Source organism: Corvus hawaiiensis, chromosome 7, assembly GCF_020740725.1.
Source record: "Corvus hawaiiensis isolate bCorHaw1 chromosome 7, bCorHaw1.pri.cur, whole genome shotgun sequence".
Lineage (NCBI taxonomy): Eukaryota > Metazoa > Chordata > Aves > Passeriformes > Corvidae > Corvus > Corvus hawaiiensis.
Genome location: NC_063219.1, coordinates 29,254,740 through 29,325,177, shown reverse-complemented (window position 1 = coordinate 29,325,177; position 70,438 = coordinate 29,254,740). Strand labels below are relative to the sequence as shown.

Sequence of the window (70,438 nt, the reverse complement as noted above, 5' to 3'; positions counted from 1 at the left end):
CATATCTGCAGTATGAAGTTTTAATGCAAGGAATTTTAGTAAGGGATGCAAGAGTTATCACCAGAGTAGTCTGATACTTAAATCATCCCTTATAAGCTGTTTCAGTTGCAGAGAATACTGAAATTTATTTTAGCTGTAAAAATGTCCTTTTGTAACTAGATGAATCTCAGCTTCATGCCTAGAATTTGTTTTCCAAGGGCTTTGGTAGACATCTTTATGTGTGTGCTTTCCCAAAAAGCTAACATAGCCTAGATAAGATATCAGAATGCAAAATTCATAAAAAGTCAGGAAGACTCTTTTGTTGCACTGATATCAGTGCCGAGTGCAGAATTGAAACAACTTACCAGTTGTAAAACATGCAGTTTCTTGTAAAAAGTCTTCCAGAAACAACCGACATGTTGTGGTGAGTAAAATAAGAGAGCTGAGATCTGAGGAACTGATTTCTAGCCCACATGTCTTCCCCAGTTAGAGAAAAGTTGTAGGCAGGCTCGCTGAAGGTTTTGTGGTATATTTTTTTATACATATTTTCACTGCCTGATGTGCACTCTCTTCATCATCAGGCTTCCTTTATAATTTTCTTTTCTACCTTTCTATTTTGCCTTTTTTTTTGCTTCTTTATGACCATCAGAGCCCTTCCCTAGAATATGGAACAAGCCTGAACAGATTCTTTGAAGCTGAAGGAGAAAGTGCCTTGGATATGTTTTTAACTGAGAGATGCCGTAATAAGTAGTAATATGGTCTCCAACCTGCAAGTGATTGCTCTTCCTTGGAGGCAGCCACCTTGGAGCCAGTCACAGCAGTGAGCTGTTGTTCAGGGGGGAATTATCCCATGGCACTGAAGCATTTCTTTGATGATGTGACATTCATTCAAAGTTGTTCAAACAGTCCTTTGACTATTCAGATTGATTTTTTTTTTTCTTTTTTTTTTTTTTTTTTTTTCCTCCTCTGCAGTCATTGTTGTGTAGGGCTAGAGGTGAAAGAAGATCCTGAGGAATTTTACAAGAAGTTTCTTCCTTCAGCTATAGACAGCCTGCTGGTTTTGGGAAAACGCTTGCAAGCACGATTTATCCGAGCAATCAAGGTATTTAAGTTTCATAGTTAAAGGAGCAGAGAATGCCTGCTAACTTTCTGAGGTCACATATTGGATAAGTAGGATGTTATTCTAGGGACATGGTATTAGGAAACTTTATTTTCCAGAAATTGCAGTAGTTTTTCTTATGCCTTGGAGCTCTGAAGCTGAAATCTGTCATTGTGCAGCATTTGCTCCGTGACTTGTGCAAAGCCACTCTGTTACCATAGGCCTGTTTAGATAGTTTGGCTACTACTTTTCACAAGTTTTAAAGGTAGAGGGAAGAAGTGCAATTACAAGAAGGATTGAAGAATTAGAGCAGTATAAGATGGGGAAAAAAAAGCCCTACAAAAGGCAGCATCCCAGTCATGGTAGTGTCTCAACTTTGCATACCATTAGTTCAGCCTTTGTAATAACTTAGTTCCCACTGATTTTGTTCAGCTTTACAAAAAATGGTTTAGGAAGTATTAAGATTTTAAATCAGATTTGCTGAAGTTTATTTTGTCATTCAATTTCTGCTGCATAATTGGCAAAAAAATACCAAGAATGCTCACTGCTTCTGAACTTGCACATGGAGAATACCAAAGACAGACTTCATTAATTTATAGATTTAAGCACTTTCTCAAATTTCCCTCCTTTTTTGCGGTGAAGAAGGGTTTTGCCTGGCTAGGTTCCCTCATGCTTCTGAAGCATTGCAAGTTCTAGAATCAGAAGGAAAAAAAACCCCAACAAACAAAAACCCATGAGTAATTTAAATAACCAACTTCATGGATTCTGACAGTTTCTTTTAATATCCCCATTTCCCCATATTATCTCATTTCTTGGCCCACTGGCTTCTTGCTCTTAGTCAAAGTTTTCCTGCAAAGTATTGTGATAGACACCACAAACAATAAATTCTCAGAAAGCACCAGTGCAATGACATGGTTTCTGTTAGTCCAGTACTTGAGAAGTGCATATAGTGCTTAAGGAGGAAGCTTCCTAAATGACATCCCAGGAGACTCTTATCCACAATATGTAATTTCCCCTATACTTTCTTATTATGTCTCAGTCTACATGCTACTTGAGTCAGGCTTGTGGGCAAAGATTTCTTTTGAATGCAAATCCAGTCTACGTTATAATTAGTACTTTGGCTTTTAAACTTCGTGGTCTCAGAGGTGACTGGGCACCCAGACTTGGTGCTTGCTCAGTGGAATTTTGGAAATCCCACTCTACCAGTGGAGATTTGAAGTTTATTCTGCTCTCTTTTGCTTTTTGTATAAGTCTTTGAAGTCAAGGGAAGTACTGAAATAGCTTTCAGAAACTCACATGTTGCCAAAACACAGAGCAGATAATATCACAGCTGAACTTATTAGTGTTATTTTGTATCTCTCCTTGTCAGTATGGACGAAATACAAAGTTAAACCTTGACTGAGGACTGGGGCTCCAGCAGGGATCTAGGAATAAGCTTCCCAGGGTTTCATTTGTGGAGGCTCAGTTAAGGCTTAATATAAGGCCATGTGCTTTGTAACAGCATTTGTCAGCACTGTGGTACTGTCAAACGCCCCTTTGCTTTTCCACACACCAGGATTTCAGATTTCCAGTAGCCTGTGGCTCACACTTGGAATAAAGACTGGAATGTGCATCTGTATGTGCATTCACATGTTAAAACCTGAATTCCTGCTGGTCATAGGGGAGCACTGGAGCACCTCTGCAGTGAAGAAAGGCTGAGAGAGATGGGGTTGTTCAGTGTGAAGAAGAGAAGCCTCTGAGGAGAACTTATGTCACCTCCCAGTACCTAAAGGGGCTACAAGAAAGCTGGAGAGGGACTTTTTACAAGGGCATGTAGTGACGGGAGAAGGGGTGATGGCTTTACACTGAAAGAGGGAGGTTTAAATCAGATATTGGGAAGAAATTCTGTGCTGTCAGGGTGGTAAAACACTGGGACAGGTTGCCTAGAGAAGCTGTGGATGCTCCATCCATAGAAGTGTTCAAGGCTAGGCTTGAGCAACCTGGTCTAGTGGAAGGTGTCCCAGCCCATGGGGCTGGAGCGAGATGGGCTTTAAGGTCCTTTCCCACCCTACCATTTTATGATTGATTCTGTGTTTTTTTCCAGTCCAGTGTTATCACAAGCAAGCACATAACGTAGTCTGTTTGGCAAATAGATCAAATTTCAGCTAAATAGTGGTTTGGTATTTGCTCCCAGACCTCCAGCTAGGAGGTGCTGCTGAAGCTTCACCATATCAATTTTCAGGAATCTTTTTCATTTTGACTTCGTTAAAGTAATATATTTCCCACTTAGTCCATTCAATCTGTGATGCATATTTGCTGAGCCATTATTTGTCTTCTTATCCCTCCTATGCCATCAAATATTTTTAAGGAGTAAATGAAGCTTTCTCTCTCCTTGTTGTGATTTTTTTTTTTTTTCCCAAATGGATGCCTTTTTTTTTTCAGTATATTCAGATCTTCTTGATTGATCTCTGACCTTAAAGATCTCACAAGCTGGGTTGGTTTTTTTTTTTCACTAGTTCCTACAGTTTAACCAACCTCATTTGGAAATTTGGTGGTTTGGTCTCCAGATTCCTGAGGCATACAAACTTTCCCATGACATCAAGCTGAAGTCCTTAGTGAAGATACATACACGTGTTTTTACCTACTTCTCTTTTGTTTAGGATAAGGAAAAACAAGACTTTTTACACTGGTTCCAAATAGTAACTGATGCCATCTGCTGGCTGTTCGGTGGGCATATTCAACTAGCAGCATGTGGTAAGGGAAATGTCAACCCACAGAACACCTGAACATTTATTTATGGCAGCTACAAGTACCAAGAATCACTCTTAAGCTAATCTCCACCTAGTCTTCTAAATTGGAGTAGATGGTAAATCAGTCTCTCTAAGTAGTTAGCTCAACAGCAATATCTAAAATGGTAAACATCCTCTAAAGGGAAATACTCAAGAGCTCCCCTTCTAGTCTTTCAGAGACAAATATTTAAAGTGTCATCCTGTAATTTCCCTTTGTAAGTCTATACCTTTTAAAAATAGTTTTGGGGTTTTTTTCCAGTAAGGGACAGTTGATCTTTTCCTGTGTGTGATTAAAATATGCAGAAATTTGACCAGAGTACATTTCTGGGCCTGACGAGTAGATAGAGTTGGAGACAGATTTCTGAAAATTTTGCCATGATGGGAAAGTTTACAAATATCTAGCAAACTTAACTATGTATTTCTAACCAAAATAAGCTTTCATTTAAACTGATGTTAATCACACTGATTTTGAAAAACAGAATTTGGTTTTGTTTCTAGTATTGAACAAAAACCTAAGGATCATAAGATGTGTAACTAAAACCACACATGGTCAAAAAAATTACTGAATATGTAGCTAGAGATACACTAGGATAAAAAAGATGGTGCTTTAATGACATCAGTGGACTTGAATTAAATAACCTGGGGTAACAAACTGCCAAGGTGGAGGTCCGTAACCTTTTTGGATATTGTTGCCCCAGTATTAATTCCACTGTTGTTGTAAAAAAAGGGTACTAGTGTAACATGAAGGGGTTTAAAGCTTTCATTCCATTGCATCAGTATCTGAGGGATGTCCAAAGGCAGAAAAAACAGGGTTCAGCATGTTTTTTGGATGTTGAAGTAGTTAGCTCAGTAAGTTTCAGTGTAAGAATTATAAATGAAGGAATTTGTTCCAGAAACAGTGTCTGGTTTTACTTGCTATGGCTTATGACAAAGTTAATTTGTTTTATGGTATTTTCAAGTCTGGTTGTAATTGCATGATTTCTTGTTTGCTTGGTTTTGGTTTTTTTTTCAGTACTGAAAAATGGTCGCTTCCTACAGTTGTTAATAACAGATGATGTTGAAACAGGAATTATAATGATGTCTGTGTTACACAATATTTTGAGGATCAATAGGTTAGTTGTTTTCATATCATTATTTTTCTTGATAATAAATATAAAAGGTAGTTTGTTACTGCTTGGTAAAATAATTTTTTTTCATATACAAGCATTGTTCTGTTTTATTGTTTGGGGTTTTTTTTTTTCTTCTAGTCTTTGTTGTAGAAATTGAAAACATTAAAGAGCTAGGTTTTTAGTGTTCTTAAATTGAGGAAGTGGTAATTGGCTGATTGAAACAGTAGTACTGCCTGGATTAGATTCCTGCTCCAGCTAGCTGGGCATCTTGGCTTGCTGTATATAGCCTGACATAGCTAAAAATAAGTCACTGTTAAAAAGCTCATGTTTTTTAGTGAACACTTCTGTCCCCCTCCTCTTTTTTTTCCTTTCTTATTTTTAAAGTTCTGTCTTGCTTCAAGTTGAAGAAGAGACCCTTCACTCTGTTTTGGATGAACTTGTTTACAAGCTTTCCTCTACCACCAATCCTGCTGTAGGAAGTGCTGCCACAAAACTGCTGTTGTTGGTGGCAAAACTTTGCAAACAGCTTGTGCAGTTACTCACAGCTCGCTACAAAGGTTTGTAAACATGCATGGGACCAATCACTGAGCCTCCTCTTACATTCCCTGTGAAAATAAAAAGACAGGTTTCCCATTGTGGTTCAATAACTCTCCAGTACAGGTGGAAACTACAGTGCTGTGTTGCTTTGGTTTTTTTTTTTTCCTTCTATTCATTTTCATTGCAGTTTAAGGTACCACTCCTCTTTTTGTTTCCTAGATTTATTTTCTTCTGCATATTGAGGACTCTGCATGTGGCAGCTTGTCTTTTAAAGCTGTTGTTTGTCACTTCCAACCTGATGGGCTTTACTTCTTTCTGTTTCCCTGTGCAGGTTGGTTATTGAGGAATCTGCTGGCAGGGTGCCTGTACTGCCACAGTCAGAGAGCCCTGTGTCACATCTGCCACAGTGCTAAGGCTCACTAATCCAGAATATGAAAGTTTTACTTAGATAAAGTAAACCTTTCGACCCTGGCTGCTGCAGTGACTGCTCATCTGATAAGGGGCTGTTTAGTTATCCAGGAGCTGTCTTTTGATATCCAAGTAATTGGAATGAACTCTTTCAAAGAATTCATGAAATGAGTTTATCATTTTGTCTTGATGCCTTCAGATGATGAGGCTGAGTATGTGTATAATTTGTTCCATGTTTTTCATTCTTTAATCAGGTGCCCCATTTAATGCTTCTGTCTCTAGTCTAGCAGGGAGCTCCAGGAAACCCCTTTGTACACTATCATGCCTATGGAGACTAGGGAAGAGGCATAATGTTTGCCAGGTCTTTTATATTCTGGATGTTATTGTTGGTCAAAACTACTTGTGAGCAGCCTCAGTCCGTTAAAGACAAGGACATTAAGAAGAGGGAGTGCTAGGCAAAAATGCCCAATTCCCCTTTTTTGCATTTGTGCTGACTACTTATTATACAGTACCAGCCAGATAAATTTCTGGCCCAGGTGAACAGCTTTGCCACCCTTTTGCCTACAGAACTGAGAGGAGGGATTCCTTATAGTATGGAATTAAGAATAGTGTGCCTAAGGCTGGTATCACATTGTAGATTCTTGGGAAGCTGCTGTGATGGTCTGATCATCCCAGCTGTAGAATGCTGGTTTGTCTAAAGAGGTGCAAATCTCCATCAAAGGATGCTTTATTTTCCTCTAGAATCACAGTATGCCACAGTCATTTAGAAACTCTTCATCTGTCTCCTGTACGTTTCATCTTTCCACTAAGAAAAGAAAAAGAAATTACTTTTTTACTCTAGTTTTTTTTTAAGTTAGAATCCTTCTGTTAGTTTTAACTCAGGCTTTGGAATCCTTTAGAGATTTTGAGGAATAAAAGCAACAAAGAAAGCATTACAGCCTTTCTACCATCTGGCCATTGAAGTCCCTTGGCTTCACAGTGGCTCAGAGCTGTCAGCAGTGTGAGGTGCTTTGGTGTGACCTTTGCCAGTGAAGGCAGCCTGCCAGAGGTGAGGGCATCTCCAAGACCAGCACAGTCAGGTTTCCAGGAGGGCCTGGCCTTTTGTCTGCATGGGTTGACACATCTGTGAGACACATTTGAGGTATTCCCTGTCAGTAGCCAAAAGGTGCATATGGCTGTGTAGTCTGTACAGAGACTGGCAAATGGTTGTGTCAGACCTGCAGCACTTCTCTTGTGTAGCTTAGCTCCCTGCTTTTGCAGGGCTCAGGCAGCCTTGGGCACTCACTGACTCCATTTACACTCCTGCCTGTCTCTCTCCTGAAGTGTTTAACTGTCGTTGTCTTTCCAAAATGGTGCACATGGTGCCACAGAGGTGCCATTTCTGTGTGCTCCAGATCCTGTAAGTACATGTGAGTGTTGGAGTTGCCCAGTGTATGAATATGCTTATGGACAATGATTTGAAGATGGAAAAGTTACTTGAATCTGCAGTTCAGAAGGCGAACACGTGCCTACTTCCTGCCCTCCTTCCTCTTCCCTCCAACTCTCTGCAAAGCCCTTAGGCTCTGGGATTTGTCTGATACAAACATTTTAGCACATGTGTGTGTTGTGGGGGAGTACAAGTGTGCTTTTTAGCTACTGCAGACCCAAAAAGCTGTTTTGTCTCAAGGATTGGATGCACTCAGAGTTAAACTATGCTGTACAGATAAGACATCAAACAATTCCAGTTAGAAATAAATAAAATATATAATGAAAAATATGAGAAGAGTGTTAATAACACCCAGCACTTGTGTGGTGCTTTGAATTCTTTTTATTACCTTAAAATGACTTACTGATAAGACACTGAAAGTACATTGGCAATTTGACTGCCAGTGGTATAGACATAATACTGCCTTGGACATACAAAATCACTTGATAATACTTCTCTGTGATAGTTGGAGCATCAGATATTCTTTGATAAGATTATGCATTGACACACAAAAGATGGCTCATGCTGTTCAGCTCTCATGCTCCTTTGCACATAGAATCACATTTGATTTGTTGACTTGCAGTTTGTTACTTTGAAAGCCTGAAAAGAAAAATTCACCTTAGCGAACTAGCTACTTCTCTTTTTCTTAGGATTAAAAGGGCTTTTAAGTAAACAGTGGACTGGCAAAGGATTTGACAGGGAGCTCAATCAACTCTTGGACCTGCTGTATTTGGAACAATCCAATGGAAAAGGAGAAATGCAGGTGATGAAGTTTAATGAGACTTTCAGATGTGAAATCCTATTTACATGTGATTTGTGTATGTTTAGAATGGATTTACTGTATCACTTTGTAGACACTTTTTAAAACTTGTGTTATTATTTCACTATGTTAATTTTTTAATTACCTTTTAAAATTTATTTTATTGTGGCTTTTTAAAAACATCAAGAAATTGCTCAGTCATTAAGATATGGGACTGTGACTCAAGAGACTGACTTTCTGTGCAGATTCACCATAGATTTCAATATAACAATGGGGCAAAATAATTAATTTTTTTGCTAACTGTAAAATTAACTGCATCTGCTTTTCTGACATCAGTGTTATAAATTTAGATCTCTGAATTCTAGGCAGCATTTACATAGAGCTAAGTCATATGCAGAAAATGTGCAGTAAGAACACCACCTGGACTATGTTCCCAATAAGAGACAATGTGTGTTTCATGATCATCTTAAAAAAATTTTACATGCAGGTTTCTCAGAGACAATACTTTAAAGAAAATCAGAGTTATGTTTGCTGAGACCTGCTTTCATCTCCAACAGAGCAGGGTGTTTTGTGTTAGTTTGTTTGTGAGGTTTTTTTAAATCCATTTAAGAATGGAATTGATTTTTTTTTCATGTTTGCATTTCAGTGACTTCTGATCATACTGCAAATGTAACATTTTTCCTGCTGCTCTTTCTCCAAACTTGTCTTTCTGTCCTCTCTAGTGTAGGTGTTTTGATTGAATCACCATCTGAAATATCAAGTGCTTCATGTGTTTTAAATACAAATTTCTATTATATATATGGGGGTTTTTGTGTGTATGTGCTGTAGATTCATTTGTTTACCACAGAGAGCATCAATACAGGTGATCAGATTAGCTGCTTTTGGGGCAAGTATGGAGTTCATGATAATAACTGTCTTGTAAGACTTTAAATTCCCCAATTTGATGCATTTTAAAACTGATGGGGTTTGGCCAAATGTTGAGATTGTCCAATTATGCAAGCCATAATAAAGTGTTTTCATATGCTTAGAAAATATTCTAACAACTGCTTTATTAATTTCAGAAGCAGCATCAAGCAGCTTGTATAATCCAGGCTGCGTGGCGGGGATTTCAGACAAGGAAAAGGCTGAAAAAGCTACCCCAAGCAGTGATCACTTTACAGAGAAGCTTCAGGTAAACAGCATGGCTTTGTGAAAAACGGTAAAGAATAGAATCTAGTAAGAAGGTTTGGGTTGGGCTGGGTTTTCTCAAGTTACAAAGGGGCAGGAAAAATTCAGGTCATCTAATTCAATGTCCTGTTTGAAGTAGGCCCAGCCTCAAAATGGGATCTGGATGCTCAGGGTCACATCCTGTTTTGGTGGTCTCCAAGGATGGAGATCCTACCATGTCACTTGATCCCTTTCTTTGTGCTAGGTGATTTGCCTTGGGAAGAATTCTTCCATTACAGGCAGTGGGAATTTCCTTGTTGCACTCTTTATCACTGCCTCTTGTCTTTATTCTGAGCACCCCCATGAGTCTAGCTGTGTCTGCTCTATAATACTTCTTTAGGTAGTGAGAGACAGATTTGCCTTCTTTTAGGCTAAACACACCTTGTCTGTCCTTATATATCCTACGTTTTATGGCCCTAATTGTTTGGACAGTGTCTATCCCTCCCATTTGTCAGTATTGGGCTTTTATTGGGGGGCCCAGTAGAGTGTGACCAATGCTCCAGGTTTGCCAAGTAAAGCCAAATAATCTTCCCATTAAGCTGTAGCCTTTGTTCCTGCAAGGGCTCACTACTGGCTCATGTCCAGCCTGTTCCCCCTTTGCAGTGGAGTTGCTGTCTGGGTAGTTGGTGCCCAGCCTGTGCTGGTTCATGAGGTTATTTTGTACCAGGTGTAGAATTTCCCATTTGAACTTCATGTGGCTTTTATTGAAGCATTTTCTGTGTTTGTGGAGGTTTCTCTGAGTGTCAGCCCTGCCCTGCATGGGAGACTGTGATGACAGCCTTGGTAAAGTCAAGGAAAATGACATCCACTGCTTTCCCCTCATCCACAGAGCCAGTCATCACAGAATGCAATTCAGCTGGTCAAATCTGATTTGCATGTGATAAGTCTATGCTGGCTGTTCCCATTCACTTTCCTGTCCTTCCTGGATATAGCTTCCCTGAGAACTTGTTCCCATGTCCCAGGCCCTAAGTTTGGGCTGACCAAGTGTTCCTTCATTGAAGATGCCTTTTTCCAGTCAGCTGTTATTTCTCAAACATAAAGGTAATGTAATGCCAATACGAGCTTTTTCACTGCAGATTTTTTTAGCAGAAACATCCAAACAATGTGCTTTTTCAGCAGTACCAAGCTGCCACTTCTGGTGCCAAAAGCTCCAACTGTCCCTTTCCCAGCTGCCAGACTTCTCCATGGAAAAAACTTACTTTTGTGATGCTTTCATGTTTTCTGTGTAAAAATTTGTGGCATATGGAAAACTGAAAGTGTGGCATACTGTGGCATGGGATCGCACTAAATAGCACTAGAAGATGATATACTGGTGGTAGGACAGTTAACTGATTCACAGTTAACTTGACACAAAATTGTAAATTATATTGGAGCTATCCTGGAGCTTCCACATGCCAGAGTGCTGCAGAAACCAAGGCCCATAGTGCTTGCTCAGTGTTGTGCTTTCAAGACCTTGTTCTTCATTAATTTTTTAAATCTTTGGCTCTCAGAAGTAGAGTCACTTCAGTGACCTAGAAATAGTATCCTCTGCCTTGGAGCAGCACAAAAGGAAGCTATGTAAATAATGCTTGTCTCACTTGAATAAGATTTCAGCAGTAATGTTAGCACCTGTTAGGCTAGCTCTTTTGAGAAATTTAGTGTGAATCTAATGTAGGTTAAGGGATCTAAATCAAGTGCAGACTCCACAGCAGGTTTTTCAAACTTTTTTTGCATGTTGATCATTACTGTGTCAAAAGTAGATCTTAGAAGTCATTGTCAAATTACATTGCATTGTGACCAAAGTAAGACAAAGCAAACATTTATGCTTTATTGTCTAGACTGGCCTTAAGAGGTTATTGGACTATCTAAGGTGTAATCTTTAAATTCTGAAAGGTTTGCAGCGGCAAGCAGTGTGTCTGTTGAGGGCTACTGATCACCACACTTTTGTGCTGCAGTCAGGCATCCTTGTCACTCCTTTTTACTCCTTGAAGTAAATATTCCTTATACACTTGAAGCCAATATTCCTTCCCTCATCAGGCACCTTGCAAGCCTGCAAGCCAAACTCATAACCCAAAAAATTTGGATGATGGGCTCAGACATAACATGGAAAAGCAGCAGTGAAAGGGTGGTGTGACTATCAGCAGCCACCAAGCTGCTTGACTCCCTTGTGTCGTATTTTCAATATTGTAAGCATTAGTGTGTGCCTTTTAAGTAGTTCTTGAGTCGTTTGAATGGACTTTTGAAAGTGTTTGTTTAATATTGAGAGGAATGGAAACTTACAGTGTTCATGGCTCACTCAGTGCCAGTGTACTGAGCAAATACAGTAACTGTCCAGTGCCAGTATTGGTTTTCTTCTGTCTAGGTCAAAACATTACACTGAAAAATAGTGTTTGGAATATTGTAAACATGAGTTTTTAAGAGGACTTTTTAATTTTTAGCAGTCAGGTTCTGGTTATGTTCACAGATTTATTTTAGAATAAGTGTGGTTAAATAGGGCTGAGACTGAAACTCCAAACTTTGCTCACCTGCAGCTGCAGAGGAAGATCTTAAACTCTGCAAGTTATAAACTTTTAAACTGTGGTTTCAGAAATATCTCCTCAGTGAATGTTAAAGCCTGTAGTCTCTCCTTGAAGCTAGTTCACTGTTACATAGCTAATTGTAGGATATTTAAAATGGCAGTAATTTTTATTAATAATGCATCAAAAATGAAACCATTTTACATTTCTAAAGAGATGACCAGAGGGAGGCTGCTCTGTGCCATGAACTGCTGAAGGAAGCTTAGATCTTACTCTGTGTGTGTTTTACTTTAGCTCAGAGGCAGTTCCCTGTCACGGTGTGGTCTCGTGCAAACAAATACATCTATCATTAGGAGAAACAGAGGATGAAGACCATGTGTTCTGCAGACTACATAGGAAAGAATCAGTATCAAAGAATCATTTAAATACCTGACAGACACTCTTGGTTTCACAGATGTGCATCTGAGAAGTTCATGAAACATTTCTGTAGTTTTCAACGTAGTGAAGCTGATTAAAAATTGATGGGCAAAATATTAATAGTTTTATCAAGAAAATGACACCAGAAGTCCTGTTTGGTCCTGTGACTTCATTCGCCTTACAAATACAATATTTGGATTAAAATATTAATTACCTGAATTAAAATTGTAAAAATTTACAGCTCTAATTTGCAGAAATGTGTGGGCTGAAAACCTTTAATTTCCTTGAAATCATTCTGATATAATCACATGTATCATGATCTGTCTCTGTAGGTAGGTGTATGGGCACACCTCAAGTCTGCATTACAGTTGTAAAAGGATTATGGTCTGTCCGATTGTGGTGTAGGCTTTTTTATCTGTTAGGGTCAGATCTTTAAATCCAGAGCATCTCTTTTACGCAACATCTTTCATCCCAATCTCTCTCTAACCAGTTAAAAAGACTGAAGAGAAATTATGGTTGGTGGAAAAATTATAGCTCAATTTATACTAGTGATGGGAAACACACAAATAGTTCAGTAGTACTGTGAGTCTAAAGGCATGTACCATGCAGCAATAGCAAAATTGCTGGACATTAGTTCTAGTCTGTGGACATTTTCCTCCTCTAGCATCCCTTATAACTCTGCTCTGTCCATTGGTTTTCTTTCCTAGTGCTTAAAGCACTTCTTTCATTGTCCCCAGAAAAGTGCTAGAGGAGAGCAGGATGCAGGGCTGTGGGCCCAGTGGGAGTACTCAGGTCCTAAGTGGGGAAGTGATTTTGCTGCAATAGGAACAGAGAAGTCCCATTGTTACCTTGTTGTGTGGTAAAGTTGTACATTCTCAGGCCTTAACCTGCTAATGGGGTTGGGTCCATGGGGATGAGAAGGGCAGTGAAGGGAGGGAGAGTCTCAGGTCACACCTCCTCATACTTCACTGAGAGCATGGCCAAGTGATCTCACAAATTACTAGTATTGATACATAAGTATGTAAAGTATTTCTATGTTAGACTCTACATAGATATGTTGCTATGTATATAACTGATGTACATGTTGTTATTAGCTTAAACACGCCAGGGCCAGTTGCAGAGGTTTTCAGTTGTCTCATCTGTGAAACATCTGCTGCGGCTTTTTGAGTGCAGAGCAGGGCAACATCCTAACATCAAATCTAGAACAGATCAGGAGGAATTTGCAAGAAAATTCTTTCATAGTGTTCTCTTAACAAAGCTGATGGAGCAAATCTGTCAGTCTGTATTTCCTGGAGAAAAAAAATCCCTCCAAAATTAAGAAGTGAGGTTTGGCAGCCAAAATTCTGATCTAGTTTTGCAGTCACTACAGAAATAATGATATGTATTATGGGAAGCAGGTGCCATGCATGCTGATGGATGGACTGGAAAAGGTGCATGCTGGAGCAGATGGCTAATGTTGCTTTACCTCTGCCCCAGATGATGGACTCAAAATTTTTGTTCCAGTTCATTCTGGCTGTGAATGTCCCATCATTCCCTTCAGGGTTTTTGGAACTTTATCCTAAGTAAAGATTTATACTTTGATTTCATAGAGTGGTTCAGAGTTTTTCATGGCTATAGATAGCGTGGTAATTTGTTAGTTTGCAGGAGACTTCTCATTGCTTGGTGTCATTCTGCAGCCAACAGCTGGCATAGCAGAGTGTTTTGTGGATTTTCTTTCTTGATGCTGGACCACTTAACGCAAATAAAAAGAGAGATACTTTAAAGAAATGTACAGCTTAAGGTAATTGTTAATAATTTTTGTATTGCAGAGCTAAACGGGAACAGGAGCTGCAGCATTTAACAAAACAGAAGGAAGATGAAGCTCTAAAACTGCAAATGCAACTTCAGAGACAGAGGGCCATGAGACTCTTCCATGAACGACAGCTGGCCTTACTGGAAGTTGTCCATGCCAGTATGATTGATATTAAACTATAGCAGAAGATTAAACTGTAGGGGACTCCTTAGGAACAATTTCCCCAAATCTATTTCCTAATCTTGCATGTCTGTTTGCACTGTAGTCTTACTGTCTCTTCTCCTGACCCAGTTATCTGAAAGAGAATGTGCTAATTCCCCCAGGGCTCAGTAACTACTGATCAAGATCTGCTGCCTTCAAAATGGTGCAGGGGAAAGGGAGAGCCAGTTTTCTTGTGTTACAAAGCTCCATTGTAGCTATGATCTGCAAGACTTGGCCAACAGCTGGCAGACCTTGGGGGCTTTTAACTGAGAGCACCCAAGTTTTTTGGTACTATCTAATTTGATGATTAACGATGTTAATTGTTAAGAGAACCCAACCTACAGTCTTGTAACTGGGTTTTTGTTACCTTTGTAGGTCAGGTGAATAAATACATGGAGGAAATGGAGGAGAAATCAGCATTAACTATCCAGAGATTCTGGCGAGGGTATAGAGCAAGAAGAATTTTTCATCAGCAGAAGCAATCTCTTAAGGAGTATAAGGCAGCTGTCATCATTCAGAGAGCTGTAAGTATTTATACTTTGTTCTAACAGTAGATAGGACTGAGCAGATTATTGTGAAGCCTCATAAAACCCTGTTCATTCTCTTACTGTCAATGTAGCCATAATTTATTAAAAAATTACTCAAGGGGTGATAGTCTAGAGCCACAAGTTGCTTTAAAGGGTTAAACCTTGTATGGGCTATAAAGCCTAATACAGTCATGAACTAAAATATAAAAGCTGCTTCTTTGAAACCCAGGCTTGGAATGTCACCATACTACAAATGAGTCAGTAACTTACTACGAGTGTTGTTACATATTATTTAGTGTTCATGCTGACCTTGTGAGTTGTCTTTTCAGCATCATAGCTGCATTTAGGCTCTAGCAGATGCAGTACTAAAACACTTTTCTTTTGCTGATCAATTACAAACAAAGCAGGAAGACAAACCTTCTCTCTGTGATTGTCATATTCTCATATGTTCCTTACAAAGGCTTGTAAATTCTTGGAGAAACGAAGAAGGAGGAGACCTCTCTCTCCTTGGAAAGAGCCCAAGGGACTGACTGATGAGCAGAGACTAGCTTTGCAGCAGAAGGTGGATGACTACATCAAATTGCATCCGGTCTGTTTCTTAGTCATTTCGTAATTTGCATTAATGATGCAACATAAAATACTGTAGGGATGAAATATATTCAGCTTCATAAATTCTGATCAAGATAATCCATTTGAGGTATGTATGTATTAACCCTGCTTGTTTGACAGCAAGACGCTAGAATATTGGGGATTTTAACCATTAATCTAATAAAAAGTGTGAAAGCAAACTGTAATTGGAAAATTTATATACATGATGATGGATAACTTTGGAGAGAGTTGCAGAGGAAGCAAAATTATGAAGTTAACAATTAAGAACAGCATTTGCCTTCCTTGTTTTGGCATTATTGTTCCCCCAAAAGTTTTAAAATAACTAGCTCCTAATGGTAACAAACTGTTACTTTCCTCCAGGCTTCCCAAATGTCAGAAGAAATGAGTAAAGAATTGCATATGCAGGCTCAGGCAAAGCTGGCACAGTTCCTGTTGAGGAGCAGGCTGGATCAGAGAGCAGTGCAGCGGAGAGAGGCTTTACTGGCTCAGGTCAACACCGACGTGGAGCTGCTAATGAGTATGTGACTGCTCTGATCATGGCTTTGATTACCATTTGGATTAAACCAATTTAGAGGGAAAATTAGAGTGAGCAGTGGTAAAGCCTCATTTCAAAACTGAAATATCTTTCTTCATTTGCCATATGCCTTATCTTGAGATTCAGACTTTATTAGAGATTATCCAAGTGCTGCTGTAGGTTAAGTATACACACCTGTTTTTCAAGGAGCATCTTACTCTTCTTCTGAAAGTGTCTCTCTGATATGTTCACAAGAAAAGCAATGGCACTGTAACAGACATTAGAATTTCTTCAAAGGGGGTCTCACACAACATATTCACCCACATATTTTTGCTTTGGTTTGTTTTCTTGTGTTGTAAGTAAGCTGCTGGTTAAAGCACTCTCACCCCTTCCAGATAAAGAGGGAAATCTTTGAGCTGTGAATTCCATGTTTTCATTTTATCTGGCCTGGCTTTAGGTGAAACAGAATTCCCTACTGTGCTGTCTTAATCCCAGACAAGTGGCTGCATGAAAGAATGAGAGTAGCAAACTGCAGCCACCAGAGAGCACCCAAGCCGGGCAGAATTCAGCAAGTTACTGAATTCCATTATTTAGTCTGTCACATGCTGTGTCACTGCAGCTCATCACTCCCTGAGCAGGCAAATCAACAACGCACTCTTACACTGTGCTGGGTCCCCCAAGCAGGGAATTCACAGTGCTCCTGCGCCGGAGCAGTGGGAACACCATGCTGATGTCACCCTGTACCAGGAACACTGATCCAGCAGTAGTGACCAGGACATTCTCTGAGGTTATACTTCCACAGGAAGTCATTTTGGTGGATGCCACCACTGCACCTGAAAGAAGTAGTCCATCTTTCCCCTTTCTTCTTTCTGCCCAATGTATTATGTATTTATTTTTATTTGGATTGCCTCTCCAATCAGATTTATGATTTATCATGTAGTCATAAAATTGCGATGCCCGCACAGGGAAAGGAGTGACCTAGGACAGTGGGAAGTGGGAGGGTAGTGCTCCTTTTTTTTTTGTAAATACTCATAAAACCACAAACAAAATACAGAAAACTCTCCTCCTTGTTCTTGCAGATGCTCCAGGTTTAGCAGAGACCACAGAAAAAGATCTTGGTGCCTTTATGAGTCGATCAATCCCTGTAGCTACCAAGGCAAGACAAACCCACAACACTATGCTGAAATACACTCATTGGCCATGGTGGAAGAAGCTTGGGGATGAGTTTATGGAGGATGATGTAATTCCTGACGATGCCATAAACACAGAACTGGAAACTCTCTTTATTGGAGGAAGGAAATCCTTTTAGGTAACAAGCAGATGAATTTCATATTCAACCAGACTCGTATCTAGCACTATGCACTCACTTGTGTATGCTTTTATAGAAGGAAAACATTTGAAAAAGACCAAAGCCTTATTTTAGTGGATTTTACTTAGTAAGAATCCCTTCTTGTACATCAACAGTTGGGCCCTATTGATTGTGCTGTTGCAAATAGGATTTAAATACTGTATTTGTAAATGAGGGTATTTTGTAATTTGTATCACTTTAAAAGTAAGTTCATAACCTTTAGTTTTTCGGTTACTCACAGTGGGATGCATAAAGAATCAGGCCATTGTAAAAGCCTGGGATTTTAGAGGAAAACATTTTATTGGGTGATATGCTTTGAAATAGAGATGGATCCAGAACAAACCAAGACACCAGTAAGAAATCAAGCAAGCATGAGGGAGGCTGGATGCTTTCTTTGTATTCTGCCTCCCAGAATAGCTGTGTCGCCGTTGTACCGGGGATGGTGAGAAGAACAGCACAGAATTCAAGTCCAGGATAAATGGCCGATTTATTAATGAATTAAATCTGTCTTTTATAACTTGGCTTGCAATAGAGGAATGATATGATTGGTCCATTGATCAACCACCTACCAGAGTGATTGGCTGAATGGTATAACACCCATTTCCAAAATATTTTTCCCAGTATACCAAAACACTTCTGCACCTGTGAGATAGTTTACAAAATCTCAAACTGTTTCCCAGCTAGTCTGCGCGAGAAAGGAGATTTTCACAGGCAGCTGTAGAAAGCTAGAAAATTTCTTTGCTAGTTTTTTAGTATCCACATAGCTGTCCTTGCTTCCCCCCTCCGTAGGTTTCCTTTTATTTAACTTTGTCCAGGAGCTCTTTATTCATCCATGAAGGCTTCCTGGTGTCTTTGCCCGCTTCCTTTTTATTATGATGCATTGCTCCTGAGCTTGGAAAAGGTGATTCTTGAATATTAACCAGCTTTCTTGGGCCCTCCAGGGCTTTGTCCCGAGGTACTCCACCAAGCAGGTCCTGAAGAAGCCAGTCTGCTCTCCTGAAGTCCAGGGCAGTGAGCTTGCTGCGCACCCTCCTTGCCATCCTCGAACTCCACCATTCCATGGTTACTGCAGCCAAGGCTGCCCTTGAGCTTTGCATTCCCCACCAGCCCCTCCCTGTGGATGAGGACATGGTCCAGCATTTCACCTCTCCTAGTTGGTTCCTCTATGTCTTGGAGAAGGAAGTAATCAGCAGTGCATTCTGGGAACCTCCTGGACTGCCTGTCCCCTCTGTGTTGTCCCTCTAACAGGTATTGGAGTGGTTGAAGTCCCCCATGAGGACCAGGACTTGTGAACATGATGCTGTTTCTATCTGTTTGTAGAGGACTTTATCAGCTCAATCTTCCTGTTTGGGCAGTCTGAAGCAGACCCCTACTATAATGTCACTAGTCCCTACCTTCCCTTTAATCCTGACCCATAAACTTCAGCCGGTGTGACCATCTGGACCATCAGCTCTGTCTTTTTAAACCAAGCAGAAGTTGCTTAATCCAGAAAGATCTCCAGCGCAGGGCCTCTGCAGTCACTGTGACCTGGAGGACAGTAAACACTAGTCAAGAGCTGGATGGTGCTGCCTAGTGATGTGTCTGGAAGAAGAATTTGAGGCTCTGCTAGTGCCATAGCTACCTGTGCTATTTTTCAGGTGAAAGACCAGAGTCTCAAAAATTAGATCATGCCTCACTGCAGAGGAGGAAAAAGTGCAGTGGTTTCTGCTGATTGTATGTGGGCAGCAGTATTGGTTCAGCATGTTTGTTTTCCATTCTCTCTGGAAGGCTTTGAGTTTTAATTTTAGTGGAGATGAATGGAAAACAAATAAATAGAAACAGTGGGCAGAAGACCAAGCCCATTCAGATGCAGCTGATACATGGAAATTAATAACTGGATGGCTGCCAGGAGGAAGAGCTGTGCTCTATGTTAATTTTTTTTAACAGAATTGTGATTTGGAATGCACTGAATTGGCTCACAATTCCTTTCTTGGACAGTTAACTGGTGGAACAATCCATTAAGTATTTGCTAGGGCACTTGCAGGTGTCTGTTGAGTTACATATTATTCTGCACAGCTCTGTTGGGCATTTGAGTCATGTCCATAACAAGACAAGTGCCCTACAAGTACAAGAGCAGAGGGTCTGGGGGCAGTAACCAAGTGCTCCATGGGATGGAAGCTATCCCTCAGCAGCCAAGCTCTGGCACTGGAAATGGCCCAACACCTCTGGATGAACTGCAGCAAACCAGCTTTTCCCTCCTGAATACCTGAGTCCTCTGTGCACATCATTGTCTCCTCAGCTGTGCAGCCACTGGCCCAAACGATTTTGATGCAGACGCCTCTTCTCTTATATTTATTCCTAGTCACACTTATTCTAACAGCTCCTTAGTGCAAGAAGATGGTCACAAAAGGGCTTTGCTGAATCTATCTTATATAAACAGCTGACCCCCATGGCCAGTGTTAAATACTAAGTGAATTAGAGAGCCATCCTCCCAAAAAGCCATTTATTGTAATGGCCTCTGCCACTCACTGCCAGTGGAGTGGATAATGAACTCCCCCTTTGGAATATGCAAATTGCTAAGTCATGGGGATTTTCAAGTGAACAGAGAGCCTAGTGGAAGATGCTGTCTTGCTGGAGGAACTCAAGTTGCTGGTCCAGCAGCACAAATTCCTCTGCTCCACCACAGCCCTGATAAAAATGCTTTGTTTTACTTTGTGCGTGTCACCAGGAAATCACAGTCAGCTGCATTTTACAGACCAGGAAACCTGAGGCAAGAGAGCCATGAGGGAATATGCCTATGGCGATATATAGCTGTATAACCTGTCACCTGTTCCTGTTACTGTCCCAGGAAGAGCGAGCCAGAAAGGGGTCACATGATGGGGTGGAGCTGGGAGATGTTCTTGGATGCCAGTTGCTGTGGCCAGTTTGGAGCCTGGGCCCAGTAAAAGAGATTCCCAGCCTCCTCTGTAGCCCACCTTTCCTCACAGTGGGAGGGATTTGGCATAGCTTGACTCATCCTCTTTTCAAGTCTTCCTGCACCATGGGCAGGACATGTTGCTGGCATTTTATTTCACTGCAGCTCCTTCTGGAATAAAATACTCCTGCCTGAATAATGGGCACAGATACAGACATCTGAACAGAAGTCACCTCCAGCTTGCTACCAAGTGAACAGTCCTGTCTGGGTTATACAATTACCCAAAACAAGACTGTAGGAGAGGTCGTGAGCTGTGATGGTCCAGTCCTACTCCTGCTTTCCTGTTTGCCACAGACCACAGGCATGCCCAGAAAGCCTGGAGCTGTTACTTGGTCATAAACCTACAGCATGGGTAGTCCAGCCAGGCAGGAAAAAGGGGCAGAGTTTGGTTGTATCCAGCAGATCTCGGCTGCGCCCCTTTGGGTAGCAAGCAGGCTTGACCTGGCAGGCTGAAGGCAGACCTTGCTCACCAAGAGGAATTTTAGGGGTGCTCTCCACACTGGTGGAGTGCCACGCCTGGGGGGGTACCTGCGATGACGAGAGGGGCAGAGGTGGAGCCCGAGCTGCGAAGGCAGTGGCACTCAGGTCGTTAAATATTGACGCTGTCTAAGCTGGTCTGTGGGGGCGATTGAGCTGAATTGCAGGTTTCTGTTGCTGTGATAAATTGGACCAATTTGTCATGTGGTTTTGTTTCTTCCCTCCCTTAAGTAATGCCATACAGGAGCATTATTGCTATGGCTTTAGCAGCAGCAAACAATCTGGAAAACAAAATCCTCTGGTGAATATGGATAAAATGGAAGCAATGGCAACTGTTCTTCTGCCAAAGGCGCCACCAAAGTCATGGAGCTGGAAGAAGGCAACAAAAAGAACAAAACAAACAAACAAACCATTACTCAGCCCTTTCAGAGACAGAGACAAAGCAGTGTCCTCTGCTGGCTCCTGCAGTTGAGGAAAATTCCTCTTTATGCAGACAGATACTTTTTTTTTTAGCTTTAGCTGTAACTGGACTCTGCAAACAACAGGATGTTCATTTCCAGCAGAGACACAGGCATACACTCGAGACTGTGCTGCTAAGTCCAAGGGCGTCTCCTGGCCTTTCAGACTGGCTGTAACAGGAGCTCTGAGCTGAGGATAAGAGATAACCCCGATGCTATTTCACCCCTCGCCTCTGAGTCTTGTACTGCCCATTTCCATGGGAGCAGAATCTGGTACAAACATCTGCTCTCCACTGCAGAGTATCACATATATTGAGTACAAGGAGAAACAAAAGCTTTCTCCTAGTAGCAGAACCAGGGCTATTTATAAATTAGCATGCATCAGAAAAGGAGGCAGCTCATTGCAGGGGAAGCTGCAAATACCATCACAGTAGTCTCCAAGTTCTCCTTATCATCCTTCTTTACAGCACAGTAACACTAGGTCATCCCCCGGGCATCCTTGTCTCCAGTGAGAAACCCTTTAATAACGAGATTGTTTACTGCATGAGCAATATGGGCCCAGATTGACCAAGGGGAACTAAAGAACAGCTGCCTCCTGTTCCTTCTCCCCTGCCCTCCCTGAAGGCAGGGCTGGGTTTAGCCCAGGTGCCTTCTTGGGACAGAATGGCAAAGTCTGGCAGATGAAGACCAAGGATGGGATGCCACAGCTCTGGCAGTTTTTCCCAGTTGTGCCAGAGAACATCTCTGTGACCTTGAGCACATTCTGTCTCTGTCTTTTCCTCTGTCAGATGAGGCAGAAGCGGTTTCGTATGTTTTATTTGTAATTTAAGAGCCTTCAGTGGAAGATGTCGTGAGCCCTGTGCCACTGAAATCCCTTTCTACTAAGGTGAAATGGGAGTTTGACAGACCTCAGACAGAAAAAAAAAAAAAAAAATTGTATAATCAGGTGTTGAACACACAAAAAGAGTTCAGGGTTGCTATGCTATTTATTTCTCTCCACAATCAACTTTTCTGTGCAGAATTTAGTTCTTTAATTAATGTCCTTAAACAGAAACAATGTCTTTACCGATGCTGGATCACTCAAAAAACCCCTTGAATGTGAGCAATTCTGATCAGGGACCCTCCTTTTAACATGTGTCACCAGTCCAGAATGTGCCTGTTCAGAAGGAGATGAACACACACACACGTACAAGTCTGGTAACAGGACCCAGCTCAATCTAGTATTACATTATAAAGCCAGTGAACTGCGGCACTTAATCCTAGAAACAATCAACATAACCATTAATTTTCCAAGTCCGTACTGACTGAAAGGGAAGAGGTTCAAGCTGTCATAGTTATCCCTAAAATGAATGGTCAATTAAAACAGTTGTAAATGCAGGATACAATTCGTATTCCTATGCCCAGGAACAGGGATAAACGGAGGTGTTACCCCTGTGTTGGCTTTATTCTCAGAGCAGCTCCCCTCTTTCCAGAGACTGCCCGTCACGTGTAAGAGCCTGTGGAGGCTGATGCAGGAAGATAGTCAAGAGAGTCACCAGAGCCAAGCTTGCTGTAGGACAAAAGAACGTGCGATCTGTGACCGGAGATAGGGACTCCCGAGGTGGCCAGTCTAAAGAAAAGCTACGGATATGGAAAATGAGGGATCCCAAGCACTGTAAGAGGAAGCCGAGGGCTAACCTAAACCCAGCTCGGAACTGCCCGGCCCTCTGGGGAAAGAGGGGCGCAGGGCTGGGGAGAAGGGCGGGCAACGAGAGACGAGCGCACTAAAGCCGGGGCTGCGGGGCCGCTTCCTCCCGGCCCCGCGAGGACCCCCCGCCCTGTCCCCTCAGCACCGCCTGCTGCCGGCCCCGCGGGGACGCCCCGCTCCATCCCCTCAACAGCGCTCGGGGCGGGGCCCTCCGGGGACCCCCCGCTCTGTCCCCTCAGCCCGCTCGGGGCGGGGCCCTGAGGCCGGTACCTCGCCCGAGCCGCGCCCGCCGTTGCCGCGGCGACGGGCTAAGCTGGGCCTGCGAGCGGCGGGCGCCGGGGGGCCGGGCCGGAGCCGACCCGCGGCTCGGCGCTGCCAGGGCGGGCATGCACAACAAAGGCAGCGGGCGACGCGTCCCGGACGGGCTCCGCAGGTAGGTAGGTGCGGACGACGGGCGGGCGGGTCCCTCTCGGCAGCCAGTCCCGCAGGATGTGTCCCCACCGCCCTGCTGTGAGGGGAGAGCGACCGGGGAGCGAGCTCCTTCTTCATCCTCAGCCCCGGCCCCCCCGCACCTTGCGGGCGCGGGGCTGCAACAAAGGCAAATGGCTGCGCGGCGGGGAGGGCTGCGGGGCCGCTCATGGAGCGCTTTATGGTTTATCTGTGTGCTGGGTCTCGTTCCCCGGGTCCAGCGGGGCCGCTTGGGTACTACCGGCAGCTCCGCGCCCAGCGTGGAGACGGGAGCGGGGGATACGCGCTCTTCCCAAGCCCTTCCACACCTGCCCCGGCTGACACCTGCTCGCTGCCGGGGTCCCGCATGTGCCCGCACCCCGCACTCGCTCGGTCCTCGCCGGCAGCGGGGGCTCCGCTGGCGCAGCACGGGCCGGAGCGCTCTGCCCGTGCCCTGGTCCGGATGAGCCCGGCCGCTCGTCCCGGCTCCTAAAACTGCACCCGCAGGGACAGAGAGCTTTGCAGTCGGCAGGATAGAGCCTTGGTGATGCCTGGGGGCTTTTTGTCATGTGCAAGGCGGGATATCGTGTGTTGGTACGGTACTAGGCTGAGTTCGATCGTTGGGAAAGGGTGGCTGGGCAGCACCTGGCTCTTTAAATCTGCGAGGTCCGAGTGGGTAATTTCTTAATTAATTTCCATGTAATTACGAGTCCAAGACGCATTCTCTCAAATTCTTGATAGGTTTTGATACCTGAGGTGTTAGCAAGGGCATCTGTTTGAATCCATAGAGGTAGAAGTTTTACTGCATTATTGAAAGCAGAATTCCCTGGAGGAAAATCTGTAAAATCAACTCGTACCATTTTCATTTACACTGCAGCAAAGCAGCACTGGGTGCATCTACACTTTAGCCTTTCCTCATTTCCTAGTCATTGTGGCACTGAAAAGCATTATAAACAACTCTGCTTGTTTGTTGGTATTATAGTAAGGCCTGAGGGCTTGGTAATGGTTTCTTTCACTCATGGCTCTCAAAATGCTTCACAGACATCAATTAAGACTGGGAGCACTGTTGCAAATCTGGGGAGGTTTTATTGATCTCATTTTACAGATGAAGGAGCAGATAAGAGACCTAGAAAGATTTAAGTCAAATCCAGAACCTAGGCACAAATTCCAAATTCCCTATTTAAGGTGCTCTTCCCCACCTTACTTTAAAAAATTTTCTCTTAATTTCACTGGCTGCTCCATGAGGTGTTTTGGGCACTGTCAGGCCACGTATGCTTTGGGTTTTGAGATACTGCTCTTGCATATTGCCAAAAGCGATGTGCCTTTAGTGCCATACTGTTGAGAAGAATGGTTTCTGAGTAAAACAAGTCTCTTTTATTTGGTTTGTACTGAGGTAGAACCCAAGAGCTCTATCATGGATGAGGATGCATTAGGCAAGGCATTGTGCAGACAGACAGCAAAGCATGCACAGAGCTGATGAGCCAAATACAGAAAGCCTGGGTGTGTGCTGTGGTTTCTTTGATAGCCTCCCTCAAAAAGAGATATGGTCTCTCTTCACTAAGGCCCTTTGAAGGGTATATTTCCAAAAGCAAAATTAGTGGTTCCTATTGTAACTGCAACTGCAAAGACTCCTGATCCTAGCCTGGTTTTGAGTCTGTCCGCTTTCTTTCATGGCCCAGACAGGAGATGGACTGTGTTTGAGATCTGGTTCACATCCTTAGGTAGTGCTTATATTGATCTCCTTTAAGGCCTTTAACCAGAGAACCCCAGCTGCAGTCTCAGATTTAAGGCTTGCCTCTGTCTGTAGAGCACTGTACAAGATAGCAATGGTAGCCCCAAAGCATTTATAAAGTTTTAATCTCCTTAAGCTTCATCTGTGTAAGAAAAGCCTTCTGCAGACTAGGTGATGATGCACAGCTCCCAGTAGTCACAGAGGAAAGGGAGAGGAATGCTTTTGTGGATTTTCTGAGTTTATTATCCATTGCGTGCTTGCTGAGTCTGATTTAGTCTAACAAGATAGTCTGGAAATCCTGGTTTCTTAATATTTAAGTTTGTAGGATATCAAGTTCCACTTCAAATACAGCTTCCCCAACCTCAAACACCTCAGTGCTGGAGGTGCAGGAAGCATTGCTGACTGATGTCAGGCAAGATATGGCATCACAGTTTGTTTCCTTTCCAGTGTTTCAGAGGACAGTTCTTTTAGAGGAGAGACAGCAAGGATAGCTCCAGGGCCTCCATGGCTGGGCATCAGCCAATTACTGTCATATCAGATTAGCTCTATGGCACATCAGCACACATTTATGTTAATACAAATGCAACATGACTGTTCCATAGTATTGATGGAATTATTGCGTTTACAGCCTTATAATATGACTAATTGAAAGGGAGGTTCTGATAACAAAACCATGGACTTCAAAGGTGATTTCTTCTGCAGCTTTTGAATAGGCCAGTTTGGAACTAAGAAATGAACTGCTAGAGGACATATTTTCCATTGATGCAGTTACCCTTTTTGGCAAGCTTTTTGGAAAAAAAAACCTGTATCACAAAAGAAACAGGAAGATCTTAACGGGTTTTTTCCACCTTGCATGATCCTGTTGCAATACAGCCTGTGCTGCTGTAGCTGCTTCTTGGTCTACGACAAAAGCTCTAACCTGCCTGTGTCCTGCAGGAATGTAGCCCTTGGAACCAGCCTGGAGATTTCCTCTGCTGCCACTGCAGTGAGCACATTCTCCTTGTCCAGAGCAGCTTGGCAGCAGCAGTCGTGGGTGTTAGTGAGATGAGGAGGCATCACGTGCAGCACTCCATAGCCAGGATTGGAAAGCTGTCCACAGCTTGATGAGTTTCCTTCTCCCATGTCACCCGCCAGCATTCACAGGATGCACCCATTTGTCTCTGGGAATAAACTGGGCACCTCTGGCCAGCATCTCCACAAGTTTTGCAGTCCCTGCTTCATAATTAGCTCAGTCTCAGTTTCCATCTGTTTTTCAGTTTGCAGTGGCCCTCACAGCTGGTTCCTGGCAGCCATTATCACCTTCCAGCACAGGAACAGCTTTAGCTTTGAGTCTTGGGAGGATGGACAGGGCTGGCAGGATCAGTGAGATAAGGAAAAATAACAAAGAGGTAGAAAACAGGTACATGGGCACAGAGAGGGAAGGTGGACTGAGAACATATGTGACAATGAGGGAAAAATGAAGTGACAGGTGGGAGGCACTGCAAATCCTGAGACTTTGTGGGAGTTGCAGACAAGGTGAGATGTGGAGGAAGTCAGGGAGATCTGCGGCTTGTAGGAACAGGGTGAGAGATGTCTGCTGCCAGGGATGGATTGCATTACAGCTGCCAGCCCACTGCCCAGGCTTCAGAGCTGTTCTGCCAGCCCGAGCCACTGCACAGCTCTTGTTATTTTCCAGACATCCTCCTGTAAGTTACAGCAACAAAGGGTGAGTATCTCCGGGAGCTGCGCGGGAGTGCAGGAGTCAGTAACCTTGTCCATGGTGCCGTCCTTGCTAGGGGAGGGCCCTGGGAAAACCAGTGGCACCACAGCAGGCACCAGCATCAGTTACATGAGGAGGAGCGATTTGCCGCTCAAGGACAGAAAGGACAGTGGAAAGTCTGTGATTTCAGGAATTAGTTATGGAAAGCTGGGATCCTCAGGCTGAGGTAATAAGAATAACTGGAGAATGAGGCAATTCCCATATTCATGAGCTGACAGACTGCAGTCCCTTTGCCAAAGCTCTGTTAAATACACCAAGGGGCAGAGGAGTTTTCTGGCTTTGCTAACAGCTGCTTCAAGGTGAAGCACAAGGGGAAAAAAAAATCTCCACTGTCTGCTGATATTCACTTTGCCATGTAACATCTCAGGGCCTGGAGCAACTCAGGGCCCTTCGCAGACCTTTTGGAACAGTCTCTTCACATTCTAGAAATAACCTGTTTGGGAATTCAACAGTACCTGTCCTAAGGATTTCTCTCCAGAAAGGGACTAAAGGTTCTAAAGCTTTTGAAAGAAACCCTGTCCTAGACAGGAAGTCAAGGAGCAGCAGTAAATTTTTTCTTATAAAGAAAAAGCATGGCTTTGTGTTTTTAGCTAGAGAGAGTGTCTACGCCCTTGCCTTCTCTGCTGTTGAAATGCTAAGAGATACGTGTAAGCAAAAATCCATTTTTCCTTTGGGATATGAAGCTTCAGCAGATGGTAGTGGGAGTTTGCAGGCTTGGTTCTTTGTCAGTGCTTGCAGAAGCAGCCTGACACTGCACTAGTTGTGGATGCAATGCTAGAGCTGCTCCAGTCAGACATGGTGCAGCCCATCTTGTGGCTTCCCTGGCGTCTGGGAGCAGTGCTGGCAGTCTCCTGTCAAAAGTAATTTGTTTACCACACAGCAATCCTACTGTTTCAGTAGGCAAGTTTAGGAAGCCAGTTAGCAACTGAAAGATGACAGTGGTTTTGACCACAATCAAGTGATTCACAAGACTCAGAATACACACAGCTGAACTTTTCATGCAAGGTTCTTCCCCCAGGAAAAAGGAAATTAAAGACCCTCAGACACTGAGCAGAGACAGCTCCATTCAGACCTAGCACAGAAGTGATACACATTAGTTTCTAGCCTGTTGGAGCTGTTGTGTCATTTATTTGCTGGCTTCCTACCTTGTTGCAAGGACAACTTGCCTACCATTCCCTCTATTCAAGTCTTTGCTTGTCTTAAGGATCTTTACATCTCAAGCATCTTTCTCAGTAAGCACACCTTGTAGAGAGGTCTAGAGGCAGAGCAGTGGGTCAGGGTTTGGCTGGAGCGGAATTAGCACCAGCCTTGGCTGGTACTGGATTGAAGCTGAGCCCCCTTGACCAACAGGATATCAGTGCCTGGGGATATTAATCAGCTCTGTGCTAAAATACTGCTGTCACTCATGGTGGTGTGGCTGATCCTTCCAGCCTGCTTCTAGGAGTAGACAGAAGGAACCCCTTCCAAGAGGAGGTCTGTCTTGGAAGACCCTTTTCAAGAAATGCCTTATAAGTGCCGGGGAGGTGACTGCTTCTCATAAAGGATCGATAGAGTTTCACTACTAATCTGTGCTGTGGTAGTTTAGACTGAAAAAAACCCCTCAGGCCTGAACTGAGACCTCTCAATTACAAGAAGATGAGAGCAGTCCCTCAGGAGGCCTGGTTTGCCGTACTTAACTGTTTTGCACTGATGTGCCCCATTTTTTACCACAGCTGTTGCAACAGCTCTGTTCTCTGTGGACAATCAGGGCTCAGGTTTCCACAACACAAGATAACCTGTCAGTAAGCCCCAGTGTGGCACTTCTCCTCCTATTTAAGGGCTCAATTTTAAGGGAAATCGGCGCTTTATGATTGCAGAAGCCGTACCTGCAGTGGGGAGACCTCACAAGACAGTACTTCAGCTTTCCTTAAAGCTCAGTATCACTGAAAACAAGCATCAGCCAAAGTCACAGGAAAAAAGAAAAAGAAAATCTGTTTTTGAAAGAGGAATGGGTAGGCATGGACTCCTTTGTACTGATAAGCAGAGTGTGAGCTAATCAGCTTTTTAAGATTAAGGTGCATAGCTTGCTTGTTTGATCTGCCACTGGAGTTTCGGAACACCTTCCAACAGGTACAGGAAGAGTAGATGTCTCCTTCCTGGCTCTGAGAACCAGGTCTGCTAACTCAACAGCCAGTCCTGTCTTTCGGTGAGGATCCTCTGCCCTTTATTCTGGGTTCTGTCCTTACCTGGGTACCACAGAGCCACCTTCCCAAGGGAGACAGTCATTGCTTGTCTACACAGTGCTGCAATATTTCTGGTCACATGCAGACAGTGGAGCAATAACTCTGCAACACTTTTTGTTCTGGCTCTCAGCACACTCCTCAGGCTTTTCTTCATTCCAGCAGTAGCTTGAAGTAAATCCATAAAACAGAGCTAACCCAGCCAGAAGAAGCTGCAGGCACTAGCATAGCCCACAACCACATCAGCAATCCTGTTCATGCTTACAACAGTGCAGCATACATTAGTGTGTACCTTGGATATCTTTTTGTACAGGATGGCTTTTGACCTCCATGGGAAGAAGCTCCCTACTCCCCCTGGCCTGTCCAGAGAGATGAGAGTCAAGAACTTTATTTCCTCTTTGCCTAAGAGCCATTCTTTTACCTGTATCTCACCTCATATAAAGACCGTCAGAGCACAGTCCTTTTTGAGTGAAGTAATTTTCAGGTCAAAACTCCAGTTATGCCTCAAGCTAACACTACCTTAAAGAGCAATCCCTTTGAAGGATGTATAAATGCCATACAAATCAACTCAAAGTTCTTGTAATAGGAAAGGCAGATGAGATTTATATATCTGGAGAGATGGTCTGCTACTTTCAGATGGAAATTAGAGAAACAAGGCAGGTTGGCCCCTAGGTAGGTACTTATTAAGGGGCAGATTTCCATTTGCTTTCCTTGCTGGATTGTTTTGAAAGATGCGAGCACCTATTTTTGGTGAAATGTTGAAGCACATTCTGTGATAATATGGCTGTGACTTTTAAGGTGCTGAAGACGTTTAAGAATGAGGCTTTTGTGCTGTTCACTGGTGAATCTGAACATGGTTACAAATGCGGATATGTGTTAATAAAGTGGCTGAACTTTTGAAAGGCATACTGAGGTAAGGCCAGGTCAAGTGAGACCTCCACTTTTCCAGACAGTGAACAAGATCATGGTATATCTGGAAATACAACTCTTAGTCCATGGTTCCACCTGCAGGACCATAGTACATCAATTTGTAAAATAGCATTAACAATCCACTTTGGATTATCTCTGTAGATTACCATAATTATTGTATGGTAAACATGTCCGTGTGGAAGAGCCCTCGGCAGCACTGTGCATGTGCAGACTGGCATTTGCCACACATGGTATTTAGCAGATGCATCATCCTGCTGACGTAGGCATAGCTTCTGTAGGTGGAAGCCATGCACAGGGTGTGGTGACAGGAGGTAAGAGGTTTGTAAAGGTGAAAGCTGGACAAGCATGCTGAGATCAAATCTTTTGCTACACACCATCTACAGAACTTCCCCAGATTGATGTGTTACATCCAGTGCCTCTCTCCTTTATGGCAGTTTCCAGCTCCTCAGCCCTGTGAACCAAACTTTGCATTTGCAGCCCCATGCCACTGGCTATCACCATCACTTGCCTCTCTGGGTGCCAGTGTGGCAGCTGCACCGCTGCCTCACGCTGCAGTGCTGGGTGGTTGGACACAATGCTGTGTGCAGTGATGAGGGATGGGCTTCCTGTGCTTCACACATCTTCCACTCGATGGGAATCAGGTGCTCAACTGAGCTAAGACAGCGCCTCGGCTGTGGGATAGTGGGGTCTCACACAGGGTCAAGGTACAGAGGTTTGGGCAGTGAATGCTGCTTCAGGTTGAATTCCTGCTTTATAGCACAGCTCCAGCTCATAACACAGGACTGGAGCAGAGCTGTAATGGGAGGGCAAGTGGCTGTGACTGTGGGGCAGGTGATAGTCCTCCTTCAGCTTCTTCATCAGGGATGTGTGTGGGTCAAAGGATAAGGAGTTTATAGGAAAGCACAGAAAGATGGGTTGAGAGCCTTATCCGGCAACAGAATAGCAGAAGGTGCTCTCTGGCAGGAAAAGGCATTTCTTTAGCAACTAAGAGTGTGTGTAGCAGGGGTGCCTGTGTTTAGGAGTGGGGAGGAGAGAGGAGTTAACAGGAAGGCAGCAGGGTAATGCAGGGGAGCAGGGAACAGGCAGGATGAGGTCACAGCCAGAGCTGATGAATGGCAGTTGTGTGTTGGCTTGGGAAGTCCTTAAGTGGGAGCCCCACATACAAATGCCTGGAGCTTTTGAAAGTCAGCACATCAAGCACCAAAGCAGTAGGTGTGCAGCATGACTCCACATGAGGAAGAGCAAGCAGCAGAATGCCTGGCTCCTAAAGAGGTTCTGCTCTTACCCTGCCCTATCCTCTCTGCCCATTTTGCCATTCCTGCTGCTGTTGGAAATACATAGCATCTGGAAAAAGCAATGCCCTTGTACAGTGCCTTTGGCTTCAGGAGAGTTCCTACAGCGTTGAATTCGCCCCATAGATTTTAATTACTCTCCACTGTGATAGTAATGAGAGCCAGTGGAATTGTACTGATTTTATTTCCTTTTAATTTGTTATGATGCTCTGGATGCAGATTAACTTTCCTAGCTCGATACATTTATTGATCCATCCTGCCTCGTGTTGCAGTAAATGGCTTGAAGAGGCAGCTGATTTCACTGTAGCTTCTCCTGGTAGCTCTGTACCACATGCAGTGTCCTCCTCGCTCCTGCAGTAGCCAAAATCATGTATCTTTGCTAGCTTCTGAGCAGGTTTTTTTCATCCATGTAAATGAGGATAAACACTAGCCTAGGGTACTGCTTCTCTATATGCAATAGTCCAGCTTCCTTTCTGTTTGATGTACTGACTATGAGGACTGATTTGTGATCATTTGGTGCAGATGAGCCTACTCCTAGGCCCAGCACACAGGGATGGTCCTCACTGACTGGAACTGTCCTGCAAGGAGAGGAGAGCTGCAGTCAGAGGTGTCTTCCAGCAGTGCTCCTTCAAGTACACATCTGTCCAGGAAGCCTTTGGCAGTGGCCAGCCTCCTGTCCCCATGCCCATGCCCCTGCTGAGCGTGGCTGATGGCCACAAAGTAGTTGTGGGGTGTGGAGCAGCAGGAAGACTCTTAACTTCACAACCTTCCTCCCAGTGAGGGAACCTGACAGCAAAGCTGCTTGTGTTGGACTACACCCTACTGAGGGATCCTCCTCCACTTTATTTGGAGAAAGACCCAGCACTCCTTGATGCAAAGTATTTAATGTCTTTTTTTCTCTACTCTTACATCACTGAAGTTATAATGGGGATGAGCCTGAGTTCTCTCCATACAAAGCTCTAACAGAGGTTGAGATCAGGAGGCTAATTGTAACAGGCATGACTGCAAGATAATCTGCAGTCTCATTAGCAGGAATTTGCTCCACAGACTCAGTGACACCCCTGGCTCAGTGGAGCCAGGCTGGGTGTGCCAGTGCATTGGTGCAGGTGCATGGCCAGCCCCAGCCTGGAGCCACCTGCTATCTCTGCACCACACAACCTGCTGCTCCCAGCTGCTGGTGGCTTTCTGGGCCTGGCTGCAGACCTGGTGCTCCACCTAATTGAGTCAGCTCACAGAGCAGTGCAGTTCTTGGAAGCAGTAGGGGCATCTTCTGTTCCCCATGGTGTTCCTATCCTACATCATCTTGGATAGGAGAGATCCAAAGAAGAAAGAGAAGTTGGACTCAGCAGTCCTGCATCCCTCCACGTGCCAGCCCATTGACATAGACTGCAGCAGGAAGCCTCGTGTTCCAAGGCTCATCTTAGAAAGCTTCCTCATCCTCAGCCATGCTCGAAACACTACTTTGTGGTATTCTAACTTTGTGTGTCCTTACAGCATGAGGCTGCTGTGCCACTCAAGTCCAGAGGGACACTGACTGCATTGCATGAGTGTCACATCATCAACCAGAGGCCATCGGGTGTACAAGTGCAGTCATTGCACTGCCAATGAGTAGCCCAGCAGCTCAGTGGTTATTATCTGGTTGCTGATGGTGGTTATCAGTGCCTTGGAGGCATTCCTTGGAGCAGAAACTGAACCTAGGCCAGGGTAGTTTTGCCTGAAATTAAAGTCTGAACAGTCCCTTCAGATGTGAAATGTTACTTGCTTCTCTTGCAAAATAGTCCACCAGCTCTGTGCACAACTTAAATGCACAGGAACATGTGTACTGACCCTGCAGCACTGGGCAGGATAAAGCAGTGAAGAGGTAAATATCAGTTTGTCATGTCACGTCACACAGCTGTCTCCAGGACTTAGAAGCCTATATGCAATTAAAGCAGCCAGGCAATTAACATGAAAACAGTTGAGTCTGGTCTTAACCTAGTGCATGTCAACATGGCTGTTGCAGCTGCAAGGAAGCCTCAAATTTATCTGAATGGGCTTGCCCTTACACCCTTTATCTCTACCTTGCAGAATATGCATTTCCAAACTTTGTCATGTGTAATTTGTCCATAGAAGCATGGTGGCAACAATCTTCTTTTTTTCTTGATCTCCAAAGATATCCTGTGCACCTACCTGCCAATATCCTGCTTATGTGGGCCCCAGAACAGTGAGGAACTGCTCTCACCAGCTTCATGGAAGATACTGGGCAAAATATTTGGAAAATGCTTTATGGAAGATCAGAAAATAGCATTAAGCAGAAAAACTGAGGTAAACTGGGGCACAGTGAAAAGTCAGATACAGAGGATTAGATCCCAAACCTCATCATCCTAGGGAGTTTGGAGCAGAATCCTGCAGACCCTCAGCCATGGACACCCATCATGCATTAGCCCAGCAGTGTCACTATGTCCTTGTACCTGGCAGCACTTCCTCAGGATACTTGGCATTCATTTAGGAGGAGCAGAAGCTTTGGGGCCTAGTGATTCACCAGAGAAGGTGCCTATGCTGTCTTAGGCAGAGCAGTACAAATACACATTTTTGGCTTAGTTCCACCATATCCTCAGAGAAAATAAAAAAAGCATTTAGCTTTTCTTTTTGCTGTATAGACAAAGCCAGGTTTCACACTTAGCTGGGCCATCAGTGACACTGATGATGAGTGTGCCTTTAGTACACCACCACTGAAGGCAGAACTGGAAGAAAGACTCTTTTGCTCCCTCACTTGTACCCCAGGGAAACATATGTGTCTCTTCAGGCAACTTACAGGCTCTTTTGTGATCCCAGCCAGTCCAGTGTCCCCAAAATTCTAGCCAACTCAATTTCATCTGTTTTATATCTCTTGGGTTAAAAAAGCCAAAAGAACAAACAAGCTTAAGAGAAATATCAATGTTTTCCTACTCTTGATTTACACCATTTGCCTTCCTTTCTGTCTGGAATGAGAACTAGGCTGCTTTGTGCCCTTCTCTAACTTTCTTTCACTGTTTAGGCTGGGAAATGAACTCTATCCCAGCCAAAACCAGGTGTATGTTTGAACAGGCTTCAGCTTCCCCCCTTCCCCAAAAGGGTTTGCATTGAAATGGACTTTTTATATCTCTCTGAAAAAAATGGGTTTGTATTGGAACCAGTGAAACTCTTGCTTCCCTACTTCTTTTGCAGTCCCTACCTCACAGAATCACTTGAAAGGAAACAACATTTCCTCCAGGATTTGGGGTTTTGTGGTTTTTGTTGTTGGTTTGGGGTTTTTTAATAATAAAATCCTTTACTCTCACCTCCCAGTGGGAATTCCCTGAAGTACTCTCACCTGAGTGTACCTCAGGGACGATGCCTTGCTTAGAAAAAATGCTATAAGTACCAGCTGGTCTCCTGAAGGAACAAAGAAAAGGAAGCCACATAGCAACTGCTGTTGTCTGGCAGGTCAGAGGGCCACTGTGCCTCCTAAACCAGCTCCCAAGGCAATTGTGCATCATCACCAGCCAGGTGCCCTTTCCAGAAGAGAACAGATGACTGCTTAAAAAAAAAAAAAAAAAAAAAAGAGAGAGAGAAAGAAGGAAGAGAAGAAAACAATGATGAAAGGTCAAAAGCAGCTGCTTTTGACAGAACCGCACACACAGTTATGCAGGGTAAAGAGAGGCATGTATGGGTCATGGACTGGTCTTCTGATACCACAGTCCTGTCCTTGCCCACATACCTGCATTTCCTTGCCGCTTCAGAGGGGAAGGCACAGTGTCCCTCAAGACAGCTGGGCCATGCCAGCTTGTGCTCAAACAGTGGCTTGGAGCTCTCATACTTGAGCACAGGTCTCAGAATTAAGTTAATTTCAAGTAATTACAGTTCAGTTTTAGGAAACCTTACCTGACTTTCCTTGGTTCTCAGAGACTGAGAGTTCTTGCAGATGCTGGAAGGTAGTTTTATTTTGGCCTCTTACAGATAATAGAGCTGAAACACAGGAATTGGAATGTCTTGTCTGGGGAGATCTGGGACCAGACATCAGTCTCATATGTTACCAAGTTAGTTTGTTCACAGCATCTCCCATTCACATTGTTTGTTCACAACATCTCACATGCAGCTGTGAGAGTTACAGTATTTGCTTCATTCACACACTTCAGAATGAGAAGTCACAACTTCAGTTTGTGGCTTCTCCAAATGATCTTAACCTCTGTCCACAAAAAGCTCAGGAGTGTAAATCAATGTCCTGTGACCTCCCACAGAGAGGCTATTAACAGACAGCAGGAAGAGAAAGTGCTGCCTCCATTTCAAGGCAAGGGCAAGTTGGCTTTAATTTTTAAAACACTTTCACAAGTGATTGATGAAGCAGTATTTTTGGAGAGGAGAGCAAACTGGCAGTCTTCTGGTGCTATGTCAAATGTCTCATGATGCCAATGGTACATCAGAGTACCTTTACCAGCATACTTCAGACACTGAGGCCTTGCTAAAATCATCTGCTCTGGCTGAAGCAGGAATGGCATCTGAAAGTAAAATCTGGCTTGAGGAAATAAGCAAGGCATCGTGATCTCTGTATTCATTAGGATCTTAAATCAAAGGCTGTCTTGTGTCCAGCTGTCTCAATGATCTAGAGGTGCTGTACCATCAGCACCTCACAAATTCCTAGGTACCTGGTGGGAGACAAAGGAAAGCAATGCAAGCTGGAGCTGAGAACAGATCTGGCTATGAGGCCAGTTTCCATCATCACCAGCTGGAAAAAGTGATGGACTTCAGGGAAGGTCTGGAAATGTGGATAGTGGAGACCCCATACCAGCAGCTGTGAAGCAGGAGCATGTTCATTGCATTTATCAGGTTCTCCTCTTTCTTTATTAACTACAATTCCTCTGACCTCTGCAGGAGGACATACAGGAAGAGGAGCATCGGCCATCTTATTACAGTGCCTGATTTTGTTGCTGCTTTACATGTTTATAAAAGGTTTTGCCATTGACATCAGTGGAGTTGAAAAAGAGCTCAAGTGGGACCAGATTAAGTTAGCAAGATTCTGTTCCAGGGCTTCTGACATGCTTCCAAAATCCAGCCTTGCCTCTGCCCAGGCTGTGGGTAATTTGATTCTGCTGATGCTGACAAGAGCCCCGAGCAACAGCAGAGATTGCACCTCAAGATCTGCATACTCAGATGGTAGTGCCTATTTCTTAGCGTACCAGGCTGATTTATTTTCATACATAATGATCAGAAAAGCAAGCCAACACCCTCAGACATCCCTAGCTCGTGGTGAATATTGAAAAGCAAACATGATTCCAGTAAGAATTGTGAAAAATGGAGCCATTATATTCTGCAGAAGTTGATGGCTGAAGCAGAATGTTTCATGCCCTGGCAAATATCAGTGACATTAGCAGGCTGGCTTCCATTTGAGAGATGTGGGTGATTTTCACAGCCGGATGACCTCAGCACCAGGAACCAGGGCCTCTCCCTTCACATGGAGAAAGCCCTTCAATCTTTAACTAGCCAATCTTTGACTTCATCTTATTTAACGATTTTAGGCACTGTGCAGTGCTAAAGAGGATCTTGCTGAGCTCCTATTACCTCAGCAACAGCTGATATGTAATGAATTATTCAAGACAAGCCAGTTCCTTCATCAATTTTAATAAATCAAGTTTTCCACCATGTTCTCAGCAGTGCTGCTGGCTGGGATATGATGAGGTAAGCCCATTATTTCTTGGGGCCTTTTTCGTTTGGTCCAGGTTTACATACCTGAGGGCCTTGATAACAACCAAGGGATTAGCAGCAGACAGTGCTAATTTGGGGTAGATCTACAGTGAGCAGAAGAGACAACAGAATTCCCCCATCTCTCAGGAGATCACAAAGCTGTCTTTGCACAGGGAAGATGGCTTTGCATCTACAGAAACAGACTCAGCTGCTACATGCTGACCCCCAGAGCAGAGTGTAGCCCTTCAGGCAGATGGCCTGGACACCACAGCAGCTGAGAGGGCACTTACCTTCTTTCACACAGACTCAGTCTCATGGAATTGTTCCTGCGCCTCTAATATTTCTCCTGAGCAGGCACATTGTGGTGTTTATGAACCAACCCCATTTAGGAAGTACCTGTGTGGATCAGCCATCAATGTAACACATGCACACATTGCCAGGCACAACTATTAATGCATACACAACTACTAATGTAAACACAAGCAGCATCTCTCCTACACTGCAGAAATCCCATCCAGGCTGTTGATAAACTTCACAGAGCAATAGCTCCCACCGAGCTGAGCTGGTGACTGTGGTAAAGCATCTTTCCCTGAGCTTCTGCTCAAACTCAACAACAGAAAATGCTTCCTGACATTGAAGCACTTGTGGCACTTTCTCTACATCTCTTGAATAGCCAGGAACACACTTCTCTCTGTTCATTATCAACCTCAAAAGTGCTCATTCTGTTTTTTGCTTCTCTCCTGGCCACATGGGAACCAAATTCATAATGGAGTCAAAGGCAAAAAGGTGCTCTACATCTCCTGTAGAATTTAATTTTATTACATTGTGCTGCACTGCATAAAGAGGTGAGAAAGGAGGAAACGGGTTTTTCTCTTCTCCTCTGTAAACTGCAGGTTACTTGGGGTAGGGTATTTCTCCAGCCTGGGCTTTGTAGAGAATGTAACACTTACGGTCCTTATCTCTCCTGTACACAAGACATGCAGTTTGTACTGGAGAGAAGCAGAGCGTTCAGCCCAAACCCATTTCTACTGTGGCTGCAACCAGCTCTGACTCTTCCTGTATTCAGAGAACTTACATTGTCATGAGGACATGATCAGATAGCTGCACTTTACAGCACATGCAAGGAAGGCAGAAATCTCCATAGGTGCTTTTGTCATAATGTATTTTAGGAGAGGGAAGATGAATTGCTGAGGAGGAGAGAGGCTGGACATAAGCAATGCTAAGAATGAATTGCTTACAGTCCTGGTGATAAATTCAGGCACAGGTTAGTTCCAGAGCATCTAACCTGCAACATGTCTGTGGTGCATCTCATGATTGTGCTGCTGGTGAGACATCCAAGCACAGCAATTTATCCACAGAGCTGGCATCAAGGCTCAGTTTGATTGATAGATGAAAGACAGACCTTGCTAAAGGAAGGTCACAATTATGAGAGATTTATTGATTTGCTCTTTGGGGATGGATCATAAAAGAATAGCACCTAATTGTGAGAACTATGAGGGTGGCTCCTCCCAGTGTATTAAATAGCAATAGCCATGTATCTGTGTTTCAAGAAGTGGGAGGGATATTTGCAGATCCTGCAACCATTGCACCTGCTGGCTCTTCAAGTCTGCCTCACACAGACATAGGGCTGTTTCCCATGCCCAAGCCATTCCCACTAATCATCACAGCCCCCACTTCATTTTTGGAGTGACACCATGCTATTTTTAGGACTCAAAGTATTTCAGCTCCTTTATACCATCATTAATCCTGAAGCTCTTTAATTCTCCCTATATCTTTTTCCCCCCCTTATCAGTTTTGCGCAATTCTTAGCTTGTCATTTTTATTTACTTCTTTCCCAGTGTTTACACACATAACATGCTTGTTTTCACTTTCCCAATAAACAAGAATCCTGGGGTTTTTTCAAACCAATATATTTACTTTCCTCAGCCACAGGATTATGGCTATTTGAACATATAGGGAGGAAAAAAAGTTCCCAATTATCATTTGTATTTTTCTACTCAAATTTCCCTTTATTACGTGGCTCAGTTGTTTTCAGCTCTCTGAAGCTGACATTTTAGAGTTGTAATGAGGGATAATTGGTTTGTACTGGGCTCTGTTTGCACACAGCAAATGTAACTGTGGAGTGATCATTGGTAACTAAGCAACCAGTTATGTGTTATTTCTGTGATCAATTCCTTGTTATCTGTCAAGATTAAGTCTAACACAGCACGCGTCCACAAGGGATACAACAATTTGTGGAGCTAAGAACCCATCATCTAAAAGACTAAGAGCAACAGCAGCACATGGCTCCTCACTTACTTCCCTGACTGCAGTCTCTTAGAGACACAAAACCTTTCTCTTTCAGTGGATGGGAAAGCTTAATGGTCTTAGAGTCTTGATGGTTAATGCAGAAGAAGTTCATTGGTTGCCACATTTTATTCCTGCAATGCAGGCAGTGACAGCCAACCTATATTTACCCTTTATCTGTTAAAGCAAGTTGTTAATACTCAGAGGCTCTCTTTGCTATTCAGAAGGCCACATGTGACAGACTTGAGTTGCTTTGCTCCTACATCCTAGAAGGTCACCCAGCAATGGTCACTGCAGGGGAACTTCAAAAACCCTTGAATTTCTACTCTCATTCCATGTCAACATTTTTTTCTTCTTTTTAACTGTGGGTAATACTCAGCAACTTCAAAGGCTTGGAAAACTCCTAGTCAGGAAGCAAGCAAGGATGGGCATCTCTGGGAAGGAAGGCGAGGTAGAAGCCAGGCAACGTGGGCAGGTTGAGACAGTAACCTTGGAAAAGGAGCACAGTCCCATTGCACCTAAACAGGAAGGGCAGAGTGGGTCCCATAACTGTATCTTTTTTCACCCAACAGGCCTCAGAGAAATCTGTAGTACCAACACAACTCTGATGTCACCCAAGAAATAAAGCCAAGCAGATCAGGACAAGCACACACAGAGCCTAAGCCAAGTAAGGGCCAAGGCAAGAGCTTAAATGCAGCTCCCAGGCCAGTGGGTGGCAGGAGCAAGAGTGGAGGTCCTGGATGAAGCTGGTCAAGGTAATTAGAGGCAGCTGTACAACACTCCTCAGCCTAAGCTTCGATCTGCTCTGCTACCCAAATTCTGTTCCAGAGGAATCACTAGGAGACATTTCATATAAAAGAAATCCATTTTAGCTTCATGCAGGAAAGAAAACGTGGTCCATCTGGAGCGGGTTGTAACAACTCTTCCATCACTGTCTATCTACAGCAAATGTTACATGGTGCTTAGAAAGAAATCTTTAGAAGCTCCATCTCCAGACTCAGTTTGCAACTTATCCTTGTTGCTGCTTGCTGAAAGGAGCCATATGGATTTTGTACTGAACGTTGCATAAATGCTAATATGCAAGTATATTTAGAGATGGCATATGGGTAATAGTAAATGGAAATAAGTGGGTTTTTTGGTTCAGATTACACAGCCAAGTTCAGTGAAACAGATGTGCCAGTGGGTTAGCCAGGAAGCTTCATTATCTGGAGTCCCAGGTTCAGATCTTGATATGGGTTTTTTCTGCACTTGCTTGTGCTGGCTGACTTTTTCAACAGAACTAATGTTTGCCAGCAGATGTAGAAAATCTTGAAGACTTCAGCCATTGTAAAAAAACCCCACAACATACAGTCTGATCTGGATTATATTTTAGACCAGTCAGAGGCAGCAATCTTTATTCTCTGGGGTCCTGTAGGTACAAAGGTACCTGTCAGAGTTATTTGCATCAATTTAGAAAAGTTACATTGTAGTCTAGTAGCTGACAGAAGAGCCTGCTATAGCTAGTAGATGTAGGAGATTGTTTCACTTTTTTTTTTTTTAATCCTTGCAGAACACCAGAAAGTCCTGGGTATGTGGGAGTTTGTGGGCTTCAGTGCCCTCTCTTTGAGGGAGGGTGACACGATTCATACTGGCACAGTGTGTCACAGCTCCTGTTGTGCCTGCCCCAGTCAGGGAGCAGGAGCTTCCTCTCTGCCCAGGCAACAGGTATTTGAGCTGGATCTGAAAGTTCTGGACTGAGTCCCATCTGGCATCAGATGAGCTGATATCTGCACAGTAACTGGCTGTGTTAAATAATCTCCTGTTTCACTCTTTTCTGTTTTTCAGTGTTTGCAGAATTTACTCATGGAGCCTCAAGCAAAAAAAAAAATCCAAGTTGAGATAGAAATTTCTCATGAAGCTGTAGATAAGGCATCCCCTTTGATGATAATACTACAATTTTATCTACTCTGATTAAAAGGTGAATTAGATTTAGACCTCCTATGCACAAAGGAAAAACGACAGCATCCTGACAGATTTTAACAACTTGCTCAGAGGTTGTCTTACAGCTAATCCACTGTGGTCACTCCAGTTCCCTCTTCTGTCACAGCCTGCTGCCTCTTTTTTACAGCCTTGCCTGCACATTAAACAGCAGCCATAAAGCATTTTGCCACTGGTCCTGCCAGCTGATGAGTCCTTTTTAAAGCCTACTCATTGCATCGCGTGCATTTCTCTTTGCATAGGGAAGTAGTTAGCTTTGAATGTCACCCAGTCCTATGGAGGCAAGTGGGAAGATGGATTATGTTGGCAGCAGTCCATCCATCTGTTCATCTGCCAACACTAATGTTTAGCTTTTCAAGCTCCCAGTTGTCTTAAATAATGCTGACCTACAGGATCTGGGGTGGGAAAGGTCACGTAGCTCATTTAGTCTTCCATTTCTTAAGTGGTAATTAAACTTTCTGAGGTGTTATAGCTCCATGCAGGGATCGTTGATGGCCAGTACTTACGAGGTTGAGGTTAAATTCTTTCCTGAGATGCTGTGTTGCATGAGACTCTTACCATGATGTTGGCTGCAGCATTTCTACTGTATCTTCTCAGAATACTCCTTAAAGAAGGTGTTTACAAAGGATTCATGTCTGTTTCCCATGAGGGATTAGATGTCTGCATAGACAATGTTTCCTCTTTTTGATTGATATTATGAAGTTGTATCAATAGAGTGGTTTTGCTTCCTTGCTGTGGAGTGTTCAGCTTTGGGTAGGTGTGTACACTTTGTGACAGCCACCAAGGCTGCACACATTCGGTGCTGTGTTATTATGAAAAAACCCTGGCTGGTTGCCCTCAGCTCTGCCTTGCTGCTCTTGGTTCAACTTTTAGCACTACTTTGGTAAAATAAATGTGCATGCAAGGGCTGTCATCAGCTACTATGATCTGTGTCTTATTTTTTCCTAGTTGTGAAAAAAATAAAGGTTAACAAGAATGTAGTGACCTTCATTAGGCTCTTGGAATATTTTACAAAATGGCGTGGAAGTAATGATACCTAACTCAGGCTGTGAGAACCCAGAGTTGGTTGGGAGCTGCCAGCTTCAGACCCTGCAGCAAGTTACTGGCATAAGAAGTGACATGGAGTGTCTTGTGATTCTGGATCCGGGGTGGGTCTTCACGCTTAATGTCATGAGGTCTATATGATGTCAATATTCAAGACCAGCAGCACATGGAGAAGGGATCTGATTCAGTATCCTTCTCCCTCACTCTCTTAGGAAGAGCTGCAAAATTGCTGCATTTATTCTTAATTTTCTTCACCGTGTTACATGTGCAGTTGCAAACCTGCACTGCATAAAGATGGAGCTTGCACAAAGTATCCAGTACATTTGAACAAACAAAAACATTTTCTTACAGCTGGCTTTAAGCAAAGGGGTGTGTCCTGCCTCCTCTTCCATCACCTTTCACGATAGTGTAGGGTCTGGTAGAAAACCAAAAAGAAAGAGTCCCATGGCAATATTGATAAGTTAGAATATATAGATGTGGTTAGGAATATCCCAAGAGTACATGTGTTGGTATTAATCAGTCTTGGAATTTGTTTCTTAATGATGACTTTAAAACATCTCCAGTAAACCATGCATGACACGATGTCTCTGGGGGAGACTCGTGTGTGGTGAGAAATCCCATGGATCTTTACTGCCTCCAGTCTGATCTCTCCAAATCCTGTTCCTGTGGGGTCACCTGGGCGTTAATGCCCAGCTGGGGCCGAATACAGCCCAGAGTGATTCTCCTATCTTGAATGCATCTGATGTGTTTTTAAGTCTTGATATTGTGACCTGAGAAACCTTTGGTGACCAGCTGTTTAGGGCAAATCACATTTGGAAAGCTGTCCTGTGGAATGTGTGCTCCTCCCAGCATGCTGGGATTTGTCTCTAAAGACATTTCCCCATGCATCTCCAAGTGGAAGAACCCAGAGCCCAGTGCAAATGCCATTTCTGCTCAGCCCTAAGCTGCCCTGGGCAGTTCACTGCCTGTTGTGTCTCTGCAGTCACAGAATTGTTTGCAGAGAAGTAATAGCTGCAAACGCAGTAGAACAGCAGTTCCCCACAGGCAGAAATCCTATTTCAAGAAGCTTTTATGTTCCTATCACCTTCTGTCTCCCAGTGCAATAAACCAATTCCTGTCCTTGTCTGTTCCTACCAGTTTGTGGTGGTACCTCATTTCTTCCATCCATAGCACTCACAGTACTCCATCCCCTTGCTCCTGGCTGGGGAAAAGGCAGGACACTGCAGCTAGGTCTGTGCTCTCCACCCTGGCCAGCAGCAGGTCAAGCAGAGCACTTAGATGTGCTAATTGCAAGTCACAACATTTCGTACAGGAAAGACATCAGCTGGAGTTTTCTCCAGCCATCAGTGTTCCTAAAGCCTCTCAGACAGGCAGGCAAGAGGAGATAGAAAAAGAAAGTCCAAGTAATTTCCATAGCTAATTGAAATGGAGGGGAAGGGAAGAGGTGCAAATCCAACTTGAAAGGGCAGCCTTTGCCTTTGATAATCAACTGGGAAAAACAACTTACTGGAGCACTGAAGAATATGAAACAAAAGCAAATAAGTGATGCTGACAGTCTGATCAAAGGGTTGCTATACAAGAGAGACCCTCTGTCAGTGCTGGTCCGGCCTCCATGTGCTTAGGAACCTTGCCCAGTAAATTCGATGAACAGCTACACGTAATGTAGAGAGAGGAACTGAATTTTTCTCCTGGGATCTGTTCCTGATGTAAAGTGCTTTCAGACTCTGTAGGCCATTAGAACTAGGGATATCAAAAAATGCAAAAGAGAGGAGCAGGGTAATTTTGTTTCTGGTTCCTGAGGTCACATGGAGGCAAAGGATCTGAACCCACAAGTAGAGGGAAAAGCTGACACGTCCATTGGATCTGATCTACACTGGGGCATTTACTGGCTAAACTGTCTATGTAATGGTATTGCTATAGATAATGCTCCCCTGTGGATATCATTCTTCTGTAATAACAGATCCAAACCAATAAAAATTTTCTGGATTAAGAGTGCCCATCAGGTGATGGAGTGATACATGCCTAGAGTGGTACTACTCTTAGGAATAAAAGGTTCTTTAGTAAATTTGTATGTACTCCTAGACATAAAACAAAGCAGAAAATGTAAGAGTCTTAGATGGAGAGCATACTCTAAAAGTTGCTATTCATACTGAAATCATCCCCCAAATAAGGCATCTTGCAGTTTGTGCACTCCTCGGTGGACTTAGATAAATAGCATCTGTAGAGAAAGAGGGAGTTCCACTGGAGCTTTATCACTTCTTCATTGATGTGTCACCAACCTGAATTAGGAATGATTTTCCCAGAGAAAGGAAGGTCAAAGAAAGAAGTGTTATTTTAGGAAGATGGCTCCTGAGCCCCAAATCCCAAGAACACTTGTGCAAAGTGAAAGGACCCAATTGTGACTGGAGCACAGCCTGTTGTTTCCAGCAGTGGCTTGGTTGGGATGAAAGGTGAAAGCTTTCTCTAAACTGCGCATTGCAAATTAGGAAGCTGAGAGAGAGCCCATGACACCACCTTCAAAGAGAGGATAGCACTGAGCCTCAGGGAAATAGAGCAAAAAACTGCAACAGCGGCTTTTCCATGCTTGAAACGGTTCTGGAGAGGCAAGGGGTTCCCAGTGGCTATCGAAGCAGCTGAATGAAATTGTCACTTGCGATAAGACATCCTGAGAGCTGGGGAAAATCCTGGCTTTGTGCCCACTGGCACAGGTCCAAGTAATTTCACTGGAGCCAAGATTGTTATTCCGTATATGAAATGAATTGCCAGAGTGAAGCTGCAAAAGTAATGCCTAGTACTGAAATCTACTTGCAGCACTGCACCTCTGCACCAGAGCCCTGCTGCAAGCAGGAGTGTTTGCACTGGCTCTGGAGAACACTGTGCTGTTCTTGTAGGAGGCAGGAGGTGTGAAGTGCCACTAAATTCACCAAGTATGTCACATAACTGCCCCTTTGTGGGCAAACTCACTTTTTTTTTTGACCCACTTTTTTTTTTTTTTTTTTTTGCTAGCTTTCCCAGGATTCCCACCAACACCAGGGACTATCCATCAATATCACCATAGCAACAAGAAGTCATTAATGGTATCCTGCCTATTGACAGTCAGAATCTACAGGGTGCTGAGCTGGGTGGCAAGCCATCACCATCAGTTTCAATGAGAAAGGAAAGAGCTCAGGGTCTCTGTGGAATCAATCCTTTCATTCTCCGTCCTCTGCATCTCCCCAGAGAAGTCCTGCATTGTGTAATGGCAATAAGGGACACATTTCTTCCCTTAGCAAGTTCTGCGCAGTGTGTGCTTAGGGGACTGCTGCCAGGAAAAGATGGGGCTGGATTTGTTGCACAAGTAGGGATAAATGTGCCTCTCCTGGGTTTGTTTGCACGGGGCTGTGGTTCTGAGAGACACTTTACATTGCAAATAAGCAACTTATCCTGTAAACCTCCAGGGAGTTCAGAGCAAAGCAGGAGGCTCGGGGGCCAGGAAAGGGGAATGGCAGGCTAAACTGTGCGGAGAGATAAAAGACATGTCATATAATTCTGCTAAATGGTGAAGGAAGGGAAATTCTCAGCAGGTGTAAATTAGCATTGACAAGCGATACTGATTTACACCCAGCTCATGGTCTGGTCCACAGTTTAATCAGCTGAAAAGCATCAGCATCTGAAAGGGAAGGGGTTGTTTAGAGAGGCCCATGGGAGGAGTTGAAAATCTGCAAAAAAGAAGAAAATAAATTCTCCTTGGTAGGTAGGGAAGAGCTTGTGATGTTCCGTGGGACTGATGCAGAGGCAGAGCCTGGCCAGCTGCACCAGCTCCCTGTCAGGACTCCCACTGCCTCATAGTGGGCAACAAACATGGACCTTCTGAGGATACATCCCTCAACTGAGACAGGTGGTGGGCACAGTCCTGCCTGGTTTTCTGTAGAAGCATTGCCGAGTGCCTCCAGAGCCAAAGGAACAGGAAATGTTACTGCTTGTGGCCATCCATGCCAGGCCAGGACTACTGGTGCTGCTGGCACACATTTCCTCGTGGCAAACCTGCCTCTGCCAACAGTATGCCAAAGTGCCTGACAGCTTTGGGATGTAACCAAGCAAGGTTGACCAACCAAGTGTCGGATGAGATCATATGTCTCCTTTACCATCCTCAACATCTCCTTTCTCCACCAGACCTCCTTCTGATCTCACATGCGTTGCTGGCATGGAAGAACTCTGCTCATCCACCTACCCTAAGCTTTGGGGAGTGCTGGAGTGGCTTCCAGTGCAGAGTTAATGAACTGAGATCAACAGAATTAAGTAGTGGGGCTTTTTTCCCCACTAGTGAGATGAGAGCCAAGGTTTATATTGCCTGGTTGGAAAGATTGATGCAGTAAGCCACTAGTGCACTCAAAGTTTAACATTTGTGGCTGTGCTGCAAAAACCGTCTTCCTAGTATAAGGAAGGGAGTAGAAACTTTTGACGTACAGCTTATTGTTAGAATTGGGGTGTGATTTCTTTCCTCTGCCCTATGCATTTTAAAGATTAGGCTGAGACTCTTGGGACAATCTTAGAACAAGGAAGAAGGAATACCTTCAGCCACCCTGAAGGAGCCAACTGCATAGGACTGGTTTTCTATTGTCCTTCTGGGACTGGTGGAAGCAGTGTAATTGGGCATGGGAAATGCTATGTTTCTATGTGCCCTGATGGTCATGTGTTGCTGGTTCAGCCAGGGGTATTTCCACCTTGAAAGAAATCCAGCATCATGACTGAGGCCCTGCAAATCATGAGATTAAATCATTAGTTAAATGGCGATATTAAAAAAAGGACTTGATTTTATTTTTTCCATCAAGTGTGACTTGGCTTTTTACCTCTTTCTTGCCAGAGAGTGAATGAAAATTGTGAGTTGAAATGTGCAAAAGATGACAACATTCAGCTGAGTGCTTAGGTGAAGGCTCTGTTGATCCTCCTCACATGCTGCAAGGGGAAGGGAGCAGCCAACCCTTTCCTGCTACTGGCTTGATTTACTTCTCAGTTCTCATATTTAACTGACCCATTGTGCCCTTCCTTTTCTGCACTGTCCCTTCTGCCTTCCTCAAACACATGCAGAGAGGATCAAGACAGTTTTAGATGATCTGAGGTGTAGTTCCCCACCTCTTCATTTTTCATCTGCAGACATTGCCCATCTGTGTTGCTCTTTCCAAAAGGATGTGCCATTGATCACAGCTGGAGGCAGAGCACTGGGCTGGCAGTACTGGGCTGCCTCACAAAGGCATGCGAGTCATTGACTGAGCGTAGCAGGGCTGGGCTGGGGCACACCTCTGGCAGCTGGGAGCCAGAGGAGAACAGTCTGGAGCTGGCACTGGGAAGTCACAACTGATGCTGGACCCTTTGCTGGGACTGAGCTTCAAGTCACAACCCTAACCTTTTCTTCTCCCAGCCTCCCAAGAAATAACAAATTCACTTGTAGCCATATTGCAGCCATTTTCTGCAGTTAGTGCTGATGTTATACCTATGAAGAGTGGGAATTTGAAGGAGAAGTGGAGGTGCCAGATTGTAAAGTGAGCTGACATATGGCTTTATAATTCCCAGATATCTCACAGGGGGATGGATAGGTTTTCCTGGCTCGGGTTTGCCTCTGAGAACTGCCTGTGTCTTTGCCAGGTATGGAGCAAGGTCAGAGCCTGTGCTCAGACCATGTCTATTCCTTAAGGCCAGTAGTGAGTGCTGTGTGTGTATGCCAGGATCAAGGTGGGTGATGGTCAAGATCTGCTCTGCATGACCCAAAGGCCTGGGAATGCTTGGTTCATGGTGTCTACACAGGTCAGGGGAAACCACCTGGGTCCTGAACATCAGCTAACTCAAGCCTGAGCATTGTCTCTGCTTGGTTATAACCCTGTGGACTCCTTCTCCAGCCATAGGAGGGGAGCAGAGTGGCTCACAGTGTTACAGACAAGGGCAGCATCTGTCAATCAGATGTACCCTGCAGGTTCATGGGTGCTGTGAGTGATCTGTCCCACGAGAGGACTTCATTGCAAATGAGACTTGCTTCCTCCTGAGAGGGAGTCATCCAAAGGAGCTTTGTGGTCAACCAGGGTGTTGAATCACTGAAAGCTTGGCAGATGGTGGGTGTTGCCATCTCTTGGGATGCTTCACAGCTGATGATGACAAGCAACTCCAGCTGGGACACTTGATGGGGGTGTCACACTGGTGACAGGAGCATTTGTTACAGAATCAACCTACTCAGCCTTCCTTTGCTGCAAGATGAATGTTAATCCTCTCAAGCTCCAATCCCTCTGCTGCATCATCATCAGGACTGTTGGAGCAATATTGTCCAAGAGATTGAGTGGTGCATTGGTGAGACAAAAGGGTGTACTCTTTCCCAAAGCAAGGAATCAAAAGGGAACACAGGACACCTTGCAAGAATGCTACCTGAAATCAGTGTGCTGGAATGCCTGTCCTTGGAGGTAGGCTGGAAGCATCATGTCATCACAGCCTTTTTGAAGGAGGAACACAAGGAGAAGGAAGCTGCTGAGACTAAGAGAGCAGCCAGAAAAATTCATCAAAGGCGCTGCTGCCAAGTGCACAGGTGTGTGGAGCAGTAGGGCTTCTCAGGTGAAACCTTTTATGTCAATAAAAATAGTTCCCAAACAGCTTAAAAATCCCACAGAACAGAAGCCAAGAATACTTAAGTGAGTCGATAAAATGTTGAGAGTGGCTTTTTCACTGCCTTGAGACTATTTCAGAGCCAATCTGACCCAAATAGAAGCTCACATGAAGTTATGGTGATTCCTACACTCTCCCTGTTGGAACTGAGCTGATCCATACCAGGATGTTCATATGGTGATGAACAGATACTGTGGACAGATTGTTCTGTGATACATCTGGCTGGCACATGTGTACCCTGTGGGCTGCTCCGACCAGCCAGCCCTGACCGTGGCCAAGACCAGTTTTTCTGGACAAGTTGTTAACAACAAGTTGTTGTGTGGAGTGCAGTGAGATGGAGGAAGACTTGGAGAAGCAAGAAAGAAATCCCAAAAAGGATTAGGAAAAGAGATGTGAAAGGAGGAGAATGGCTAGACAATATCACTTGGCAAAGCAAGCAGCTCATAACACAGCAGAATTTAATGCAATTGCCTGTGCTCTCAGCAACCTCTTGATCCTGGGCTGCACTGGGTCTTCAGGGGTTTCCCATGCCAAGCTGTCTCTGGGACTTTGTGGTTCCTGCTTATGTTTAAGGTGAGAACACAGGGACTATAAATACAGTGAGCAGACTATGAAGGTTATTTTTTTCCCTTTATTACCTGGCCTTGAAATCAATCTGGCAGTCGTTCCTCTTGTTAGCAATCCTGATTTATGCCATGCAGTGGACAATGAAAGCAGTGATAATACTGTAAACTCAGGGAAAGTTATGGTTAGCTGTTTACCCTAGGAAGGAGAAGAAACCCAGGAAATTGTACTAGTTTAGGGAACTACTGTGGCTGTACTTCTCCTGCTGCAATTAACAGACACTATATAAGCCGTGTTCCTGTTTCAGCTGCTACAACAGACAAAAAACGCCCCAAGAAATTTAACTACAATCACCTTATCTTCATCAACCAGTTTCTGCAGCACAGCTCTGGTTAAGAGGACAGGTAAGAAAGCAAATACAGCCAAGGCACCTTTCTTTTTCTTGTTAACCTCTAATATGAAAAAAATAAAACATCTGGCATTCTTTCTCTTGATACTGTTGGTGTTCTGCTAAGCAGCTGAAGTGATGTGCATGACATGGAAGTAGGCAGATCATGCTGTGACCATGAGGTTAGCTGTATCAGATAGCACAAAACTCACAGCAGTATCATAGCTTGCTAAAATCCTTTGTATAGCTCTTTGAAATGTGCTGTTCGCATCCCTCTATCTGGCTGGATCTCTGAAATAAAAGGGAGATTGTAGTCCAGAATAAACCAACCTCTGTTCAGTGCTGCAATTTGCAAAACCTAATTCAGAACAAATAGAATAAAACACGAAGGTTAGTGTAATCTCTTATTTCAAGATGGAGTAAGGATCTGCAGTTCTTCCCCTCCCTTGGAAGTAGGAGTTTGGTGTGATGGCCGTGACTCGGAAGCTCATTTGCTTCTGACTGAGATATTGTAAATGTGAAAAGTGGAAAATGTACCAGTCTCACTTGATGTCTCTGATCAAGCAGGAGAGGCCAGACAATAGCAAGCTGCTCTCCGCCATTTCATGGAACAGAGGTCCATGTTTGGTAAGTCTATAGAGCAAATCTTGCTGCAGTGAACTCTGCAAAGCAGCACCAGCAAACCTACTCAGCCCTGCCAGATTTGGTGACCTCTTTTCCTGAGGCCTTGTGATGCTCTGTGATCCCTTGTCCTGATATTCCTGGAGTCCTTGAACATGGTCTTCTCCACAGTGCTTTTCATCAGCAATGAGCTACTTATCCTATGCCTGCCTGCTTCATCGTCCTGACACTTCGTCTGGTGCTTTGCTGGGAAGGTCAGCCAGGCAGAACGGTTCTGATGTGTTTGGGAAGAAATAATTTATCCTTCAAACTTTAATCCTTGAGAAATAAGTTCTTGGGGGGGATTTTACAGGAAAATTAAGGTTAGTGGCAAGTCTCCAAGCAGGCACTTATCAAAGTAGTGAAGAAGTTGATTAAACACAATCACGGGGTAGAAAATAAGCTGAGCACACATTGCCCTTAGTCTTATGCTCACTTAAGGCATGAGGCTCATAACCACTAGAAGCTTTTCAGTCCCTGAGCAGGGGAACAGGGAAATGTTTCACGGATAGTGTGATTGAGGAGCAGTGATGTGCTGCAGCAGCAGCCAACACTGATCTCTGCTTTGCTATTTGGCCTGGAATAAGTCAGAATTGTCCTGGAGGATTGCTGGTCTAGAATAAAGCCTGAGCTTTGGGTAAGTATGGACAGGATTGCCTGGAAGTACCCAGGTGCGTAAACAAAGGAGCGTGGCATCAATCCACAGTGCTCACATATACTGGGGAGTGATAAAGACCTGGCAACTCAGTTCTTGGTCTAACTGGAGGAGAGCAGAGGATACATTAGGGCTGCTGTGTACCTTTAGGAGAGGGTAAATTAGGACCCAGAGTTGGGTGACCATGTAAGAAATCCGCATTTCCTTCCTTCCATTGCCTCACACTTCTGTGACCATTGCAATTCAATACCTGGAATCACCTGCTGTAGCTACAGCATGTACTTACAGCTCTGAAGTGCTGGGAGGACAAACTTTCATGTTGCTGTGGTTCCCAGTGTTTCTTTGTTGGTGATCATATAAGACTGCAGCTAAATACTCTGTATGTACTGTGGGCCTGCAAGTACATGCTCAAAGGTCATCTCTAGCATATCAACCAAAAGCATATTAACTTGTTTTGGGTTTTTTTCTGTCTCCATCTTGTGCTCTCCTCCAGCAGACTGCCTACAACAGGCTTGTGGCCATGTTACTTGGGAGCTGAGTGTGCAGGCACATGTTTTGTATCATGGGTGTCAGTGGCCTGACAAATGCAGGCATCTGAGCTGAAGCAACGATGCTGTTGCTGTGTGCCATGGAGCACAAGAACAGGGGAAGGAGGGAGAAACACTCAGTGTTTCCTGGTTACAGGCCAGGTACAAATTACCTGGTGTTTTAGAGAGACTGCTGCTTTTCTCCTGCTCCAAGCATCCCTGAGCAATGGGGAATGGAGGCTGTGCCTCAGCCAGTCCCCTGTCCAGGTCATGACTCAGGCAGCAGCTGCCCAGGGTGCTCAGGGAAATTAGGTTTAGCTGCCTGACATGCTGTGCACAGCCCTCAGGGCAGTGACATGGGGGAACAGGCAAGATCACAAGAGTTCAGTAGGAAAGAGATAGTCCTTCCGAGAGTGAAGTGACAGGGAAGAAAGGTGCTGCTGCCTGAGCTGGCTGTTACAGGATCTCCACAGCTGCCCTGCAGGCATTTGGGGGAACAGAACTCACTGATTTCTGAGGCTCCCTCTCACTCCAGCCAGGGCACCAGACCCCCTTGCACACCCACCTGTGAGCTACATCCATGTGCACCTTTGCTCTGAGCTCTTCTGGAAGTATCAAAGGGACTTCCTGTGTCCAAAGTGTTCTCTTAAACCGAAAAAATCACTTTACAGAGAAAGAAAATTCACCCCTGATGGGTGACAAATATTAAAATAAACTATTTGGAAGCAAAATTCCCATCTTCCTGTACTTAATCCAGTAAATTTTGGTGCTTGCCTATGTTTCCGCAAACTCTGCTCAACCTCCTCTGTAAAGTCTCTGTCTCCTGCTGTCTCACAGCCAGCTGTGGCTGTTCTCTATCTTCTCTGGTTCCTCCACTCTGCAAACCTGCCTCTGGCTCCTGCTCTCTGTCCCTCACTCTGCCTGCCCTACTGAAGTGACTTTTGCCATCCCACAGACATTTTCTGGAAAATCCTGCCCTGACAAAGCAGCAGCAGGTCCCTGCTGCCTGGCAGTGCTTGAGAGCACCGGCACCTTCCACGGCTGCTGGGGGAATGGGCCTGTGCTGTTCTGCAGGGCAGAGGGGTACCCTCACCTGCTGGAGGGTTTGAGGCATTCCACTGAGAAATGGAGGGATGCAACCTCTCCTCCATGGCTTGTGCTGTGCACTTGAGCAGGCAGGGGCAGAGTGGCCCCCAACCACCCACGCCTGGCATCACTATAACTGACCTGCAGCCCATAGAGGGGTCAGCTCTACGAGCCCTGGCAGTGGACTTCCAGCTGAAGAGAATCATGAGGACAAAAGTCAATTGTCTTCTCAGTGCTTCCCATCTCTTGATGAATGGAGCAGCCACAGACAGATCCCATCCTGTTGTTTCTGTGCCTGCTTCCTTACTCTTCTCCTGACTGCTTCTACCCCTGCCTGTGCTCTTTCTTCTCTGGCCCCCTTGCTACACATGCACACATGCAGAGCCTGCCGAGCCAGTGTCCAGCCCAGGATCCTGCCTCACATGGGCCTTGCTTTCTCTTCAGGCCTTACTCTGTGTAAGTCCCTGCCTGGGACAGGGTCAGCTTTACTCTCTGCTCTCACTGCAGCAAGGGCTGTTTTCTCTTTCTTCTTGTTCTGCAAGCAGAGTGCCAAATGTACATGGTGGCTTTTAGTCCTGTGGCTGCGACTGATCACAGACCAACCTGACAGGGCATGGCATCTTTTATTAACAGCACTTTCTCACAGGAGCCTCTCGGCGCTACCAGGAGCCCTGCTCTCTGCTCAGTGACTGGCTCTCACATCATATAATTCTCTCTTTCTTGACAGATTATGTTATAACCTATGATCACAGAAAGTCCTGATCCTCACGTTTCTCTGCTGTCACCTGTGGGCTCCTCCAGAGCCATGAAGAAGGGGGAACTACTCCAGCCTCATCATGAGAAGACTGGGTGAGAAGTGTCTGTGACATCTTGGGGAACAGCCACACTTTGAGAGCTAGTTTTAATTTTTATTTTTAGCAGTTAGGAAGGATGGAAATTATGTTCTTCATTCAGTGGTGAACCACAGGAGCAGTTCTGCCTTCCCTCTCTGGGATTAGATTAGACATAATTTCATTAATGTGGGGAAAGTACGCTAATTTGAGCCACTCTAAGCAAGAGATGAGTCAAGCTCCCAGTGTGTTAGCAAGATTGGCTTCCAGGCAATACAGTAATTCAGACTTCCTCTCAGATAGAAAATGTCTGTTGGTGCATCACATGGTTAGGTGCCTGTGGTGTCTTAGCCTTCGGGGACTAACAAACCTCTTCAATTCCCCTCCTGGTCAAGGTGGCTGTGCTCCTTGAATAGTTGGCCATGTGTGGGGAATCCAGCTGCCCTAGAGAACAAACAGGCTGGGCTGTAACTGGTTCTGTCTTGCTTTACCAAGACGTCTTCCTGTGTGTTAAACCTGGTTGGTTCTTGCCTGGTTTATTATTAAAGACTCATGCCGCACCATCCCAGCTCTATCTTGCCCTTGTGAATCTCAGGCTAATTCCATATCCCCTGCCCAATCTTACTCTCCTTTACTTATGGCACTCACTCATTTCCTTTGCCTCTGATTGCCAAGGAAGGGAGTGGACTGGGCTGTAGCAGACACTGATGTCTTGTGTGACTGCTGGCAAGTCCATGAGGCCTAAATCCTTAAAAAAAATCTAGAGTCTCTCAATTCAGTGTAAGGAGGCTCCATCCACTTCCAGCAAGGATGTAGCCACTTAGCCTTCATCCTGCTGGTCCAAACTGGAGTTTGGGGATTTAACTCTCTACTCTGAACATGTGATTTAGTCACTTAGATTCCCTGGGCCTTACAGTGCAGAACACAGCTCACAGGAGGAGCCTTGAAAAGCGCACGTTTCTCTTTTGGGGCCTCTGCTGAGCTGTCATGGGGGAAATGATCATTTGAGCCCATGGCTAAGGAGTCAGGAGGATGCATTTGTGAAAGTCTGTAAGGTACCTTTATCTCTGCACTGGAAAGGCCTTGGCAATGCTTGGCTACCATATGCAGTCAATAAACCATATGTATCTTCCTTGTGAAGGGTGAATCAGAGCAATAAGGGGCTGCAGTGTGACTGTCAGGCACAAAACCACCACCTGCCAGCCTTCTTCTTCCTCCTTGCTACTTGAATCTTCCAGGAGATCACACTGTTACATCATCCTTTCCCACCCCCAGCATCCCCCTTAACCCACACACTCTTTTCTGCACTCCATTTGAGGGAAAGAACCTTGCTATCTTTTGTAAACCTGCCATCTCCTTAGTGCTGCTGTGTGAATAAGCTGAACCTGCAGCAAGCACTTCTGAGCATTTGTCTCTAGAGCAGAGCAATGTTACTGTGAGGGAATTGCTGAGGGTAGGTGGGATAAACTTCTCCAAATTCAGATGGGTAGTGTAAGGCCACTGTTGGCTTGGCTAGAGAAGAAAAAGCTTCCCTGCCCCAAGCCCCACGGCTCATCGCCCCATTACGCTGCTCTGCTCCTACACAAGCTGTTGCTGTTGGATTCTGCATACCCTGGAAGCAGACCTGCTTTTGCATCCTGCAAGTCAGCACCAGGCTGCTTCAGTAACTCATCTTTCCTTCCATTCACAGGTCTACTACGCATGGCGACTCCACCCATGTGAGAGCTCTCTTATCTGAGTGCCCAGCAGCACACTTTGCTGTCTGTGGTCTGTGGACATTGACTGGCATCTAAGCGACACCCCAGCTCCCTCCTCTCCCCCTAGACGCCACTGTCCTAGAGCCTCCATGTGCATTTGCTATGACATACATCAGTGTTGATGAGAGACAGGAACACTGCCGGGTGATCTCGAGCTGCCAAAATAATCAGCTCTGTGCACAACATGCCTTAAAGGATTTTTCGGTTAGCAGAATGCATCCACTAAAGAACCTAGACACTCATGTTTTTTCTGGGGACTTCCACACTCTTGCCTGCCACACGGGCAAGGCACCTTTGGCCAATCCTGTGGAAAACCGGATGTATCGGAGTGTGGAGAACCTTCACTGGGCAACAGTTGCTGACTGTGGGGTGTATTCTCACTGCCGGAGCCTGGATAACGAGATCATCTTCCGCTATAGAGGCACCAGTCAGTGGACAGAAGGCTGTGTGGACGTGGCCCCAGTACTGAGCGCATCAGATTCACTGAGGAACCTCTCTCTCCGTGCTAAACAGACATCTCGATCTGCACAGAATGTGCTCCTCCCTCCCTTTGCCAAAGTGCCTCCGTGGCTCTTCCCTTCTGCAGAGGAAAGAGCCCTACACGGGGATGCCAAAAAAGAGCTGAAGGAGAAGCTGAGGCTGCACAGCAGCAAGGTGGCAGAGCCCTGTAAGCCAGTGCGCCCACAGGTGGCCCTGCCTGAGCTGATGGCCCAGGAGTTCTTTGAATGCCAGGTGTGCCGGCAGTGCAAGAACGGCTGTGCTGTGAACTGCTGCACGGTTCTGGTGGAACACAGTGCTCTCAGGCACAGCCACACAGCAGGGCAGGGACTGTGCTTTGCACACAGGATCATCAGTCCAGAAGACATCAAGCAGGAGGCTCAGAGGAGGCTTCAGCTCCGAAGGCAGAATAGCTCCCCTAGTTTGCCCCTTCAGCATGCTGGGGAAAGCCATGAGATGAGCAAATCCAGAGCACCAGAGACCGTAGAACAGTACAGTGGGGAAACAGATGGCAAAGTCACTTTGGGACAGAGCAAGAAAGGCCGCTGCAAAGGGAGGCTCTACATACCCACCTTTGAGGAGTTCAAGCAAATGAGAAGTAAGGAGGGAAATTCATCTGACAGCAGCAGTGGGCCAGCAGATTGCTTGAAAAAGGGTTTGCCTGCAAACCAGACACTGGAGGAGGAAAACAGTAAGAATGTCTGTCCAGAAGCTTTAGGGACCAAAGCTGTGAATGAACCTGCTGTCACAGCAGAGGAGGATGATGATGTATTCCATGAAAACCACACCTCTGCTGGCTTTTCCCAAAACCCAGCCACATGGGATGGTTTCAAGATGAGCAGTCCTGAGGTGAAGGACAGAACCTTCCAGACTTCCATCTCAGATTCATCACCAGTCCCTATTTGTTCCAGCCCTGTTCCACGATCACCTCTACAGTCAGGAGCAATACACAGTGCTGGGCAGGAGATCTTCAGTGATGAGCAGCAGAAAGGAGAGACAAGACAATTAAAAGATGTCCTCCACCTTGCAGGGCAGTCGCTGGCTTCTGAAGCCCAGTCCTCTTGCTGTTCATCGCTGCTGTTAGAAGCCACAGACTTATCCAGCTATGGAGCTAAGCTACAAAAAATGAAGGATGAATTCATAGGTTCAGCCTTGGAACTTATTAAGAAAAGGTAACATGCTCCGTGGGGTCACCTGAAAGCAGTTCCCTTGTTAATGATCTAGTCTTTCTCCTGATATGTACATTTAATTCCTGTAGCATAAATGCAGTGTTGGCGGAGCCTTTCATCTTGGAGTCTCTGATAGCCACATGGACGTTGTCTTTAAGCTGTTCGGCTTAAGCTCCACCTTGCGTGGGATTAAACATCAAAAAGCATTTTCATCTAGACTTTGCTTTTTTGTGCACCTTAACCCTGTAAAGACAACAGCCATTAGTAGTTCTGACACCCAGTTTCCCACCCATTTTATTTCTGTATTAAATTACCAAAATGTCTTTTTTTTTTTAGCATCTGTTAAAAGTAGAAGACAGCCAAAGGATACAAAGTACTAATGATTCCTTTGAAGAAAGATGTCCTCCCACCACTGCAGGACATGAATTTAGATAGTGTGACATGCAGCAGCAAGTACTTTCACTTGCTGCCTGTATGTAGTGAACAGGCACACAAGGGCAAGATGGCTGCTACGAGTCTTTAACCCCTTCTTGGTAACCTGCACAGGCAGTGAGTGAAAGTACTTGTAAATACTGACCTTCTGCCATCTCTGTGTAAGCAGCCAGAGAAAATACTTGTGTAAAGCCTTCTTCCATCTTCTCCATCCAGGGTTTTTCCCTTTCTCTGGGTAAGATGCACAGCTACTGCTTTCTCTATCCTGGTTTTGGACGCTGCAGTCCTGTTACCTCCCTCCTGCCAAAGAAATGGGGATCCCTTTCTATGCAGGGTGGCTCAGTAGGAATCAGCAAAGTTTTAGAAGCTAAGAATTTGGAGCAGTTATCACTGTCTTATCGTGAGATAAGGCTGATGGGAAAAGGAGGAATAAGTGTTGGTGGAGTGGTTTGTTTCCATGCACTTGGCTTTCATGGTTGGGTTTGCCAAGAACTGCATTAGACTTAGTTCTGGCTGCTTCTGCAACCCACAGATGGGTGTGTGAAATGCCAGGGCATCAACCTTGTATGCTGTCTTGTTATTTCTGGAATGCATGGGCTGAGAATGGACTCGGGTTTTAGAGGAGGTGCTAGTGACTTCTGCATAGGAATGAGAGTCGTCTGAAAGAACTTCTGTGGAGTTGTAGCCAGAGTGACAGCAGAAATACTTCTGCAACTTTATAATCCAAAGGGAAGTAGGTGTTGTCAGAGCCCTCAGTGCTTCCCTCGGCTGTCCAGCCCAGCCTTTGTGCTTTTCTTCTACAGTATGAAAACTCAGGGAAGAGGTAGAGAAGGAAGTTATGGTACGCAACCATTTTAATGGATTAGGCTATTTTTGTCATTAACGTGAAATGAAATACACAGAACGGCACAAGCAGTAAGGGTGTAAGAACAGCTGTCTCTGTGCAGATCAGTGATTCCACTGGTATCTGGAGCCTGAGCTGCGTGCACAGCAAAGTACAGGAAATGGGGAGTGTGTTTGAACTTCCTTCCCCCTACTCTCCCGGCCTCCAAACACTTCCTGCCCAGGGCCTTTATGGTTTCAGTGTGGTTTCTGCACTTTTAATATCCACAGTGGTTTTTGTTTCTGTGAATGTGTTCAGTCTCCCTAGTTAGATTTGTTAAAATCTATGAAGCGATTTTATTAACACCAAAATGACAGCTGATCTAAAAATGTGGATGACAATGGTTTCAGTATTAGAGAGGTGTTTTTATATGTGAAGGAACCACCCTGGCCTTGTTATTTTCCAGAGTAATAACAAGTAATGGTAATTGTTATTGCCAAAGCACTGGTCATTGGGAAACTCCAGTTTCCTTTTTTTTAGAAATTTCTCATTTTTCCATTATTTTCACCTGAGACTGTAATGTCCCTGAATATTCACAACTCCAGCTGGTTTTCACTGCAGAGGTGGGAGATTTTTGTCCGCATTTTGGGTGCTAAATTATGATCGCTGGCATCCAGGCCACATTTTTTCTAAGTCTTGAGTGAAATGAGCTGAAAGCTGGGGATTTGGTCCCATTTCCACAGATACTGAGCTCAGCAAGCCTTTGATAGAGATGTTGTGATGGAGCATCACAGAATAAAATAGCTAAAACTGTCTTCTCTTTCTAGTGCTTCTGTGTAAGTGTCACTTTTACAAAGAAGTTTCGTCTGTAAGTTAACAGTCTCCCTAGTAATTCATAGTTAATTACTTAAGATTCATTCAATTGACTTAATATTTTGTCAGTGAAGATTTGATTTTCAGTCTCATCATTATGGTGGCTTTAGCCCCCTCATGGGTCACTGGATACCCTTAACTTAGGTGGTAGTCCTGGCTGACAAGGGATGTTGACATCTAGGTGGAAATCCTGTGAGCTTTTCAGTATAGAGTCCACTTTCTGAAATTGCTTTAGTGGCGAATTGTTCAGGATAAGGACATGCAAGGACCATGGCTTTGTCTCTCTGAAATGGGAGACATGGTGACAACAGAAACCTGCACAATTTAGCCAAGAGCATGACTAAGAAGGCTTCCTGAAAAGAGTGATGGGCTGTATTTGGGGTGACACCAGGATAGTGGCTACAATACCAACTTCACCTAGCAGAGGACTCCAAGTCAGGAAGGCAGGTGACAGCAGGGAAGACGTGCACAAAAATGTTTCCATTAGTCAGAAAGAGTCAGGAACATGTGGAAAGGGCTGAGAACTGCTGGCCTGGACAATGATAAAACCATGAAGAAGGTCAGAGAGACCGTGAAGGAAAGCAGGTGCATTTCCAGTTGTACACCATCCCCAGAACCTCCACTTCCATGCAATTCAGAGATGATGACAAGAGGTTTAAAAACACGTTCAAAGACAACCTGTCCTCCCTGTGCTGGCCCAAGTGCATCACCTTTCTTGGGGAGAACAGAAAAAACTGACACCAACCCCAGGCACAAACTCCTGTCCCAATAAGTGATTTGATCCAACAGATGGAAACTTGCCAGAGTCCCCCCTTCTACAGTTCTGTGTGAGGGCAGAGGGGACTTGACTTGCTTGAGCAGGCAGTGGTGTGAACCTGTTGGCAGCACAGATCTCTGCCAGGAGGAGGGGACTAGAGAAAGAAGCAATATCATGTTTTCTTGGCAATGTCCCCTCTTCCTCCTACGCCAGAGGCAAAGGTTAAAGGACCAGCCCTAGGATGTGGTTCTACAAAACTGCTTGTATCCTCCCTGTTTTGCCTACATCCTTCTGATCACACTAGTGCATGGAGCAGCACTTACCCCAAGACCACACAGCCAGTACATCAAGCAGGAGGGATCATAACAAGAAGTAGAACAGTCAAACCAGGGATGAAGAAATCTCCTCTCATACAATGTGGCCTCTGCATCATTGCCTTTCTTACCTCCAACTGACCAGCCATGGGGTGGGTTGAATTTCTCAATATTCAGTCATGTTTCCTTAGCTCAGCTCTCTGGGTAGTATTGGCTCTTATTCCCACTGCAGATCACATCTGGAGATTTTTTTTAAATATCCCTTTTGGGCTATGGAAACCACAATAAGTGGTGGCATCTGGTCTGTAGACCCTATGAGCAGAGAGCTGCTGTCAACTTCATTTAGAGGAGCAGTAATACTCTGGAGTGCTTCCCATATTTAAGTGGATGATCTTGAAGCACTGTGAAAATGACAAATGAAAGCTCAGCATCTCTCTTGAGAATATGTTCTGTATGGTGGGAGGTGGTGTGATCAAGAAGATAATATTCCAATTGTGAGCTCTGCTACTAACTTTGGACACATCCCATTGCCTCTCTGTGCCCCAGCATGGTCCCTTTTCCGTGTTACTCAACCAGGAACAGTTTGAGCAGGAGCAGCTTTTGGAAAGGGTGGTTTTCAGCAGTGGCACATCATCTTCAAGAGTTTTCTTGCTCATTAACCTGTGCCTTCCCTCCCATGGGTTTGCCCAGCTGAACTGTTCATACTTTACCCAACTCAATGAAATATAGATGAAATTATCTGTCTGAGAATACATGAGGGAGGGTTTTTAAACCCATATAATTTCAAGACTGATTTTAGATCATGGCCACACAGACAGTTACAGAAACATAAGGAGTGGTACCCCAAGCATGGCTGGGGACAGGAGGGAGGAAGGAGACAGGAACCTCTCAAGCCAGGCCAGGCCAGGCCAGTACCGTGGTGGGACCGCAGCCTTGCTGTGTGCCTGTGCTGCTCTTACTGCCACCTTGTAAAGTGCTACAGACTGCTCTGTGACAGCAGTGGTGTTGGTATCCCCTTTCTATAGGCTGGGGAGCAGAGACCTGGAGGGGGACAACAAAAAGCAAATGCCGGGAGCCTGCTGTTGGCACTGTTGCCATTGCTGCACAGCCACGAGTAAACTCCTTTTAACTGGTTGTGTCAGCAGGGGCCTGGAAACATAAATGGAAGAAGATGAAAAAGCATCATCTGGAGAGATGCAAACCAACTTTTTTGGCCTGACAACAGAGCCAGTTTGTGTTCTGGGAGATTTGTTCCCTCTTCAGCGATTTCAGTATTGGCTGATGGTTTGTTATTGGAGCCAACTGTCATTCACTGCAAGGAGAATGCCCATCTGTCTCATGTGTTTGCTTGTAGTTGACACTGTTGGAATTGCACATTAGCAGTATGACCTATCAGCTTAAGTTCACAAGTGAAGCCTTTAAGAAGCAGGTTTTCTCATAGGAGATTTTTGTTAAGCATAAAATACATGCATAACCTGAAATATGTTCCAGACACTGGCTTCCTGTATATACAAGCATCCATATCCAGTCCTCACAACCTTTCTTTTCAAAGGAATCCAAGTCCATAAAAACTAAGTAAACCCAAAATAAAAAAAAAAATATTCTTCCCAACAGGCTTCATTATGCATGGCAATAAGATGTCTTAGAGAGCCTGTTAAAAAAATGTATCACAAATAGTATCACAAACGACAGCCTGTCAACTACTCTGTCAAGTCAGTGGTTTTGCACCAGACTGTGTCTGTCTGGAGAGTGGTGTTGTCTACAGAGGGGGGGACGTGGGGTTGGACAGGCTGCCTGTATCAGCCAGGCCAGGCCCTTGTTAGCACTAGACAGCCATGAATGAGGGCATCCCAGAACTGCCAAGTGAGAGCAATAGACACTGCCAATCTTTTCAGGTCTCTTAAGTGTACCCAAAGGCCTGATCCTGAGTTCACTGAAAGTAGTTAGTATCTTTCCAGTGATTTTAATGGGCTTGGGATCATATGAGATGAAAAACAGAGGGAATACTCCTTTAATCCTCTAATCCCTTCAAAGTATTATGGTTTATAGCAGGTGATTTTCTTCCAGATGAGCAATATGGTTTCTGTGTTGGCAGCATCTCCTTAAATAGCAGCAAATATGGATGTGGCCTACTTAGAAAGGAGTGTTTCTGGTCCCTATGGAGAACCTCATGTTTTATGGACACAAAAATGCCCTGTGAACAGCCGAGACTTGATAACCCAGAATGATGCTGGCGAAAGTACAGTTACCCAATTTGTGCTGTCTTAACTGAGCTGTGCTTAGAGCCCCTGAAACACAGGCACAGCCATCCATGCTGACCAGTCACAATCCCTGCCTGCACTTTCCCTGAACTGTTGCAGGTTGTTGTTTGAACCTGGGCTTGCTGCTCAGTCTCATCTGTGTCAGGAACGGCAGGAGAACTGCATCCGTGATGTTCAATGGAGTCTGCTTCTTCCCTTGCAGCTGCAATGCTGAGACTGCTGCCAAATCCCCCTCCAAGGGGCAGTGTGATCTGAGGGAAGCTGATCTCCCACCTCTGGAGGACAGCCAGCAGCCCACAGCGATGTCCATGGCAACAGAGACCTGGGAGGACAAGCCAAGCAATGAGACATCCAGTGACACTCCACCTGCAGGGAATGTAAGAGAGAGGAATTCCCCTCTCACACATGGGTTTAGGATTTTTTCTTTGTTAGAAGCTCTGAAGGATCCCTTCATTGTAGGAACCGGGCAGGCTGGGAGACAGCAATCTGATACCAACTCCCATGAGTGATTAAACTTAGAAGCATTAGAAGATTTTTTTATTACACTTAATGAAACAGGAGTGAGATTTTTGCCCCTGCCTATGTACCTCTGCATTTCATGCCGGGAGTTCAGCAATAAACCCTTCATGGCTTCCAGTGTGTCTGGGGGTTCAGACAGATTCCCTCCTAGTGCTCCCTTGGGCAAGCTTCTGGTGCAGGTGGGGCACGGAGGCTGGAGTTCCTGACCCTGCAGTGCTGAAACCTTCACAGAGCAGCTGCAGGTGAGCTCAGGTCGCTGAGCACAGACCCATAGCCAGAGCTGTGCTGTTGACTTGTTCATGGTTATTTGACAACCACCTCGGAGCCACTGTACTCAGAGCTACAAAACAGCAAAGGGAGAGGGGTTCTTGCTTGTTAGGGCTGAACAAGACAGAGGGACTTGGGGGAACAGATTTTTTAATGATCATGTAGCAGAGCTACATTTACAATCCCACTGCTGAGGAGTTTCCTTTTCTCTCCTTTGGCAGCTGAAGTCCAGTGTCTGCAAAAACAGGTGCTGCTTTCACCACAGCCTTGCTCCAAACCCTTTCTTGCCTTTCTTGCAGACCTCCAGTCCTGGCTGTCGCCGATCCAGCTCCGACATCGTCCATGAGAGCACGGATGGTGCCAAGGCCCAGCGGGAGTGCCGGCTGCGGCCGCACTTCAGTGACCCGATGCCGACAGACTCGGTGAAGAGGAAGCAGCTGGAGCTGAAGATCGCGGCTGCAGCGCGGCAGCACGCACAGAAGCGCCGGCAGGAGCGAGACTACGGTACACACACTGCATGCTCGGGGGCTCGTGGGCCACATGCTGAGCCCTGCTGTGCTGCTGTAAATGTGGAGTAACTCTACAAACTGGGCGGGGGGAAGCATCCTGAGTTGTACCCAGGTGTGCAGGAAATCAGGGTCTACTCTGCTCTGTCCCTTTCTGGTAGATGGCAGGGGAAGGGGCAGCCCAAATGAGTTCACAGGTATGGGCAGTGCAGAGATGACAGATCCCAGACTTCACCTGGGAGCCATTTACTTCTGACTCACCAGTCTCAGCAGCAAAACAGGGTGGGGAGACAGCTCACAGCACTGCTTCACCAGATCCAGCTTGTCCCCCCAGGGTTCCTGCCATTCATGGCTGTGCCAGCACAAGTTCCTCAGGTGAGCACTGTGCAGCTGGCAGTGCCTGTAACAATTTGTGTCTGTTCTCAGGTCCAGTGGTAGCAAAAGCCAACCTTGGCCATGGTGGCAGCTTTGATGAGACCCGACGCACTCCGCGGGGCTCCCTCCGCTCCAGACATCACTGGAGCAATGTCAGCAGTCTGAGCACAGACAGCGGGATCGTTGGTGTGAACGATGCCCGGGATGACCTGGATCCCACTGAGGCCACCCGGACCAAGTCAGCAGATGTGGAGAGGGCAGATAGTGGCATTGGCCAGATGCCAGCCAGGAAGTGGAGGAACAGGGCATCTGAAACGCTGAGCTCCCTGCAGGCCTGGGAGGCCCACCGTCCGTGCACCGACTGTGGAGAAAGGGACTTCTCAGTGGAGACAGATGTTCAGAACTGCAACCAGAGGCGGGCTGACCTCTGCGAGAAGTGCCACAAGCGCAGGACGGAGCGCAAGGAGTCTGTGCTGGAGTTTGTCAACACAGAGGCCAGCTATGGAGAGGACCTGCGCATCATCAAAGAGGAGTTCTACCTCCCAATGCAGGCAGCTGGGCTGCTGAGCCAGGAGCAGCTCCAGGGCATCTTCAGCAACATCCAGGAGCTCATTGACCTCAATGAGAACTTTCTGGAGATACTTCAAGAAGAGATTGATCAGGCCTTTGACCAGGTATGATGCTGCATCTGCCCTCTAAAGGGGCCAGACCAGGCAGACTGGAATAGGTTTTGTATTAGTGAGGCAGCATAGGTGGAGGAGAGGAACAGGAGGTAGGACTCCTGGGTTATGATCCGCTATCAGCTATCTAGTCCCTTGCTCCCTCAGCTATTCTGATTTCAGTAGCCTTGTGCCAGGTCACAGCTGCTGGACTCACTGTGCTGTGATGATGCCACTGCCATCAGCAGTCTTGCTCATTTATCCCATTATCGGGTCTTAATGGCCCCATTATCAAAGTTAGTTTTAGGCCGGTTAGCCTGGATGCTGGTAAGAATGTGACCATGGGGGCACAGAGCTCAGCTTGCTCTGTCTCTCAGGCTGTGCTCTTGCAGCCCTGAGCTGACTGGCTTCGTGCTGGCTTGGCTGTGTTTGCCTTGGATTGCAGTTTACTGCAGCTTGGCTCTAGGCTGGCTGTGGGGCCAGGCAGTGCAGGCTGCTCCCTGCTCTATAGCTCTGGGTATGGCTGCTTCTGCTGATGCACCCTACCTTCCACAAGGAGCTTTCCTGCCCCACCAGCATGGTGGTTAGAGGGCAGAGAAATAGAAATAAGGCTGTGGGGCCACAATGCACCCTCTTGACTAGAAGGCTCACTCTGGCCTTTGAGCCCTTGCTCTAATGAGCTGGCTGAGCCCACAAGAGGAGAGAAGACAGCTCTTTGTGTGTGGAAGAGCAAGTAGTTAGACCAGCTTTCCTTCCCCTCTCCAGGCACTGATTCCCCCTGGAACTGCAGGAACTGCCTTTTGACCAGGAAGGGTGAGCCCAGCTCCACCTTAGGTCTGGTGCTCAGCAGATCCTGCGGCAGGTTCATGCTGATAGGACTGAAGGTGGGCCCCGTGGCTGTGCCTCTCCTGAGCTAACTGAGCAGGGCTCTATTGCATACTTGCAGGGGGACGATGACCTGATGACCGTGTGCATCGGAGAAATATTCCTGGAATTCGTAAACATGCTGCCAGCCTTCCAGACCTACTGTCTTCAGCAGTCCTCTTCTGTGAATATGCTCAACGCGCTGGAGAAGGAGAAGGAGTTGCTCAGGTGAGAAGGGGGATGAGCATATTCATCCAGGCTCTGGGGACAGAAAGGCAGCAGGCTGAGGGTGAAGCCTTTGCCAGCCCATCCAGGTCAAAGTTTGATGCTAATGTTCTTTAGTTACCACTGCTCCCTCTTGGGGTGAGGACAGTAATTTATTCTCAAAAAATACTCAGTCCTTGGTATCTCCACTAAGGCAACCAGCTGGTCCCCAGCTGTACTTTGTGTTTTGTGGTAGCAGTGTCTGGCTACTACCCACTGCACTGAACTGTCACCAAATAATACTCAGCTGAGAACAGCTCTCAGTCCCTGTTCTGGAGCCCAGGCTGGATTTCCACTGCAGAAAGCCACTTTGTGGCACGCATGATTTGAATTTGGTTCCCATTCCTAGCCTTGGTCTAATGGGCAATGTCAGGCGAGTCATTTCTCTTTCCACTGCTCAGCCAAATTCTTATTTAATATGCTTTGTAATCTAATGATGAAAGACATTACAAATTAATGCAATCTGATATAAACTGATGTATCTGCCTCATGTTTACATCAGTGGGTACCAGAGAAAGATCACACCCTTGCTATTTTATTATTTAATAGAAGACTGTTAGGATATTATGTGCAAGTGTCCCAGGCACCTCATCAGGATTCTGCAGCTGAGCACAGCTGCAGAAATGGTTGTTAGTCTTTGAGAAGACAGAATTCACAAGGTTGCTGAAAATGAGAGGGCTGCAGTGCCCAGCAGCTGTCATCATCACACTGTTCATTGGCATTTGAGATTGCAGGATTCATCCTGTCTTCTTAAATCCCTGCAGAATATTCCTCGATGTCTCCCAGAATGACAACACAGCACTGCGGCGGATGAACTTGAGGTCCTTCCTGATGGCCCCTCTGCAAAGGGTCACCAAGTACCCGCTGCTGCTCAGCAGAATCATCAAGGCCACCACCGAGTACCACCCAGACCACAGCAGCCTGCGGGAGGCCAAGAGCCGCATCGAGTCCCACCTGGAGCACATCAACATGAAAACCAAGCAGGAGGGGAACACGTGGACCCTCCGATCCTTTCGCCAGGACAGCAAGAAGAAGAGGGAAGTCATCAACATCGAGATGAGAGAAACTGCCCTCAAAACTGTCGGCTGGCTGCGGGAAGAAACGCGGTTTGTGATGGAGGGGTCTCTGCAGCTGGCCCAGCCCCCTGACGGCCAGTGGGTGAAGAAAGGCAGCAAGACCCTGAAGTTCCAGAACATGCAGGTCCTCCTCCTGGTGAATATGAAGCGTGTGTCTGAGTCCAGCCTGGAATCAGCCGAGCCAGGGCCTGTGAAGGATGCAGTGCTGGTACTCATCAGGGACAAAAATAACGGGAAGTTCCATTTGCTCAGGGAGCCCTTGAGACTGAGTAATTGCATCGTCTCCACTGATCCCGACTGCGACGACACCTTTGAACTCATTGAGATCAGGCGGGAGGCGTTTGTGTTCCGGGACAGCGACCGGGCACGGACTCACCACTGGTTCAGGCAGATCAGGCGCTACTCCAGGGAGCTGGGCTCCTGGAAGAAGCGGCGGAACGCGCTGCCCAACATCATGATCAGCACTCCTCACACCAGGCCCTGAGCCTGCAGGGGCGTTGCCACATGCAAAGACCATCAAGAGCCCCAGTGGCCTCAACTTGCTCCATGGACAACACGGGGAGGAGCCTGGTCCCCAAAGACTCTTAATAGCACTGGAAGCAAACACCACAGGTGCTGGTCTCCAGCCTCTGGACTCACAATAATTTGTGGCTCATGTACATACAGAGATGGGCTCTCCTCGAGGAGATCTCTGAAGGATAATAGTTTAACTTGTTAATATTGCACTGCAGGAGAATGATGTATGATGCTTGCCATTGCATGGATCGTGTTGAAAGCCAGTCTTGACAATAAGAGAGGTTTCCACTATTGACTGTATTTCATCAGCATTAGGTAAAGTCAGGGTACTCAGCAAAATTAGGTGCAGTATTATGCAACAGAGGATGAAACCTGGAAAAAATTATGTTTTCCACCACTACTCCTAAGGACTGTGTTTCATTATTCACCTCTGTATATTCAGTCAAAATGCTTGTTTAAAAAGAAAGGCCTTTCATCTTTAGTCCAAATCAAGTAGGTATCAATTTGCTCAAATTCAGCTGCATGCACACAGCAAAAAAAAAAAAAAAAGAAAAAGAAAAAGAAGAGCAAACATGAGTAAAAGGAGTTCTTGCTCTCTGACATATACACCCCACATATGTGTAGAACCTGTGGAAGAGCAGCACACCCCCCAGTGAGAGTCTGTTATTTAACTGACTTAGGGACTGGAACATAATGCTGCATCTGAAATATCTCAGAAGTGTATGTAAATACAGCGCTGCTACCACTGATAGTGAATTTAAGAGTTTGCAATTATTTAAATGATGTAATCTAGTGTATTTCAAAATGTAATTGAAAGGAACAATTTACATTGTACTGTAGAGTAACATAAAAAGTTTTAATAATTATGTTTCAATTACTTTAGGTGGGTATTTTTAAAAATATTTGTATTCTGGAGTCTTTTTTTCACTTAGTATGGGTTGCATTCAGATGAGCAATGTGCCTACGGCTGCTCTGTGATCCCCTGAACAGAATTCAGGGCTACTCCAGATGAGACTGGGAGAATGGTACAAACCTGCTACTCAGATTCTCACTAGACAACAACAGAGGGGCACAAACCCTTTTGCTCTGGAGCCAAAACTGAGGCCACAGAGAACTCTCCCATAAGGTCCAGCCTCTCTCAGTTCCTCAGCAGGGAAATGACTCGAAGCTGAGCAATGGTAAAAAGGCAAACAGGGTTTAACCTTTTCAGCCTGACATTACCACTGACCACTGCTTTGCAAAATGTCACGCTGTGACTTACACAGCAAAGGCCAGATTTCAGCCTGGAGGCTAAATTAAAGGAGCCTAAATTTTGGTCCACAGATCTGGGAGGACAGCCTGTAAATGTTCTTTCAGGCCCACAGGGTAAAGACAAAGCCAATCCATATTATTCACTACCAACAAAATATTTTTGTTACGGGCTTTTATTTCACAGGAGGATTCACACAAGTACATTTGTGTATTTCTCCAGAGATCAACCAGCATCAAAGGACACCAATGAAGGCAGACAGAAGCCATCTTCACAAAGGTAGCTCTAGTCTTGTAAAGGCACCACTGACCCGGCACCTGAGCAAGCCTCAAACTGTGCCCAGTGCTTTGTCCTCTGGCCACAGCTGCCAGGGCTTGTTGCACTGCTCTGGGCACTGCGGCAGACACCAGTGACACGTGCCTACTGGCTGTATTTTCTCTTGTTCTGCACCACCCAGCATTTTAGTGCTTCATCTTGTCCTTGAGGAAATGGGAAGATTTGCATCAACTGAAGGGTACCCAAGACATGAGCGTGGCCGCACACAGCTGAGCTCTGTAGCGAACAATAGCTGTCTAAATGATTGTCAGGGCAGCAGCCTGGCTCCCTCAGGTGAGCTGGAATTCCCTCAAGTGCTTTCTAATCACTAGACAATAAACTGTTTGTTCCCCCAAAATATGCATTGAGCGGCCAGTGAAGAGCATGAGACATTGCTTTTAGTTTGTCATTTGTTTTTCACAGAGACAGATGCCTGAGCAGAGCAGCTGCTGGAGGAAGATTTCTCTTATGCTGTCATGACAGATCTCATCTAAGAGCCTTCAAGCCCCATTCACCTCACATGCAAAAAGCAACAGCTTGTAGCACCTTTGTCTTCTCTCCCAAGACGACAATGGCACAGCCACCTTCTCTTCCTTTCTCTGAGGCACCTCTGACAAGGGAAGGTGTAGGTACAGTAACAGCCTAATTTATCCAAACAGCAAGTGGCTTTCACAGCCACGCAAAGCTGCTGCTTGCTGGAAAGTTTTCAATTACTTTCCAGCACAGTGATTTTCTCCACATCAATTCATGCTCAAAACCACCAGTGGACCGTTTGTACAGTCATATCTTTAAATCAAGATACCTTCAGCCAGCCTGGCTGTTCAAAAAGGTTAGAGAACAATAAGTGTACGTAAAAGGTCTGATATTTAGCATCAATCTTATGTTTGGCTGATTGTTCACTTTGTCAGATTCAGGGTTTTTCTAGGTATCACAGGAAGCACCTGCCTGCCAGGCTCCTGTAATCATGGCCTATTTCCTCTGAACCAGACAAACTCTCCCCAGAAGAAGGTCCATGAATAATCACCAGGTACTGAGTTATGAGCAGGCCATGTACTTGGTCCTGCAGCCCTGTTCTAAAAATCCTGTGGCCAGGGAACAGTAACTACAAGCCCTTTGATCTGGGACAGCTATGGGAAGCAACAGTGGGATTGCTGAACCTGTCAGAGTACACAGAGGTTGTGCTTCCAACATACGCTGCTTTCACGTACCCGGTGTGTGCAGCTGCTCACCTGCCTGTAAATTACGGGTGTTGAAAGGGGACACGAGCAGGGAACAATCCCTGTGGCCCTGTGAGTGCCTGTGGTGTGGGGTGAGGCAGCACAGGCAAGGAGTGTCAGCACACTGACAAGGCAGTAGATTTCCATAATCCTCAGGCACTTTTCTGAACTAGATGATCCCTCTCCTGGGAAGTTCCAGGTCTTTCAGTATCACGTGTA

The 70,438-nt window shown here is 45.2% G+C and overlaps 2 protein-coding genes across 8 annotated transcripts in view; both read left to right on the top strand.

The window, feature by feature from the left end:
- The window catches only part of IQCB1 (IQ motif containing B1), a 23,220-nt gene extending 2,353 nt beyond the window's left edge, over positions 1 to 20,867 (top strand). For 2 of the 4 annotated variants that reach the window (XM_048310353.1, XM_048310354.1), the window contains exons 4-14: positions 952 to 1,081; positions 3,718 to 3,811; positions 4,859 to 4,958; positions 5,340 to 5,512; positions 8,016 to 8,128; positions 9,187 to 9,296; positions 14,052 to 14,194; positions 14,612 to 14,760; positions 15,224 to 15,352; positions 15,733 to 15,889; positions 16,966 to 17,763. In XM_048310353.1, the coding sequence (XP_048166310.1) occupies positions 952 to 1,081; positions 3,718 to 3,811; positions 4,859 to 4,958; positions 5,340 to 5,512; positions 8,016 to 8,128; positions 9,187 to 9,296; positions 14,052 to 14,194; positions 14,612 to 14,760; positions 15,224 to 15,352; positions 15,733 to 15,889; positions 16,966 to 17,195 (1,528 nt within the window). In that variant the 3' untranslated portion in view covers positions 17,196 to 17,763. Of the gene's footprint in view, positions 1 to 951; positions 1,082 to 3,717; positions 3,812 to 4,858; positions 4,959 to 5,339; positions 5,513 to 8,015; positions 8,129 to 9,186; positions 9,297 to 14,051; positions 14,195 to 14,611; positions 14,761 to 15,223; positions 15,353 to 15,732; positions 15,890 to 16,965; positions 17,764 to 18,175 lie in introns of those variants that run through there. The other 2 variants (XM_048310356.1, XM_048310355.1) reach the window with 2 other exon arrangements.
- Positions 20,868 to 22,666: 1,799 nt separating this feature from the next.
- On the top strand, positions 22,667 to 68,338 carry LOC125328998. Of its 4 annotated transcripts, XM_048310349.1 has the most exons (8): positions 23,160 to 23,242; positions 53,406 to 53,527; positions 55,199 to 56,935; positions 62,595 to 62,769; positions 63,478 to 63,682; positions 64,111 to 64,733; positions 65,665 to 65,810; positions 66,611 to 68,338. In XM_048310349.1, exons 3-8 carry the CDS (start codon positions 55,368 to 55,370, stop codon positions 67,404 to 67,406), a joined length of 3,513 nt encoding a protein of 1,170 aa, XP_048166306.1. In that variant the 5' UTR covers positions 23,160 to 23,242; positions 53,406 to 53,527; positions 55,199 to 55,367; the 3' UTR covers positions 67,407 to 68,338. The 4 variants fall into 4 exon arrangements, with proteins under 4 accessions (XP_048166309.1, XP_048166307.1, XP_048166306.1 ...); XM_048310350.1 differs by lacking the exon at positions 53,406 to 53,527 and having other exon boundaries at positions 23,159 to 23,242; XM_048310351.1 differs by lacking the exon at positions 53,406 to 53,527 and having other exon boundaries at positions 23,226 to 23,246.
- The last annotated feature ends 2,100 nt before the right edge of the window (positions 68,339 to 70,438 follow it).

What these genes read in the sequence shown, in the direction of transcription:
- LOC125328998 (XM_048310350.1), top strand. Translation starts at nt 55,368, where the DNA reads ATGACATACATCAGTGTTGATGAGAGACAGGAACACTGCCGGGTGATC. An exon ending in ACACTCCACCTGCAGGGAAT is followed by an intron (nt 62,770 to 63,477) that starts GTAAGAGAGAGG and finishes CCTTTCTTGCAG; the next exon opens with ACCTCCAGTCCTGGCTGTCG. An exon ending in AAGGAGAAGGAGTTGCTCAG is followed by an intron (nt 65,811 to 66,610) that starts GTGAGAAGGGGG and finishes AAATCCCTGCAG; the next exon opens with AATATTCCTCGATGTCTCCC.